The following is a 72,089-nucleotide window of genomic DNA, read 5'->3' as shown; positions in this document are numbered from 1 at the left end:
AATTAGTAAAGAGCTATTTGGGAGATGCGAACTATCATAAGGTTTCGCAATACTACTGTCTGCATAAAGGTTTTCTGTTTAGTAGGAAAAAGGTAGGTGTTTCTGAGTGGAAGCTGTGCTTTCCCTCACAACATGTAGACTTACTAATCGACTATGTACACCTGAGGTATGGGCACTATGGTGCAAAGAAGTGCATTGCAAAATTAAAAGAGAAAGTTGTTTTTGACAACATGTACCGCCGTGTCGTCAAGCGTCTAGCATCTTGTGTAGTGTGCCAGAAAGTCCGTGCTGCTAACACCAGAATACAAGGGGATATGTATTCAGTAGAGCCAACTGAAACCCTAGAATTACTGGCTTGTGATTTGTTTGGCCCTCTTCCTGCTTCGAGAGGTGGGTGCACCTATGTTTTTGTTGTTGTGGATGGATTTAGTAAATATGTTAAGCTATACCCAATTAAGAGAGCAAATGCTAAAACGTTGGTAGAAAAGTTGGAAAAAGATTTCTCCATGAACGTCGGCGTTCCGAAGAATTTGCTGTCAGACAATGGGCCTCAATTTACTTCTGATAGATTTAAAGAATGTCTCGATAAGGCCGGAGTGAAACATCTGAAAATATCTGCGTATTTCCCCCAAGGAAATATGAGTGAACGTATTATGAGAGAATTGAATAGGCTTTGCAGGACTTATTGTGCTCGGAAACACTCAAGTTGGGCGGAGCACATGAAGTATTTTGAAAATGTAATTAACAACTTAAGGCATGATGCAACTGGTTTTGCGCCTTGCGAATTGATATTTCGCCAAGAACCGCACAATGTGATTACAGATATGGTAGAATTCCCTATTCTAACGCAAATATTCACAGACGAGAAGTTAAAGGCTAGGGCAAATATAAGAAAAAGAGCATTGGAAAGGAAGAAGCGTCATGACGCAAAAGCTGTACCCACTAGTTTTGAAATAGGTCAGTAAGTCCTAGTCAAACCAAGGAAAAATCAAAGAAAATAAATGCAGAAACAAAGAAATTCATGTTCGTATACCAAGGACCTTTCAGGATCATAGGAAAACTACATGCCGATGCATATAGGCTAGAGTACCCTAAGAGTAAAAAGCTATTAGGTCTCAGGAACGTGATCGACCTAAAGAAGTTCATAGGTAGTGAATCAATTCTGTAGAGAGGAGGTTGTTGTGTAACCTCTACACAGTATGGCAGCTGTGCAGTCCCAGCTGTGTGAGATCCTCTTTCCATTTCAGGTCTCACTCATTCTTCATCTTTCCTATCAACAAAAATTTCGACTCCTTCTTTCCAATAAAAAAAATTCTGGAACCAATGAATTCTGTAGGGAGGCGGTTGTTCTGTAACCTCTACACAGTGTGGCAGCTGTGCAGTCCCAGCTGCGTGAGATCTTCTTTCCTTTTCAGGTCTCACTCATTCTTCATCTTTCCTATCCACCAAAATTTCGGCTCTTACTCTCAAATACTAAAATCTTCCGATATGACTATCAAGCCAGCATTAAACTAATGAATTCTGTAGGGAGGAGGTTGTTCTGTAACCTCTGCACAGTGTCGCAGCTGTGCAGTCCCAGCTGGGTGAGATCTTCTTTCCCATTTCAGGTCTCACTCTATCTTCATCTTTCCTGTCCACCAAAGTTTCGACCCCTTCTTTGCAATACAAAAATTTTCCGTCCTGGCTATCAAGCCAGGAGTTCTGTAACCATTCTATCCACCGATTAGTGAAGCAAATACCAAACAGTGACATAAACAATAGAGAAGTATGGCGTAATTAAAATACAAATGTATTTGAGTAACAAATATGTATAGAACCCTGGTAATATTGTAAGTACAAAGTGTTGTATTGTCGAAAATGGTCCCACAATAATATTTAAAAAGATATACAAGTTCGTTTATAAGCAGGATCTGAAGTGGCAATGAGACCTATTTATGCTGTAGAGCTAACTAATTAATAGTAAAAGAGATTGCTTAGTGTTATGAAAAATATACAGATAAGTTGTAAGAATGAACTCACCTTGTGTAGCAAGGAATGGCAGTGTAATAGAATTGAACAGTGTTTGTGGTTGAGACGTGAATGACACGTCCTTGAAATATTTATAACGTTGGAGCTGGCCGTTATTTGGTGTAGTGAGTGACAGGACACACCTACACGTATTGAGGTTATGAGTTGGAGGCGTGAATGCGACCATAGGTACCCTTATGTTAGATGAGACAGAGCAGCTCATGGTGTCCTATAGGTTTAAGGAATTTAGCATTACGCTCGGCCATAATTACTTAATGCACTTTAGTGGTAGGTCGAGAGAGACCTGTGGTTTCAGCATCCAATCAAGTGAAATTGGATTGCAACGTTAGCAAACTGATCAGCTGCAATACACTATAGATATGAAATAAATGTGCTATCCTATGCGTTAAATGTTAATAGAGTCAGTGTTAAATAAGTACATACACTAGCAACATAATTGAGTAACATAATGGCAGACGTGAAACATTATTTACAGCTCAGCATAAAAGCCAAAGCAACTGCAACCACGTGTGTAAAAATGAAATTGTCATGATTTGTGAAATTTTCTTTCAGGTTTAGAAAAGACTGCTAAGATATAATTATCTGTTTGTGTATCATGAATAACTGTGTTATTTTCTTTGAATTTGTGTATGTAAAAATATTTACAGACAATTTAATGGATTTAAGATTTTCATAATTTTACATATTTTTATGTATTTGTCTGTCTAAGGCAATATGTATGCCAACGTGTTTTATTGATTTTGCTTAAATGTTGAGTGATAATGTTGCTTAAGAGACAGTGAACATGGCAGCAATTAAAATAATTGATGTAGGTAATAAGTTTTCTTTTAATATTTCTATATGTTTACATTTCAATTTTAATTTTCATAGGGAGTTAAGCTGTACTCTTGCTTCCCTTTTTGTAATTAATTTTTTTTCATTTACATTCAAAAAAATTAAGTACAGGGTGATGTAGAGAAGCAGCATACTCACGTTGTATAAAATTCACATCAGTCTTTCCATTGTGTGCCAGCCTAGTCCGCTGTAACTAGCTCTGACGTCATAAATATATTGCGCAATACTTTAAAAATCAAGTAAATAACCTGAAACGTTTCTAGCAAGTCAGGAGTAATACAAAATCAATATGTGTTGGATATCAGTTCAATAACTTTAACCATTTTCGAAATTTGGATGTTTTTCTGTAAAAATCATTGGCGCAACAGAAAAGAGCTAGAAACTTAAAAATTTATATTTAGATTTCTTTTGCATAATAATTTAGTAGAAACAGTATTCTGGATCTCACAAATTAAAATTTTAGTTGAAATTCATGATTTTCTGGTTTTTATCTTTTTTACATTAAGGAAGCAAGATAGATTAAGTAGGCGAATAAATAAAGCTAGGATGTTTAAATTTAAGTAGAAGGGAGATCCGCTATAATCATAAAGATGTGAGAAGTTTCAACTGAATAACTATAAAACTATAGCGATAGCGTATCTCCAAAGGGCAAGTTCAGAGCTCGTCTACTGCGTGTAGTGTAATTAAATTAATTATCTCGCCCAAAATATTTGACTTAGCCACGTCAGACTTTTATTATGATTACTTACCTGCGTGTCGATTGCACATTTAAATTGAGAGCTTCATCGACCATCAGCAAATGAAGCAATGATTTATTCGATAACTTAAAGTGGTGCACTACTAGCCCAGCGGCTAGTCAGGAGAGCAGATTTGATCAGGCGTTCCCTTAGCCGTCTGCACCGCGGTTTTATATGTAAGAAAGCTGCGTGAAGAAGCAGAAGGCCCCAGTTCTCTCCAGACGCTGATTAGCGCACCACCTGTGCCGGGAGTCGCGTCGCGTCGGTATCGTTGATAAAAACAGCCTCGGATGCAGTAATAAGTTACTTGGGATACGTGTAACCATGAAATCGTTTTCGAGTGAACTGTTAATTTTGGGATGACGTTGATGATCCATCTTTAGTTTGCGTATGTCGTATTTTCACGTGCCGCCACAGGACAGACATTCTACCATTATTTGCGTGGCGTTTGATGAACATTATCATCAAATTATGGCGAGCATTCACTTAAACATTTAATTTGAACAGTTATAGTTGCATCAGCGCATTAGACCCTGAACTGCTCTGGTAGTTGAATTGTGTGGATTCTTTTTGGTCTGTGACTTTCAGAATATAGTGAACATTTTAGAGAGAATGTTTTTAGATTATGCATCCCAGACAATCTCCTAATTCCTCAGAGCTATAAGTTGTAGCTGTAAATGTATTTCTCAGATGAAGTGGGCACTAGGCATTCTAATTACAGGCTTCACGTTTTGCTAATCACTTTCTGGTTGCCAATATTGTCGTTAGGGAGCCAGTGTTGAGAACGGCAAACAACAACATTAAATAAATAATAGGAACATTTAACAATTATTCCACCCGCCGCTCCACATTTCTTCTGGGATTTCAAAGAAGTTACTCTACTTATTGTCCTCAGCCCACTTTGATTTGCATTGTGCTACCATCATTAAACTGAAGAAACGGCTTCAGTGAGTTTGTCACGATAAAAATGCAAACGAATTGTTCCTTCTCCATGACAATGCAAGGCGTCACACAGGTCTGCGCGCCCGAGAGGAGCACAGTAAACTTCGCTGGACTTTTCTTCCTCATCCACCCTCCAGCCCGAATCTCTCACCTTCCGCCTTCCACCTGTTTAGCCGAAAGAAGAATGCACTCCGCAGCAAGCGGTAGATGGATAATGAGGAGGTTACTGGTTCAGTAAGATGTTGGCTCCGACGTCAAGTAAAGTGGTGCCGTAACAGAAATGTAGCGTAATGCCGTCGCATTGAACGGAGATTATGTTGGAAAATAGGGCTTTGAAGTCTGAAGAGTGAGGAATAATATGGTGTATTGGAACCCTGAAAAAACCTATTTTCAGAAAAAAATTTCTCTCTCTCTCTCTCTCTCTCTCTCTCTCTCTCTCTCTCTCTGTGTGTGTGTGTGTGTGTGTGTGTGTGTGTGTGTGTGTGTGAACGCTGCTCGTATATGGAGGGGGTAGACAGAAATGAAAGTGACAGAAGTGAGAGCTCCAGGTGGCCAATTGTTTTGAAGAAAATAGGGTTTTTGGCGCGGGTGGAACGCGGCCTGAGCCATCTATGTTAGCGTGGTTTCCAAGCAGCGGCTGGCGACGCAGAAAGAATGGGGTCGCTACGTGCAGACTTTTTCATTCTTTTTATTTATACCGCAATAAAACCGAAATAATTCCCAATATACTGCACTTATTAGCATTTTCACAAGAAGCGTGAAAAGGAAAAGCAAAGGACAATTTGGAATTCCAAATAAATTATGGTGAATATCACCCCCAGCACCCTTAAATCACCCGATATAAAACAATAACAGTATCTAATTCTATACATGAAGCTCTCAGGCCGGCCGCTGTGGCCGAGCGGTTTTAGGCGATTCAGTCAGTAGTTCTAACGGAGTGTTGTCTACTCCTGGAGCCTTGTTTCGGCTTAGGTCTTTCCGCGCTCTGTCAAATTCTTCACGCATCTTGATCCGCGTCCTCTTCAGTTTCCATAACATTGCCCTCAAGTACATCGCCCTTGTACAGACCGTTTATATACTTTGTTCGAGCATATGTCTCTTGTTAAGGCTCAGCCGTTAATTAAGAATGTAACATATCGGCATCATAATTCGCCAGTAGCAACAATATTGCATAGGAATGGTCAATGTGGGCAGTGTATGAACAGATAAACAGTAATAATCACTGCTTTGTTTTTTGTTGCTTTGAGTTAGGGCACGGCGTACTCCTACACTCGCGTTATGAACTTTGCTTATTGAATGCAAGTATCACAAGACACTTAAATGGTTGTAGGATTACATACAGTTCATTACGCATATCTGCAGTCAAGATTTCCTGAAAGTGGAAAATCATACATACCAGAATGATCTTTCCTGAAACAATAAAATTATTTCACGATATGTTTTGCCCAAAGGCACTCTCCCCGCACACAATACAAAGGTTCCTGCCTCTGCTGGCTTCACCAATTAAAGCCAAAGCGAACAATATGTCGCAAAAGTTGAACATTTTTCCACGTGTGAGTCTGTGTTAGGACTCAGGAACAACCATTCAGAAGTTTCAAGTATGCAAAATCCAATACATAACTGCAAGATAAGTAGTTGAATTCCAAGTAAGAAAATGATAGTTGATAAATACACTTTGGTGCTGCGGTCGCAGGTTCGAATCCTGCCTCGGACATGGATGTGTGTAAAGTCCTTATGTTAGTTAGGTTTAAGTAGTTCTAAGTTCTAGGGGACTGATGACATCAGATGTTAAGTCCCATAGTGCTCAGAGCCATTTGAACCATAAATACACTCTCAGCCTTGTTCCGCGTTCACCTGTCACATGACTCCTCGCGTTAGGCGGCGGGTGGCGTACGGACGGTAGCTGGCATAGGGCTGCAACGGCCCTTACCCTTTCTCGTTTATACTGTACTGTACTATTGACTACTACCTCTATTGTTGATGTTTACTATGTAATTTGGAAAGAATCTCTAAAGAACAAGTACCTAATTAGTTCAGTGTGCTGCTTAAAATGAAAATCTCTCTAGTAAAGTTAAAAAAACGGACGCCCGTTAATATTCGTCTACAAACTGTTCTTTTCTACGTAAAGCACAAACAATAGTCCAGAAAGTTTTTCTTGCTTACTTCCTGCATAATGATCCTAGTGAGACTCAATTTAGCAAAGTTTACAATCACTCACCAGATAATAACTGAACTACTACAGCGTGTCTTGACCGTGACTTATCGAACAAAGAGGTTACCAGAGTCGGAAGACCCTGCATATTGTACAACGACCGTTGTAATTACACTCATTTTACACCAGAATCACTTTGTACCTGCTCATTAATTTCTTCTTTAAACCTCCATTTTACTGGGACAATGCAGCAACAACAGCTTACACGGGAACAGTTACGCACCTTAAGACTTTCCACCTATAAGCCTGGGAACCCTTGTTTTTCTAAGTGTTGCATTTTTCTTAAGAAATTTTTGCAGTGTGTGAGTCTAGATTTACTGTTAAAGCTCTTTGATAAAAACGGTACTTAGTTTTAGGAAACAAACATGAACTCAGAGGTTTTCAAGAGTAACGTTATCTGCACTGAACAAATGATGCGTTACTATATTTAGTTGTGAAATCTGTAAACTAACTTTGCTTCGCAGTAGAGTTTGGTTGCTTTATTTCATTGTGACTAGATACTAGCTACCTTGCTCTCAGAGTACCATACTGCTGTTGTGAATGATAGAGAGAAAAAAAACACACACAATCTAGATTTAAGTAGTGCTGTTTCTATAATGTAATACATAATGTTGCTGATGTGAACAAATTTAAGGCTATATTGGCATACATTGACTTTATGAACTCCTGATGCTAAATACTGAGCTAACAGAAATGTACATTATTTCAGTAATGTTGTAAACAAATTGCAGTTTATTGCAGGAACTATGAACTAAAATCATATTATGCAAACATTTAATTAAGCAGCCTAATTATTCATTTACTGTTACGGCTGTTACTTCCAAATGCAATGAAGTTTTTATCGAGTAACCAGAATCTGCTATCTGCGTGCCATTCAGTAATAATTCGTAGTTAGCTATGAGGTCAACAATAAATGTAGTTTTACTCATTAAAGGTCTCTGTAAAGAATCTGCACAATTAACAGTGCAATTTTATCAGCTGATGCACTCTAGTCAACACAAGTGGCTCTTTCTCCTGTACGGAAAGTTCAGGTGTCATTTCTTAAATATTTCAGGAGATAACGACGTTAATTTTGCCAAGAAACATGTACATACTTAACATTGATTCTAATTGAGGTGCCTTCTAAATAACAAAAGATTTAACCGTTTACTTTATTTTTGCAAAGAGCAGTTATCAAAACGAAGTTCACCTTTGCCTTGGTTGCTGACGTAGAGTTTGACTATACCTTTTTGCAGTGCTCATTTTACAATGAACATTAAACTGAGGGTTGCTGGATCTGAAAGCTGCATATGTTTTGCTCATGTTCCTCTTGATGTACAGCTTTAATATTTACATTCATATTTAAGTGTTCTTATGCAAACGTCTATTTGTAGTTGGTAATTATAATAATGTCTTCACAATTTCCTTGCCGTCTCTTCGTGTAGTCTTCTGTGCAGTTACTCTTTTCACAACTTCAAGCACTGAATTTCACTTCACAGTAAAAACTATTCCTTTTATTACTGCACAGTTGCATACTGAGTCCTACCATGCAGTTTTAGCACTTTTAGACTGGTCTAACTACACAGTTCTGTTTCAATTATGGGTATTATTAATACTGAATGCTACAGTAGTTCACGTTTCTCATTTCTGGCACGCTCTATGTCATTACTACCCTCATAACAACGCTACAACACTATTATTACAGATGAGGTGGATTCGTATAGTCTCTTTGAATAGATATATATTAACGTTTGGTAGACATGTCAACAGCAATGCACACACAAAACTGCAGTTATCATAATTCCATAAAATTACATAAAACATTTCTGAAGAAACCTCTTGTCACATTAAGCAATTTTTTTTTAAAAAAAGTCTTTGGTGGTTCATGGTGTGGGTTCCTGTAGTCATGTCCTAGTTCATGAACCACGGCCAACGTATGAGTGGCCAAGTAAGTGGTCCCGACAGTCGGAACACCAGTTACTTTGGAATAAGGCTGGGCATCTCGGACATATTCTGAGTCGTGGTCACCTTTGTGCTCATACGGCAAAGACTACCAAATCCACCGGTTAGTCCCTCAGCCGTTAGGGGTAAAACCCAATGGGACTCGGGGCAAGTAAGGCTAGCAACCTGCTTCCCTGGTACTTCAAATATGATGCTGGCAATAATCAGAGCAAAATGCCTCGGACCTTTGGAGGTGACGGAGTCCCACCTCTAACTGACAAACCAGGGACTCCTAAGATACGACTTGGCAAACAAATGGTAATGAGATGGGGAGCTATTAATATCAATGGGGGCTACTCTGGGAAGAAGGTAGAGCTGGCAGAGGCTGCAAGTAAGATGGGGCTGGATGTTTTAGCTGTTAGTGACATTCGGGTAAGGGGTGAGAAAGAAGAGGAAGTGGGAGAATACAAGGTCTACCTGTCAGGAGTCAAAGCAGGAACAGCACAATGGGGCGTAGGGCTTTACATCAGGAAAGAAATGGAACCCAGCGTAGTTGAAATAAGGTATGTAAACGAACGACTGATGTGGATAGATTTGACAGTGTCTAGCAAGAAAATTAGGATTGTGTCAGTATATTCGCATTGTGAAGGGACAGATCAAGATAAGATGGATAGTTTTTATGAGGCACTCAGTGATGTAGTTGTTAGAGTAAAGGACAAGGATAGTGTTCTGCTCATGGGTGATTTTAACGCCAGGATTGGAAATCGAACAGAAGGGTATGAAAAGGTTATGGGTAAATTTGGAGAGGATATGGAGGTCAACAGGAACGGGAAACAACTCTTGGATTTCTGTGTCAGTATGGGCTTAGTAATCACAAACTCCTTTTTTAAACATAAGAACATTCACCGGTATACTTGGGAAGGCAGGGGAACCAGATCTGTCATTGACTATATAATAACAGATCAGGAATTCAGGAAGGCTGTGAGGGACACACGTGTATTCAGGGGATTCTTTGATGACACTGATCATTATTTAATCTGCAGTGAAATTGGGATTGTGAGGCCGAAAGTGCAGGAGGTCAGGTCCATATGTAGGAGGATAAGAGTGGAGAAACTTCAGGATAAGGAAATCAGGCACAAGCACATAACAGCGATCTCATAAAGGTACCAGTTAGTTGAATGGAGTCAATTACAGTCATTGGAAAAGGAATGGACAAGGTACAGGGACACAGTACTAGAAGTGGCTAAAGAATGTCTTGGAACAGTAGTGTGTAAAAGTAGGATGAAGCAAACAGCTTGGTGGAATGATACAGTCAAGGCAGCCTGTAAAAGGAAAAAGAAGGCGTATCAAAAATGGCTGCATACCAGAACCCAGGTAGACAGAGAAAGTTATGTTGAAGAAAGAAACAAAGCCAAACAGATAATTGCAGCATCGAAGAGGAAATCGTGGGAAGACTTTGGAAACAGGTTGGAGACTATGGGTCAAGCTGCTGGAAAACCATTCTGGAGTGTAATTAGCAGTCTTCGAAAGGGAGGTAAGAAGGAAATGACAAGTATTTTGGACAGGTCAGGAAAACTGCTGGTGAATCCTGTGGATGCCTTGGGCAGCTGGAGGGAATATTTTGAAGAGCTGCTCAATGTAGGTGAAAATGCGATCAGTAATGTTTCAGATTTCGAGGTAGAATGGGATAGGAATGATGATGAAAATAGGATCACGTTTGAGGAAGTGGAAAAAATGGTCAGTAGATTGCAGTGCAATAAAGCGGCTGGGGTGGATGAAATTAAGTCGGAACTCATCAAATACAGTGGAATGTCAGGTCTTAAATGGCTACACAGGTTCCATCAGACTGGACAAAAGCAGTAATCACACCAATCTTTAAACATGGAAACAGAAAAGATTGTAACAACTACAGATGTATCTCTTTAATCAGCGTTGTGGGTAAAATCTTCTCAGGTATTGTTGAAAGGAAAGTACGAGTATTAGTTGAGGACCAATTGGATGAAAATCAGTGTGGGTTTAGGCCTCTTAGAGGTTGTCAGGACCAGATCTTTAGCTTACGGCAAATAATGGAGAAGTGTTATGAGTGGAACAGGGAACTGTATCTATGCTTTATAGCTAGAAAAGGCATATGACCGGGTTCCTAGGAGGAAGTTATTGTCTGTTCTACAAGATTATGGAATACGAGGCAAACTTTTGCAAGCAATTAAAGGTCTTTACATGGATAGTCAGGCAGCAGTTAGAGTTGACGGTAAATTGAGTTCATGGTTCAGAGTAGTTTCAGGGGTAAGACAAGGCTGCAACCTGTCTCCATTGTTGTTCATATTATTTATGGATCATATGTTGAAAACAATAGACTGGTCGGGTGAGATTAAGATATGTGAACACAAAATAAGCAGTCTTGCATATGCGGATGACTTAGTTGTGATGGCATATTCGATTGAAAGTTTGCAAAATAATATTTCAGAGCTAGATCAGAAATGTAAGGACTATGGTATGAAGATTAGCATCTCCAAAACGAAAGTAATGTCAGTGGGAAAGAAATATAAACGGATTGAGTGCCAAATAGGAGGAACAAAGTTAGAACAGGTGGACGGTTTCAAGTACTTAGGATGCATATTCTCACACTATGGCAACATAGTGAAAGAACTGGAAGCGAGGTGTACCACAGCTAATGCAGTGAGCGCTCAGCTACGATCTACTCTCTTCTGCAAGAAGGAAGTCAGTACCAAGACTAAGTTATCTGTGCACCGTTCAATCTTTCGACCAACTTTGTTGTATGGGAGCGAAAGCTAGGTGGATTCAGGTTACCTTATCAACAAGGTTGAGGTTGCGGATATGAAAGTAGCTAGGATGATTGCAGGTACTAGTAGATGGGAACAATGGCAGGAGGGTGTCCACAATGAGAAAATCAAAGAAAAACTGGGAATGAACTCTATAGATGTAGCAGTCAGGGCGAACAGGCTTAGATGGTGGGGTCATGTTACACGCATGGGAGAAGCAAGGTTACCCAAGAGACTCATGGACTCAGCAGTAGAGGGTAGGAGGAGTCGGGGCAGACCGAGGAGAAGGTACCTGGATTCGGTTAAGAATGATTTTGAAGTAATAGGTATAACATCAGAAGAGGCACCAATGTTAGCACTGAATAGGGGATCATGGAAGATCTGTATAAGGGGGGCTATGCTCCAGACTGAACGCTGAAAGGCATAATCAGTCTTAAATGATGATGATGATGATGATGAGTCTTTGGTGGCATATAATGTAGAGAATTTTCATATTACCATTACAAAGGAAACGAGCATAAAGTGTTCTGAACTTGATAAAGCATGAGCTGTTTGGCAGAACAGTTTGCTGTTACAGATGGGTTATATAGTGAAGTGTATTATCTTTGAGATTCCATCAGAGAGGTAACTTTAGCAATCATCTGAAATGCGATTTAAAAATGTAGGGAACGGAGTGGATTCTAACTCTGTATTTCATATCGACATTGCATAATGCTCACCATGAGACCACGAACAGATTCATCACTGTAACAGGTCGCCAAGAGTGACAGCACTTCCTCCACACACTCCCGAATCATACAGTGTTGCCAGATCGTACATATGGCCGGACTTAGAACTACGAGGGGCAGCCACTTATGTTTTCCACATTGAATGAACGATACCGACATAGAATCTGCGGTGGTTGGCCGGCGGACGGGTTTTATGTCTCAAGACAGCACCTAAAATATAAACTTCCTGATGACCTCCCCATTTAATTGGGCTCAAATTTCACTAACGTTTCGGGAATCTGGTAGCTTCACGATGTGCTAGATATGGTCAGCAACTTCTATGACAAAATCAGTGAGACAAAAAAGCATACCCGCTTTGCCAGTGCAGAACTGCAGGATTTCTGGAGCTATTGGCACGAAATCACAAAACATGAAATGGCAAGAGCAAGTTGAATTAAATTTGGGAAACCGAGCAATGAAATGCACATTCCTAATACTGAAAGGATTATCTGAGAGCTGCATAATGGGATTAGAGTTTTTGTGAGAGAGGAACAGTGTCATTGACCTCTCACACGACAAGTGCATTTTGAGTGTTAATGGCGAAGAAATCATTGTAGATTTATTACAAACAATAGTTTGCCATGGCAGATATTGTCAGTGTGGCAGTGTTAGACTTATACAAAAGGAACTGCAGTATGAAACTTCCTGGCAGATTGAAACTGTGTGCCTGACCGAGACTCGAGCTCAGGACCTTTGCCTTTCGCGGGCAAGTGCTCTACCAAGCAGCTGCCAGGAAGTTTCATACCAGCGCACACTCCGTTGCAGAGTGAAAATCTCATTCTGGAAACATCCCCCAGGAGTGTTAGTTCTGCAGCTTCTGTGAAGTTCGGAAGGTAGGAGACGAGGTACTGGCAGACTTGAAGCTTTGAGGACGGGTCGTGAGTCGTGCATGGGTAGCTCAGTTGGTAGGGCACTTGCCTGCGAAAGGCAAAGGTCCCGAGTTTGAGTCTCGGTCCGGCACACAGTTATAATCTGCCAGTAAGTTTCATACCAGCGCACACTCCGCTGGAGAGTGAAAATCTCATTCTGGAACTGTAGTATATTAACGATGTTCAGTCTCACAGATTTAATAAAACAAGATCATGTAATAACAGCGTGAGTGTGGAATCCAAGCAGAGTCAAATTCAAAACAATGTAGCACAATCACAATGCCTCAGTGCGGCACAGCAAGCCGAACTGACCGATCTGTTGAATAATTGCGTTGATGTCTTTTTTTCTGAGAAACCCGGGATTATCAAGGGTCATCAATACTAAATGAAGATAATCTCATCTGAAGTCTATGGCTCATCCACTTACCCCGTCTTGTAGACAAAATGCGAAGCTGTGAAGAAAGAGATACGGACTTGCTCAATTTGTCAGGAAACAAAACCATTGAGCAATAATCATTGACACCAAAAACCAATGGAAACTGTGGCACTGATGTTGCCTGCCCGTTAATGCAGGCTAGGAGAGAAAAGAAAATTGCATTTTATCTCTATGATCTACTTTCTAGATACGTTATAATGAATGCAGAAAAATTGTGAAAGACTACATTCCGTGGTTTGACAAGCCGCTCGCGCTTTTGTCTGATGATGCTATCAACTTCATGGGAAGAAAATTGAAATCTTTCCTATGAGAAAATGGTATAAAACAAATTTTAATCTAGAATTTCCATATGGAAAGTAACCCACCTGCAAGAAGATTCAGAGAATTTAATAGATTCATGGGTACACGTGCACCACAGCAGCAATAATAATGGGTCGAACAATTAACATCTTTTGAGAAGATAACAAACAATCCACCTCACACTTCTACTTCGCAAGTACCAGCAGAGTCATGCGAAGAAAGTCAGACAGGCTATTATCTCATCAATTGACAATGTCGAAAAGAGGAAAGAAGCTCCGATAAGACATTAATGAGAACAGTAAAGTTTTACATGATATAGGACTTCTTAGAAACCACACGAAACTTTCACTGAGAATGAATAAGAATAAAAAATGGCAGCTAATCTAACTGGCCGATTTAAAATAGTTAGAATTCCACATGGAGGATGTTATTGCACTGCTTCATTTATAGCTGACGTGTGTTAGACTGGTAACTGCAACATGCCATCGTACTTTTGACTTACGCTTCCCAATGAAAACCTTTCTTAAATGCACTACATACATTTTTGTTACGTCTAAATATTGTTTTTTTTCAGATTTTTTCCTGCTGGTAAGGAAAGGTGTGTCAGACGTTATATAAAATAAGAGCATGTAACGTACCATTCTACGCAAACAGCTGAAATATGAAATACTTCCTTTCTGCCGTTAGTCTTGCCAGGCAAATCACTTTGCTATGTAACATAAACTGCAGACCTCTTCTCGAGTGACTTCTACATTGTGTTTACTGGCGCGTAAGTTCAAATTACAGCTGTTTTGACAAGCTTTGTTCTAGAAAAACTCTACAACGTCATTACGGATCCGCAGAAACTGGACCACAGAAACTTCCGCCAGGAAATCTTAAACGCTAGGCTATAGAAAAAAAACTCTTAAAGAGCTTACATTGGAACAGAAGCCGCAACTTTGGATAGCCGTGGGTAATATTTCTCTTTAAATGTAGTCATTAATTAGGTAACACGAGATTCCACATCAGATCCCTAGTACAGAAATAGTTCTGAGAAATGAAAGTAATTACACAGGGTGAAATATCAACCTGGGACAAACTGCAGAGCGTAATTTCTGGCAGAAAGAGGAACAAAAACTTCATATCAATATCTGTCCGTAAGTGGACGGTGACTCTACGATAAAGCAGTTAGTACGTACTATACGTTAGAGGGCACATTACCTGGTACTGTCAGTTACCTCATTAATGCACAAGTGGTAACGATGCACAAGTGGTAACTGATGAACTCCTTTGTTCCCTTCGTTTCAGTGTGTATGATTCCAGCTAAATCGAAGTACAATGGTCTGTTCGTTATTGCAGCAGCAAGTCAAGGTGATTTTCGTTTACTCTTGAGAACATGAAAACGGTCGAGAGGCCTCACGAATTTACCAACGCACTTGATAGACAGTGCCAAACAACAAGGGTTACCAGACAGTTTCTTAAGAATTCTTTCGTTTTTCACCCAAATTTTCCTCCTCCGTTTATTTCTACCGGAAGTGAATAATTCTCCGTTTTTGTACTTAAGTCTATTACGAATTACATTTTATGCAATAAATATTATCTTTAAACTGTTGAAAAATGACTTCGTTGCAGGTTTTTTGGTTATGAGTTAGTTAGAAATAGTAGCTAAAAGACTAAAAAGGTGTGACTTAAGTGTACTAGAGACGGACAAACAAATTAGACTTCGAATTCTAAACTTCATCAGGGAAGGAAAGACAGATTTGTTTGGTAGGAAAGTGAACTCCAAAATAGATTCTGTATGCCTTTACAGAAAAGAGAAACTGAAGAACAACTTTTACAACAGTATGCTTAGTATCCGCAAAAAAGGTACGATATGGCAGATGACAGGTCCTACGCACGCTTGAAGCATTTTCTCTACAGGAAAGGATTGAGTTCAGAGATTTTGAAAGCGGTGTACAACTGTCTCACTAATTAAAAATATTTGCATGGATGACCTGTATAAGGAGTTCAGTAGCCATCGAGATTATAGTAGCAGCAGTGTGAACAAAGATGACGATTATGACGCATATTGGCTTAAATTCTTTTCTTCAGTACCTGAGCGAGGTGTATCAGATATTTCCGAAGTAGAAGCAAAACGAGGATAATGGAATGTAGTCGAATTAAATCGGGTGATGCTGCGGGAATTAGATTACGAAATGAGTGGGCTTAAAGAAGTAAATGAGTTTTGCTATTTGGGGAGCAAAGTAACTGATGATGGTCGAAGTAGAGAGGATATAAAATGTAGATTAGCAATGGCAAGGAAAGCGTTTCTGAAGAAGAAAAATTTGTTAATATCGAGTATAGGTTTAAGTGTCAGGAGGTCGTTTCTGAAAGAACTTGTGTGGGGTGTAGCCATGTATGAAAATGAAACGTGGACGATAAATAGTTTAGACAAGAAGAGAATACAAGATTTCGAAATGTTGTGCTACAGAGGAATGCCGAAGATTAGATGGACAGATCACGTAACTAATGAGGAGGTATTGAATAGAACTGGAGAGAAGAGAAATTTGTGGCACAACTTGACTAGAAGAAGGGATCGGTTAGTAGGGCATATTCTGAGGCATCGAGGGATCACCAATTTAGTATTGGAGGCAGCATTAAGGGTAAAAATCGTAGAGGGAGACCAAGAGATGAATGCGCTAAACAGATTCAGAAGGATGTAGGTTGGAGTAGGTACTGAGACATGAAGAAACTTGCCCAGGATAGAGTAGCATGGAGAGCTGCATCAAACCAGTCTCTGGACTGAAGACCGCAACAACATCCCTGATTGTAATGCTTTCGTGGAGCGAACCATTTATGAGGAATAATTGGTGTGACACAATAAATAGATGTTCAACAGATTTCGTCAAGGCAGAACTCCAGGCGACAGTGAACTACTAAAACGTGCCCTTTTAAATTTGCAAAGAGTGATCTTTAATTATTAACAAGCGCCAAAAGTTCGGGGAAATACAATAATGATCCATCTGAACCTGATTGATTAGCGCCTGAAATTGATAAATATGTACTTTCTGTGTTCTGTAGGTGCATACTTCTGCACTAATAATATTTTGTGCCCTCTGTTAAACATATGGAATAACTATGTAATTTTTGTGGGATATATATATATATATATATATATATATATATATATATATATATATAATATTGTTGTAAACAAAAGAGCTGGCTGGAACAGCAACTAACACATGGCAGTACACTGATTGAACGGGAAATTCTAAAGCGTATGACAAGTACTCTACTGACTGTTTTCTGACTGCGTAGGCGCGACAGTGTTTTGTATACATTTTGTAGTGTAATGCCATCCTTGGCGATGAGATTCGTTTGTGAGCCTGGCTACAGTGTGGATGCACGTTATCCATGTGAAGAGGCGTAAGCAGATGTTACCATGTTGCGAGATCTCTGCAAACGAGACAGGAGTTGCATCGATAAAGAGAACAGAAGAGAACAAAAGCTAAGGTCTCCGTGGTGCAATCGCTAGCGCGTTCAGCTATTAACCGAAACGTAGACGGTTCGAGCCCAACTGGGGACGAATTCATTTTAACCGCCACCGAGGTGAGGAAAAACGTCGCCTTTATCAGAGACACACAGCTACTGAGACGATTTGGCTGTTTATAAATGATGCCACAGAGCCTTATACACATTCAGCCAAATGGCAGTGTGGGTAAAAACATGGTTCTACACAGACGTTCTACTGTTTTCTGTCTACGCTACACGTGTGACAGAGCAGTGGAGCAAGGCCCACACAAGAAGAGGTATTACTTACATCTAATTTCAGCGTATACACCGCGATTGCCATATGACAGGGCCCCTCTCTCGATGTCGATTTGTATTTGGTGTCCCTTAAGTGTCGGTCTGCAGCGGGTTTCTCATTTTTGTTTTTTAGTGCGGTTTTCTTAATTTGTATTGCTGTGTTATGGAATGTGGCTATTAGTGAAGTTAGTGGTCCAAACAACTTCGGCAACCCCAGCTCTAGAAAAGCAGATGATGCTGGTACAGCACCTCTGAAACATAGTGCCCATTATCTCCAATTTGGGCATGTGACTGCCTCTCACGTGAAAGGTAAATTGTTATATTTTTACTGAGATGCAATTATTTATGAGAGGAGTCATTATTTCACCCTGAACCCAGTTATTGTATGGGGATCGGTGCTGAAAATTTCCTTTCAGAGACAAAAAATAACTTCGATGAACTGCTTTTATTATTATTATCATGATTATTCATTTAATTATTGCTTTGATTTTATTATTATTATTATTACTGATTCAAGGAATTAGTTCTTTAGTATTTAGTCTCTCTAAGAAAAGAGTTTAGGTCTTTGAAATGAATAAATAAGCAAAACCATCTCACTAGACGACGTTTATGTTCAAGGGATTGTGCATGGGAGACTGGAGATTGCTGCTGCACGCTGACTGTAAGCAGTACTCGTTGTCTCTGCCGGTCGTCGAACTGCGTGCTGAATCTGTAGGAATCTTAGTCTACGTTAACTACGGCCCAATTCTCCTTCCTATGGAAGCCTGTCCGTCGAAATGGATTTGTTTAAAAGTCTTTAAATTAATGGCCGTGTTGAGTTTGCAGGTTCGAGCTTCCACAGTCCAAGGAAATGTCCCGTAGGCATGCACAAATAATTGAAAATGTTAAACCATAAAATGGAGAATAATTTACGCGATACACACTTTGTTTATGCTGCCGAAAAACTGGTTTATTTGCTTATTATTCTGGCAGAAAATGTCTTTCATTTAAAGATGACGGTCTCGCTACAATGCCTTCTCTCTTATGCCGTGATACATTCGTCCATACTTATTAAGATCAGAGGCTAGATCACAACAGTCAACATCGAACCAAAGATCTCTCATAGTTCAAAGAATAGTAAGTGCGTCAGCGATAATGCTGCTTTCTCGCAGTCAGTGCGCGCAAGTACGCTTCAAATAATATCTTGTTCGGTCACGTATTTCCTACTCTCGCGTTACGCGAACCGCTACAGCTTCAGTAAATACCATTCGAAAGCTTGAGACAGTTTAGTTTGCGAAGTGTTGATACTTGCATTGCACACCATGGTGGTCACTTTGAATACCTTTTGTAGCATGTTGAAAACACGTACCATGTACTGTGTGATGTACCAGAACTATAACACTGGTAGCATGCCGCGACAGCGTGGACGTGAACCGTATGTGCAGTTGACGGACTTTGAGCGAGGGCGTATAGTGGGCATGCGGGAGGCCGGGTGGACGTACCGCCGAATTGCTCAACACGTGGGGCGTGAGGTCTTCACAGTACATCGATGTTGTCGCCAGTGGTCGGCGGAAGGTGCACGTGCCCGTCGACCTGGGACCGGACCGCAGCGACGCACGGATGCACGCCAAGACCGTAGGATCCTACGCAGTTCCGTAGGGGACCGCACCGCCACTTCCCAGCAAATTAGGGACACTGTTGCTCCTGGGGTATCGGCGAGGACCATTCGCAACCGTCTCCATGAAGCTGGGCTACGGTCCCGCACACCGTTAGGCCGTCTTCCGCTCACGCCCCAACATCGTGCAGCCCGCCTCCAGTTGTGTCGCGACAGGCGTGAATGGAGGGACGAATGGAGACGTGTCGTCTTCAGCGATGAGAGTCGCTTCTGCCTTGGTGCCAATGATGGTCGTATGCGTGTTTGGCGCCGTGCAGGTGAGCGCCACAATCAGGACTGCATACGACCGAGGCACACAGGGCCAACACCCGGCATCATGGTGTGGGGAGCGATCTCCTACACTGGCCGTACACCACTGGTGATAGTCGAGGGGACACTGAATAGTGCACGGTACATCCAAACCGTCATCGAACCCATCGTTCTACCATTCCTAGACCGGCAAGGGAACTTGCTGTTCCAACAGGACAATGCACGTCCGCATGTATCCCGTGCCACCCAACGTGCTCTAGAAGGTGTAAGTCAACTACCCTGGCCAGCAAGATCTCCGTATCTGTCCCCCATTGAGCATGTTTGGGACTGGATGAAGCGTCGTATCACGCGGTCTGCACGTCCAGCACGAACGCTGGTCAAACTGAGGCGCCAGGTGGAAATGGCATGGCAAGCCGTTCCACAGGACTACATCCAGCATCTCTACGATCGTCTCCATGGGAGAATAGCAGCCTGCATTGCTGCGAAAGGTGGATATACACTGTACTAGTGCCGACATTGTGCATGCTCTGTTGCCTGTGTCTATGTGCCTGTGGTTCTGTCAGTGTGATCATGTGATGTATCTGACCCCAGGAATGTGTCAATAAAGTTTCCCCTTCCTGGGACAATGAATTCACGGTGTTCTTATTTCAATTTCCAGGAGTGTATATTCCCCAGTGGCACTACTCAGTATTTTAGGTAAAAGTATTAAATCTTTAGTGTAAGTGGCTGATGGTAGTACGGATGCCACTGTGTAATATTGCGATAACAGCACTGGCCGTGAGCCATGCAATGTCGACATGAAAGGCACAACAACAGATGTGCAAGTGAATTGTAAAGCGAGGGTAGCTGTGCACAACGGTAAAGCGCCCCGCCCAGCAAAGAATGATGTAGCAAGCGAGTCGTTGCCGCAACATTCGAGAGAGTCTCTTTGTTATGGGCGACTTGGCTAGACACCAGGTTTCAGAGAAACAAATGGTCAGTAACGGAGTACGAATGAGACTGACTTCACTTAAAACTTCCGGGCTGATAGGCCGTGGTCGAAGTACAAAACACTCTCTTGACGTTTCGTCTCCGACTGCGGTAGACATCCTCGGAGGTAAAGCGGTGAAGCACTGCTGGAACGCGAGACTGGACAGCCTCCGGATCGAGACCAGGCTGCAGCTGTCGCCGCCCTGGTTACTTCGCGGGGCTTTGCGCCACACCCCCTTTGCCTGCTGGTTCAAATGCCTCTGAGCACTATGGGACTCAACTGCTGTGGTCATCAGTCCCCTAGAACTTGGAACTACTTAAACCTAACTAACCTAAGGACATCACACACATCCATGCCCGAGGCAGGATTCGAACCTGCGACCGGAGCAGCAGAGCGGCTCCGGACTGGAGCGCCTAGAAACGCACGACCACCGCGGCCGGCTCTGTCCCTGCTGCTGCCGATGCTCAGGCCCAGCGAGGAGCTCGGCGTCACAGCGCCACCGGCTGGCCACCGTCTGTCCGAGGGGCGCAGGTCGCGAGCCGCCCACAACCGCCTCCGCTGTCGTGGAGTGAAGAGCAGCAGGGCCACTGCTTGGCACGTCGCTCGACCAGGAAGTGCCGCTCTAGCGACTGGCCGTGGCCTTGCCTTCGCCGCCAGTCGGAGTCTTGATGCAGCATCACCGGGCGCCATCCTAGCAGGTGACCTTCTAGTTTCGTTGGAACACCAGCAGGTAGTCGTTTTGTACTGAGCGTAATGGACCATTTTTCTCGTTACGTCGAGATGGTGCCAACGCCAGACCAATAGGCATTCGTAGTCACACAGGCGTTAGTTAATAGGTGGATACTGAAGTTTGTAGTTCCAAACGGAATGGACAGTGTCTTGAAAGGAGGGTATAAGATGAACATCAACAAAAACAAAACGAGGATAATGGAATGTAGTCGAATTAAGTCGGGTGATGCTGAGGGAATTAGATTAGGAAATGAGACACTTAAAGTAGTAAATCAGTTTTGCTATTTGGGGAGCAAAATAACTGATGATGGTCGAAGTAGAGAGGATATAAAATGTAGACTGCTAATGGCAAGCAAAGCGCTTCTGAAGAAGAGAAATTTGTTAACATCGAGTATAGATTTAAGTGTCAGGAAGTCGTTTCTGAAAGTATTTGTATGGAGTGTAGCCATGTATGGAAGTGAAACATGGACGATAAATAGTTTAGACAAGAAGAGAATAGAAGCTTTTGATTTGTGGTCCTACACAAGAATGCTGAAGATTAGATGGGTAGATCACATAACTAATGAGGAGGTATTGAATAGAACTGGGGAGAAGAGGAGTTTGTGGCACAACTTGACTAGAAGAAGGGATCGGTTGGTAGGAAATGTTTTGAGGCATCAATGGAGCACCAATTTAGTACTGGAGGACAGCATGGAGGGTAAAAATCGTAGAGGTAGACCAAGAGATGAATACACTAAGCAGATTCAGAAGGATGTAGGCTGCAGCAGGTACTGGGAGATGAAGAGGCTTCCACAGGATACAGTAACATGGAGAGCTGCATCAAACCAGTCTCAGGACTGAAGATCACAACAACAACAACAGTTCCAAATACGATGATAACGGACCAGGGAATGAACTTCATGGCAGACCTGATGAAAGAATCGCGTCTGTGGCGAAACAAGCGCTGTAACGTTTGAAAGATACAGAGGCGAGCGAGTGGGCCGGGACTTACCCCAGTTAACTGCCAGTAGCGCCACGTCACCGTAATGCACCTGTGCGCAGCACACAATTATTGCACCGTAATTACGAATGAAATTAAAAGTTAAATTTGATTTTTCAAACTTTGTCAACATATGCTTTAATGTAATAATGTTGAAATTGTCAAGTATCAGATTGATTAGGTCAATATTTTACCTAAATACATCGTATTAAGAAAAAAATAAGCGGCGCTAAATAATAAAGCTAGGAAGCCAGAAATTGGTCATAATGTGCAAATGTATGTCAAAATTAACTGGTGCAAGTCTCAACGTGATTAAAGCAGTAGATTGGTCAGAATCCACATTTTTAAGAAAAACTGAAGGTGCTAAATACTAGACTTAGAAATGTGACCCCATTAAGCTACCTCTAATAGTTTTCGAGTAATTTAATGCTAGAAAGCTGGAAAGGTTTTGTTACAGCACGTAGTAAAACCTTTAAATAATACAGCTATAACAAATTTTAGTACCTTGATGTTAACAACAACCAAAGAAGGTCTCTTAAAGTTGTAGCTCAGACGACACATTCTACTGCAGGGGAGCTAAAACTTTTTCTGTGATTTTAACTAACTTACCTACATGCATGCAAAAATTACGAAGATTCTGAATTGATTCATAACATAGTAATTAAATACTGTGTGTCCCAGAAAGCGGCCATTTAGAGACTGTTACTGTGGGCATATGGCGGATGACAGCAGGTGTTCCCTTGGCCGTCCGCTGCTCCACGTATATAAATACAGTCCGAGAGGCAAGACGAGGCTTCACTTTGCACTCAGCCACCGTAAGATCCGCATCAGTCAAACGCCGGAGCCGGCCGGGTGGCCGAGCGGTTCTAGGCGCTACAGTCTGGAACCACGCGACCGCTACGGTCGCAGGTTCGAATCCCTGCCTCGGACATGGATGTGTGTGATGTCCTTAGGTTAGTTAGGTTTAAGTAGTTCTAAGTTCTAGGGGACTGATGACCTTAGAATTTAAGTCCCATAGTGCTCAGAGCCATTCAAACGCCGGAGTGTGCGCTGCCTTCGATGATGTCAGAGACAGGCTGTAACAAAACCCTTATTTTCAGTCATAATAGGGAGTGAACTCACGAGGACTATACACCATCCTGGATCGCTTAGATTTCGTAAAAGTAATTGTTAGTGTGCCACCCGTAATATTAACAGATCTGTGCGGCAAGTGGTGACAGTTATTTTTCACTTTTGTGGTGGGCATTTATTTTGATTATCAGTAGTCAGCGCGAAAGACAGTTTAGTCGGAACTTACTGCACAGGTCGCCTCTGAACTGCTCAAAGTGCTGTTTACGATAGACAGACTTACTGTGAGTATGAACATAATGCGGTCTCGGAAGCTGATGTACGGCTGGGAGAGCGGTGTGGTGACCATGACCATGTGCCCCCCCCCCCCCATAACCGCATCCAGTGACGCCTTAGGATGAGGATGACACGGCGGTCGGTCGGTACTGTTGGACCTTCATGGCCCGTTCCGTTGGAGTTAAGTTTTATGAACATAATGAGTATTACAATGTTGTGCATGTGAAACTTTACAAAATATATGTATCAATTAGAACACAAAATCTTCATTTATAATCATAGTCCTGATCCCGCTGAGCAATAGAGAATAGAAACATTTCTTTCAAAAAAATGGCTCTGAGCACTATGGGACTCAACTGCTATGGTCATAAGTCCCCTAGAACTTAGAACTACTTAAACCTAACTAACCTAAGGACAGCACACAACACCCAGCCATCACGAGGCAGAGAAAAAACATTTCTTTCAGTGGGCTGGACAAGAATGTGGACTTGCACACTGGGTACTATGGCCAGTATGTTCTCCATCGCTTTCTGGGTGACCACAGAAATAATTGCCAGGCTCTCATAAAACACGGTGAACGATATTTACAATTCAAATTTCCTCCTATAACTAATGATTCTTAATATGACAAATCACCCAGCGCCCCGCATGTTGATTTCTGAGAATGAAGAATTTGAGGGACTAGCCCATTACATCCGCAAGGCAATGGAAGGACAGAGAGAGTTCATAGAATAGTTGGGAAAATTCTTAGTTACTATGTGGATTCTAATCATTCAAAGTGGGATACATAACTAGCTTTTGTCGTAAACGCATTTGTAACTCTAATTACATACTAACACTGGGTTATCACCATTCGAGGTAGTGCTTAGAAAGACGATGCCGTCATGTTTCGGCATGACTGGCCAGAATAGTAGATGAAAGGAAGAAGCAGTTAGCGATTTTGCAGGAAAAATGAAGGAGGTGTGGAATAGAGTATTTAGAGCAAATGCAAAGGCTTCGAGGAAACAGGAAGACGCAACGAGACATGTGGATACGTTACCACAGTATAAGGTGGACCAATGGACGATGTCCAGTCCATATACGCCAAAGGGAAATACAAAGAAGTTTTTAACACGGTACCAGCGACCTTAGCAAGTGGTCGAAACTACGTCACCGGTAAATGTGAAGCTGTAGTCGCCAACAAGGACGACGATTGTGCGTGTGAGACGTCTGCGACCATTAAAGGGTGCGCCAGAGGCGATTCCTTGAGAAGCTCTCCTGAATTCAAGGAACGATATTGAGAGGAAAATGCTAAGCGATGAACAAGGGGAGAGTCAAGGCTGGATATCTCAGATTCGTTATACATTTAGGTCAGGAGAGTAGTTATGTGCATCGATTATGTGCATTTTATTTGTATGTGTGGTGCATGACGTAATGTTGATAGTAGTAGGGCTAGACCTATATATTCATTTGTGGTAGTCTGACCAGAAGAACAATAAGATGAACGCTGCTCAAAGACAGCAGGCCCCTTTGGGGGGGTTAAAGATCCCTGTCCTCAGGTTGCCAGGCGAAGGAGAAGAAGAATGCTAGTTTTGGCGGTACTGTACCTCTTCACTGGGGGCTGACTAACGGAACTTCAAGTGCTGCACCTAGATGGTCAGTGTTGTTTCTCGGACAGCCAGATGTGGTATTTTCTACCCATAAAGTTTAGTATTTAATGTGTGGAAGTAACGAAATGAGTTCAGGAAACCTCCTGGGAGATTAAAACTGTGTGTAGGACAGTTGCTTTTCGCGAGCAAGTGCTCTACCATCTGAGCTACCCAAGGACGATTCATGACCCGTCCTCACAGCTTCACTTCTGCAAGTACCTCGTCTCCTACCTTCCAAACTTCACAGAAGCTCTTCTGCGAACGTTGCAGAACTTGCACTCCCGGAAGAAAGGATATTGAATGAATTCAGGAGCTTGGCAGTAGTATTTTCAGGGACGTAAGAACTGGCAATTAGTATTGGGAAGCAGAGAGAGGTTTCAAAGAAACACAGAAACCCGTTCGGAGCAAAAGCACGATTAAATGAGTAGATGCAAGAGGTGACTGAAGTAGTTACCCACGAGCTTAGGAGAGTAAAAGGGGATAAATAGATGCTGGGGGTAGATTACTGAAGACAGCCTTGGGGACAGCAGACGAAGTGACCTAGAAAATTAACTGAAACTGCAGAAGCCACAAGGTGGTTATCAGAAGCGAAAAAGGTGACTGTAGAGTGGCATTCCCTGCAAATTATGAACTTGGAGAGCGGCAAGCTGAACAGTACATGAATGCTCTGACAGCTAACTAAGGAAGTCATGCAACTCGGCTAGTACCCTGAACTGGGATTTTGAGACAGTGGAAGCACGTATGCAGGTTAACCTTGACAAGGGTATTTCAGTCACTAGGTGATAGCATCTGCGACGCAAGCGTCGAGCTAACAAATTTACAGGAGGCAGTCCATTAGGTACTACGTGCTCAATTAAGTAGTCTCTTCCTGTTACCCGAGCAATTTCTGAAGGGGTTGAGGAAGATGCAAGGACGGTTGCCGTCGGAATTACAACTAGTAGTGGGACCGAGTAGTCAGAACTTACCATTTTACTACCATACTGCAGCAGTGGGTCTAGTAACAGATAGCGTACGACAGTATGTATCGGAAAATAACACCAGTAGCTGGTAAACGCGCAGTATTTAGATGTTGCACAGTGCCAAGTTATCCCGTGAAGCTAGCGTCAGTTGGGAAATTTATGCAAGTAAGGGAAGAAGGGGTGTTACTACTACCAGAAGACGGTGAGATGAATGCGAGTGAGGTGCAGGAATGTCAGAACTCGCGAAGTTGTAGTGAGTAGGGACACATTCACCCTGCAACGATTTAAGGGAAAAATGGGAGAACGAGGTCAGTGACTCAAAACCTTATTTTCGGAGACCAGGTCTCCGCTGGGCCTATTCAGTTTACGATGACATGATAGTAGGCGCTAGCTGTTATGAGCAAGGGAAACCCACAGCGGCAAAACGTTTGGAGTAGCGAGGCAGTGGACTACTAATTAACAGGACTAAGTGTGATACAGTAGGACCCACGTTTCATTTACCAGAGATTATGGTGGGATTTACTCTATTTAATGTGACACAGCCACGGCTGCACTGGCTAGGAACTACTAGAGATCTTATCCAAACAGAATCTTACCTTTCTGAACGATCTTTGGGAGCTAGGTCTGGACCAGTCCTTAAGCCACTTTATAGCAGCGGAAGAAGGGCGGATAACTGCGGAACAAATGCTACAGCATGTAGGGCAGTATTGGAATAGGAGACGTCAAGTAGCAGTGACAAAGTGTCGCAATTGCTGGCACCATGGGGATTGTCATTTTGCTCCGGCTAGTTTTCTTTTTCTTTTATATTTGAAACAATATAGAGCGAGGAAACCCGATCTAGAGGTAATACAAGTTCTACTATATTGGATTCCCGGGGCAAGAGATGACAGATAGATCGACTTATTTGATATAGAACTTACGTAATCGTTAGAAACAGATACGTTGGAGCATAGTTGTAATCAAAGTAGAGTAATGGGTCGGAATAATACCTGAGGGACCGAGTCTTCTCAATGGAGGGAGGAAGTGTAGAGGCATTACCCAGTGTTGTAGGTAAAGTTATTACATCTTTAGTGTAAGTGGCTGAAAGGATCATGGAGACCTCTTCAGAGTACTGCAGTAACAGCGCTGGCCTTCAGCCGCGCTATGTCGACACGTAGGGCACAGTAACAGATGCACAAGTGAGTTGAGAGGCGAGGATAGCTGAGCACCGAGCGAGGTGGCGCAGTGGTTAGTACACTGGACTCGCATTCGGGAGGACGACGGTTCAATCCCGCGTCCGTCCATCCTGATTTAGTTTCACCGTGATTTCCCTAAATCGCTCCAGGCAAATGCCGGGATGGTTCCTTTCAAAGGGCACGGCAGACTTCCTTCCCCATACTTCCCTAATCCGATGCGACCGATGACCTCTCTGCCTGGTCTCCTCCCCCAAAACAACCCCAACCCAACCCCCTGTGCAGCAAAGAAGCGCTTTGTTGCCACCACACTCGAGCTAATCTCTTTGCTATGGGCAACGTGAACAGGCACCAGTTTTTACAGAATCAAATGGACAGTAACGGAGTGTAAATGAGGCTGAATCTGAGGACAATATGTCATCCGATATGGGGACTTGGTCATCGCTGAGCAGTCGCATTGAAACGTCCCCTTTGAACAATTATACAAGACTATGCTTAAACTGACACACAATATTTTTAGCGCAACCCAATCTGACTTTCAGAAATCCCTACAAAAGAATGGCCCTGACTAACATTAACCTATACCTTTCACAAATCACTTACCTCACCAAAAATCTTCGTTACTCAAGCTACAGCAATACAGCGAGCGCCACTACTGCCAGCTAAATAAAAGATTCAAACTACTGAAGGCATAGTTAGCAAATGAAAGATTTTAATAGAGAACAAACAATGTATTTACCTTAATAATCATAACATACATAGCAGCTCATGCCATCCAGTCTTACAAATTTCAAATCTCTGCCATTTCTCTCCCCACATCCGCCACTGCTGGCGGCTCACCTCCAACTGCGCAACGCTACGCGCTGTTCACATCCAGTTGCCCAACACTACAATGGCAGACAACAATGCGAACTAGACACAGACTGCACACAGCACAGCCAGTGATTTTCGTACAGAGCGCTACGTAACGTTGCCAATAAGAAAACATAAACAGCCTACTTACATAGCCCCCATGCTCCCCACAAAAAATTTTACAAATTGTTTTGGGCAGTGGCCAATAATGATTTGATAAAATTTTTCATAATTACAATAACAAAGATATCAAATGCACACACTTATTGATACAGTATTGGTCAAAAGCTAAAATTTTCTCACACTCCATAAAGACAGTCCTGATCATTCATCACAGTAAAACTGCCATTTCTTTTCTCAAAGTCTGAGCAGTAAAAGACAAGAAGTAGTGGATTTCCATGCAGTCTTGAAGAAGTAGTTTTGTCCTTCCAACGGAAAGACAGTGCTGACTCTTGACATGCAGACAGGTAATGCGCCACAACAGAGCAAACCCACAGCTGAGTCATTCGACGTGTTGAAGAATACTGGTAGGTAGGTCATCATAGAGCAGACCCACTGTAGTCCTGGTAGAGAGTATGGTATTGGTGGGCCACCAGAGGTGCAGACCCACTGTAGTCCTGGTATAGATAATGGTATTGGTGGGTCAGCAGATTTTAATAGAGAACAAACAATGTATTTACCTTAATAATCATAACATATATAGCAGTTCATGCCATCCAGTCTTACAAATTTCAAATCTCTGCCATTTCTCTCCCCACATCCGCCACTGCTGGCGGCTCGCCTCCAACTGCGCAACGCTACGCGCTGTTCACGTCCAGCTGCCCAACACTACAATGGCAGACAACAATGCAAACTAGACACAGACTGCACACAGCACAGCCAGTGATTTTCGTACAGAGGGCTACGTAACGTTGCCAATAAGAAAACATAAACAGCCTACTTACAGCATCACGACGCCGGAGCGCCGCAGGATCACGAGGGGACTGGGCAGCGCCAAAAGCAGCCTCTGGTTGGACACCAGACCGCATCTGCCGCTGCACTGGCTCCTCCAGGAGATACGGTGCCACAGCCCGACTGGCCTGCAGTCTGCGCCGGCTGCACCAATGCTGAGGACCAGTGAGGGCCTCGGCGTCGTACCGCCAGTTGCCGCCCGCTGCCTGTCTGAGTGGAAAATCTTCCGTCACAGCAGAGTGAAGAGCAACGGAGTATGTCGCTCCGCCGGGAAGCGCCGCTTTCACAACTGGCCGGAGTTCTGACATAGCACTGCCGGGTCCGTCCTAGCAGCCAACGCCAGCAGCACTGTCCAGAGCTGACGGGGAGAGGCGAGCCTGCCTCAGGTAGAGCTGAGGATATAACAAAGTTATATTGTTAAATTGTCCGCAGCGTTTCCACGGATCCCCACCACCTACGGCTTCACCACACAAGCACCACCCCCTACAGAGGTGCACTTACAGCGTGGTCCATACAGTTGCTATGATCTTTCCTGTTCCATTTGCCATAAGAAATATCCTTCTCAACTTTGGCCCCTTAATTAATACTCTGCCTATACAATTTAGCTAGTGTCTTTTTTGTCATGAATGTACCTTTCTGTTTCTGGGTCTCACAGTAGTTCCTACTATGCCTTTTGCGCATGCCTCAAGAATGTAACAATAAGGCTAGAAAACCGCCCGAAGACGCGAGCAGTGCCACCGATATCGTAAGTGCGGAAGTCACCTGTCGAATAGGTTTCCACTTGTTCTCTCTGTATTACTTGGATGGAGAACTCTTCGATTATATCACAACGTCCTCATACCTGCAGATTTATGTCATCTGCTTCGTTTGCCGTGCTGTAGATAGGCAAAAAGTTTCTTTCGCTCTGTACATGATTAAGGACTATTTACTCATTTCTAATTATAAACTTTATTTCATTCACTGTAGCAGTGTTTCATTTAGGATACTGTCAGATCACCACAAGACTGGAGTACTTCATTAAAAGGCAAACACACAACCACTGACCGCAATAAATTCGTCATAGGAACTATGAATTTTATAGTCTCTCTTCTGTGGTTTCATATTTCTGCAAGTGGTAAAAGAAAAATTAATGCTGCTTCGATATTTCGTGTGCTTTTCCTGTAGGGAACTCACAATCGTTTGCAACACCATTCCCATAATCGATTATCTAGATACATGAATCTTTGTCGTTAAAAGGAACAGCGAGTAGTACCCAAAATGCAAACACTCTCCTTAGTATATAATCTCCTGCTGATAAAAATACATCGTCCATTTGCAATACGTGTCTGTTTGGCGTTGAGTGGCAACATACAGAGTGTTTCAAATTACACCGACAACTTGGATGGGATGTAAAAGGTGTCTTGCAATTATATATATATATATATATATATATATATATATATATATATATATATATATATATATAAAGACTCAGTGATGATGTTTCAGACTTTCAGGGATGATGGAGTAGAATAAATGTATCAATTGCAGGTTATATATATATATATATGCGCCGGTGCCTGTAGCTTCGACGCTCTGCAGCGTCGTTGAATGACGTTTTTGGACACGGATTCTCAATGCACGTTCTACTCCCCCCCCCCCCCCCCCCCCACATAAGTTCGTCGGTGTAATATAGACACACCTGTGTATGCTGGTAGGTAACTAACAAATTAGCATAACAAGTAAGTAAAATTGAACTTCGCTTTAGCTTGAGTATTAGGCGCCGTTGCACAATTTAATACCAGTTTACGTTTAATAAGTACTTGCTTGGTCCAATCGTAATGTTTAACACATGTAGTGCCATGTCAGTGCAAACGATGACTGATTTATTCAACAGGCGTCTGTAGTGTTTGCAACCCTTTAAGTGCGTAGTCTTATGCCAGAATGAACTAAGCGACATTTTTTAATAAATTGAGTTGTTCACAGTTTTAAAATCATGGAGTTTCATTTTGTCTTATGCCACAACAAACTGTCTGACAACTCTACTCATTTCGTTGCTGCAGTAAAGGATTTCTTTGGCAGAAGGTTGGTACTGTTCATTCTCTTATTCCAAAGTGAACCATACGACATCACAAGATGGCTCTCTGCCAGGCACTTTATTGTGAGTAGCAGAATAATCACGTAAATGTAGACGTACGTAGCATGGCAGAAAACGATGCTAATTGTGAAGACGATAAATTTGTTTCTGCTTCTTCTAACGTATAAGAACCTAGTGATGGCCCCTCTCAATTATCAGATGGTAAGTGGATTTTAATAACTAATTATACTTTCGTTTAAAGAATAAACTCGTTTTTTTTAGGTTTCGTTGTCTATCTCACATGCGAGAGTGAACCACGACCATGAGTGGTAAATCTATGGTCACTGCACAATCGATAGTGAGTGTATGTCGATATTTCGGCCAGTGCTGCCACACAATAATGAGCGGAGAGAAACATTGACCCTGCGTAAAGAAATACGTCTTTATTGGGGCGGGAAATTCGATTTATTGTGGAGATGGTTCACTCTGGTAAAAGAGTTCTTCAAAGAAGTTTACCTCGCATATTCGTCAGCCGCGAAAATAATGAAATTGAATATCTTAACTTGGTCTCATAATTGGCATTCTTAACAAAATCAGTTTTTAAAACGAAATTGTAGAGCTAAGTAATTTGATTTTCTGATGAACATGAAATTTCTGGCAATAAAAGAAAAAAATGAAACAGGGAGCAATGGAAGAAAATCCTAAGGAAGAAGACCCCAAATAGTTGGGAAACTTACGTTATCAGTAAAGGGGAGACTGTCCCATGAAAGACATTTGTTGATTTTAATTGTTCATGCAAAAAAAAACGCAGGCAGAAAATAAACTGTGAGGAGAAAAGAAAGTATTTTGACACATTTTATGGAGGTGGGTCTTGGGCTCTGCAGACATCAATAATATATGGTTCAGTTGAAAATGCTCCCATCAAAAAGAAGCGTTCTGAAGTTTTCTAGGAATTGCTGTATTCCTAATGTGGGTAGAAATGCCGTGAAGGTATGCAAAGAATTTTATCTAAAGACGCTGCAGATCTCTGGCAGCAAGGTGCATCGAGCCATAGTCAAAGCAAAGACAAGCTCTTTCCGTGACCATTGTGGAAAATACGTACCTCATAACAAATATGCTTACTCAATGATTACCCACACCCATAATCATATTAATAGTCTTCCCACTGCATCGAGTCACTACTGCAGAAAAGATTCGTCAAAAAAGAACTTGGACAGTAGACTTAATCTTAGTTTGATATACAGATTATTCATTGATAAGCTGAAAAAATAAGATCCCAATGTTAAATCTCCTAGCCAATCACTGTACGGAGAAGTATTTAGACGAGACTTCAACCTCAGTTTCAAGCCTCTCAAAATGATACATGTCAAACATGCGACAGACTAAACATGGTAATTACAGCAGAGGAGACACTTAGGCCTGGTGAGGTAGACGCTGAGAAGCTACGAACATTAAGAAAGAAGCAGGAATTGCACAGTAGGAAGGTTGAAGGTGCAAGAGATTGTCTGAAAAGGGATATGGAGAACTCCAGACAGAAGATAATTTCACAGTTTTTTCATTTGATTTGCAGAAAGCATTACAGCTGCCAAAATTGACACCAGGTCATGCATACCATAAACGTCAGCTTTCCTGCTTTAATCTTGGGATTCATGACTTTGCTGGAATGAAACAATTGCTTCAGGAGTAGCTCAAGAGGTGGGCTCTTGAGTATTGAAGTATATCCAATCCCATGATATTGGTCCAAGGACGTTAGTATGGTCCGATTCGTGTTGGGGGCAAAACATGAATTTTTAAATTACTAAAATTTTAATGTATTTAGTTCAGAGTGACAGAAATAACATTGAGGAAATTACCCAGAAATTTGCTGAACCTGGTCACTGTCTTCCGAATGACAATGATCTTGGAGATATAGAGGGGAAACTACGGCGTTATCGAGAAATACACTCCTGGAAATTGAAATAAGAACACCGTGAATTCATTGTCCCAGGAAGGGGAAACTTTATTGACACATTCCTGGGGTCAGATACATCACATGATCACACTGACAGAACCACAGGCACATAGACACAGGCAACAGAGCATGCACAATGTCGGCACTAGTACAGTGTATATCCACCTTTCGCAGCAATGCAGGCTGCTATTCACCCATGGAGACGATCGTAGAGATGCTGGATGTAGTCCTGTGGAACGGCTTGCCATGCCATTTCCACCTGGCGCCTCAGTTGGACCAGCGTTCGTGCTGGACGTGCAGACCGCGTGAGACGACGCTTCATCCAGTCCCAAACATGCTCAATGGGGGACAGATCCGGAGATCTTGCTGGCCAGGGTAGTTGACTTACACCTTCTAGAGCACGTTGGGTGGCACGGGATACATGCGGACGTGCATTGTCCTGTTGGAACAGCAAGTTCCCTTGCCGGTCTAGGAATGGTAGAACGATGGGTTCGATGACGGTTTGGATGTACCGTGCACTATTCAGTGTCCCCTCGACGATCACCAGTGGTGTACGGCCAGTGTAGGAGATCGCTCCCCACACCATGATGCCGGGTGTTGGCCCTGTGTGCCTCGGTCGTATGCAGTCCTGATTGTGGCGCTCACCTGCACGGCGCCAAACACGAATACGACCATCATTGGCACCAAGGCAGAAGCGACTCTCATCGCTGAAGACGACACGTCTCCATTCGTCCCTCCATTCACGCCTGTCGCGACACCACTGGGGGCGGGCTGCACGATGTTGGGGCGTGAGCGGAAGACGGGCTAACGGTGTGCGGGACCGTAGCCCAGCTTCATGGAGACGGTTGCGAATGGTCCTCGCCGATACCCCAGGAGCAACAGTGTCCCTAATTTGCTGGGAAGTGGCGGTGCGGTCCCCTACGGCACTGCGTAGGATCCTACGGTCTTGGCGTGCATCCGTGCGTCGCTGCGGTCCGGTCCCAGGTCGACGGGCACGTGCACCTTCCGCCGACCACTGGCGACAACATCGATGTACTGTGGAGACCTCACGCCCCACGTGTTGAGCAATTCGGCGGTACGTCCACCCGGCCTCCCGCATGCCCACTATACGCCTTCGCTCAAAGTCCGTCAACTGCACATACGGTTCACTTCCACGCTGTCGCGGCATGCTACCAGTGTTAAAGACTGCGATGGAGCTCCGTATGCCACGGCAAACTGGCTGACACTGACGGCGGCGGTGCACAAATGCTGCGCAGCTAGCGCCATTCGACGGCCAACACCGCGGTTCCTGGTGTGTCCGCTGTGCCGTGCGTGTGATCATTGCTTGTACAGCCCTCTCGCAGTGTCCGGAGCAAGTATGGTGGGTCTGACACACCGGTGTCAATGTGTTCTTTTTTCCATTTCCAGGAGTGTATTTGCCCCACAACAGCTTTCTTGTATTTTGAGAATTCCACAGTGAAGAAAGGTACATCTTAAGTTGTGAAATTGGGTTGTAGTGATTTCAAAAGTACTATGGTACTCGATAAAGCAGTGACTAACAGAAAAGTAAATCTTTCTGGAGAAAAGATTGAGTGCCTTAGGATTAAGGAAATAAGATTTTCAGATCAGAAACCGGGGACAATGGAGTGCAAATACAGCCACAATGACATGGAAGAATATTCTGCAGTGAATTTCAGTACACGACAAAACGCTGACCACTGTTCTCTCAGTCAAATTGCACTGCCTGCACTGTATCCATCGGAGCGCACTCTACTCCCTGAGAAACAGATATTCAGAGCCTTCCAATGTTTGTACCTCCAATATACCACGAATTCTCTAATCGTCTCTAAATGGCTGAAGTAACAGCAGTTAGCAATGGCACTAATGAAGATGATGAGTAATACAGTACCCATATAGGTAATAGGGAAGCATAAGCATCGCCCGAAGTATATTCCAGTGTGCCTTCATAATTCCAGAACTTGTTTACTAATTCTGTATTGTATAAATACTTAAATTATTTCTGTGTGTTTCAGCTACCAAATTCATCTACGTATGAATATAATACAAAAACAAAAAAATTACTTTATATTTTGCATCTGAAGTGCATTAATGTGGTGTGAAAACAAAATATCCTGACGTACATGGATATTTTACATTGTTTCTCTACAGTATTAAGTTTCATACTGTAATTAAATAACGTGTTGCATGGCTCAAAATACTTGTAAAAGTTTTTCACACCCATTAGGAACCATACCACATACATAACTACAAATATTTTTGAATAAATAAGTTGCTGCAAACACATAACTTCGGTCCTTTATTTCTCAAAACTAACTAAATGTCACTTAGTTTATTCTGGCAAAAGACCTCTCAGTTTGCGTATTACACGTACTTAAAGGCTTGGTTACTGTAGTATGTAAATGACTGATTTCTGCTGCATCTCCTGGCCTTGTTTTGTACAAAGGAAAATTTTGAATAAAGCGTAACTGAAAGTGAGTTGCGGTGTAATCATTGAAACCAAGGTGATTGCCTTTCCACGAACTTACAGTCGTCACCCATTTCCACCGAATGCCAAAATATTCTATTGGCTCCCGCCCGCAGAGAGAGAAATGGTCATCGTGATAAAATAAAAGAAATCTGAGCTCACACGGAAAGATTGAAGAGTTGATTTATGCCACATGCTATTCAAGGGTCAAAGGGTAGAGAAATAGTCCGACAGTAGTTCTGTGTAACGTCTCCCAAATAATTAATACTGAACTACAGAATAATCATGTAGATACATATGTAGATGTAGATTTTGGGCTTACAGATATGCAGCAGAATTTTGTCGCCTGAAGAAAAGCGGCTGTAACAAAGCTAGTCATACACGAACTGATATGAAGTCTTCTTACTTCGATTTTGGATTACCATAGTCCTGTCGACACGCTATTTATAAAGAATCGATCATCGAACCTTGTGCTGTGCGATAATTTGATATTGTTCATCGAACGTACCTACAGTCTGACAACAAAATCAAAACAGTTCGAGCGTGGTTTTGTTTTGTTAATTCTCGCGCTGTATGTGGGCAGTTTTTATTTGTCCGGCGCTTTCTCTTTCCACATGAATTACGGGTGAGTAACTGGTCTGGATTTATTCGTGCAGAAACAGGAGACTACAGAGGAACAGTACTGACGGCCATTAAATTGTAAGTAGAGTGCATACACCGCGGGAATAAAAATGATAAAATATATACACCATTTGTGTGACATCTCTCTCCCGCACACGCGCGAAATCACAGTAATAAAAATGATAATTTTTATAGTGAATAAAATATACCGAATTAAAACGGAGAGCAATATGTCAACCATTTTAAAATACAGCCAGACAATAGTTGTTCCGTTAACCTCATTTTACGAACGAATGACGTAATTATCACATCAGAAGGAATGGACTATGCAATGCTATAGTAAATAAGAGTTCCTATAATAATCTTGAATAGAGATACGGGATGTAATGAGTTGTAGAGAAAAACTAGCCGTGAACCTATAATATTCAGGATCACCTTATTGTAAAAATGAAGTTTAAGTATTACTAGCGGGATATCGTTATTTCGGAATATTTTATAACTGTTTACTTTCGAATACCTTACAAAGGACACAATCAAGAACACAACATCAGTTGTTCCTAAAATTTCTGGCATCTGTATTGTCGTTTTATATGACCCCGAAATGTAATTACTTATGAAAACACTTTTCAAAACCATTAACATTCCCAACTTAAAACAATTATTCGCTCGATAACTGTTATTGGAGGCTTCTCTGTACATTATGTCATTTTGTTTTTGTGCTTCTAACGTTGTCTCAGAATTAGACGTTATGCGTAACGGTGCTTCTTTGGCCCGTTGTAAATAATTTCCAGCATGCTGGAATAGTATTAGAATGACCCACTTGTTCTTTAAAACCACTGACAAAACTTGTCCAATATAAAATTCGGCAGTACCTGTGTTGTGTTTGAGTGTAGAATTGGTTTTTTCTCTCCCGTAGGATGATTTGAAAATGACTCCCTGCCCGAAACTAGTCATCGAGTCACTAACAGAAACCAATCACTATTCGCAGCAATAATTACAGTCCAGTGCCTGCAGCGTTAGAGCATCGCATTGTTTACTACACCCCTGTTGGAACGTGAAATTGTCATTCATCCGCCACCAATCTCGAGTTAAAGAAAAATTTTAGCAGCGAAAACAATGGGAGAAATACACCGCAGATAATCCATAAACCAGATAGTCTCCCTGCGGATAATGGGGAGCTTACTGTAAGTCGCTTCTTGAAAAGGAATACTAACACTCCTAGCGTCTTAGGGCTGGTTAGATTGTCGCTGAGTCCAAGAAACTACACTTTATGAAAGTCCCGTAGGAATAAAAATTGTCAGGTGTGGCATGTCACCACTTGAAAGTTGAACAGGAATAAATTTACAGGTTCACAAGTCTGACACGAGATAGAGCCTCTGTCTTTTTCGGCGAGGCGGCCGTGAAGGCTCTAAGACCACAGCTAACAGCACCCAGGGCCGCAAAGTGAGATGTGAATGAATGCCTGCGACTTTGTGGAAATTCAAAAATGGTAGATTTGACAGCAATGCAGGAAGTCTCGATACGACAATAGACAAATAAACAAATTCAAGAATGGATAGATTTGATAGCAATTCAGGAAGCCTAGACTGTTCCCATAAAAATCACCACTCCGTCTACGGGCCGCAAGCGGCCCATCGGGCCATCCGACCGCCGTGTCATCCTCCGAGGAGGATGCGGATAGGAGGGACACGTGGTCAGCACACCGCTCTCCTGGTCGTTATGATGGTATTCTTGACCGTAGCCGCTACTATTCGGTCGAGTAGCTCCTCAACTGGCATCATGAGGCTGAGTGCACCCCGAAAAATGGCAACAGCGCATGGCGGCCTGGATGGTCACCCATCCAAGTGCCGACCACGACCGACGGCGCTTAACTATGGTGATCTCACGGGAGCCGATGTATCCACTATCCCTATAGCATTCTATTTATTTGGCGCTGCACCCTTTGCATTTGTATGAGCTAGATTCTATGTACTTGCGGTTACATTCCATAAAATCAGATGAAATATTGTCCTCGTATTATTCCATAACATTTGCAGTACTTTGAAGCCTGGTGGAATAGCCGGCCGGTGTGGCCGAGCAGTCTGGAACCGCGCCACCGCTACGGTCGCAGGTTCGAATCCTGTGATGTCCTTAGGTTAATTAGGTTTAAGTAGTTCTAAGTACTAGGTGACTGATGACCTCAGAAGTTAAGTCCCATAGCGCTCAGAGCCATTTGAACCTGGTGGAATGATTAAGTTACAGACTTGACAACTTTCCACTGCTCATTATATTACAGTCGACTGACGTATGGTGTGAATCAGACAGTGCCTGTGCAATGACCCCGTCCCCAAAACTAAGTCTGTATGACTTCGAACTGATGTTTGTACAATCTTTTATACATGTCAACTGTTTTTGCATCGATTCTTGGCACAACAACAGTACAATAAATGAAAATCACTATATTGCTTATGTTCTACAGTATCCTGTAGAACATAAACCTTGTTTGCAATGCATGGATGAATGACTGACGATGATGTTCCTACTTGTTTCTATTAACTCAGATACTTTGACTTTACTAAATCGTTGAGTTACCGTTATTTGACAAAGAGACTTGCCGAGAGGTATTTATTAATTTCGGTAAGCTGCTTCAGTTATATAAAATATAAAACATCTGCTTTGGCAACTTCAGCGACGACATTGCCATAGCTAGCATGTGTCGCCTGCAGTGTTCCTTGAACCCGCTACCTGTAGCTGTAGCATGTCCATTACCTGATCAGTAATTAACGAAGTGAGTCTGTCTGCAGTACGTTCATGTATGCATCATTACATAAAACTTTCCTGAAGCGCTGAAAGTGGCTTACTCAAATACAAAGTAAACAAACAAGAGGAGGCCACGACGTTCGGATCACCGATTTACTGCAAACTTTGCACACTTTCAGCAGTTCATTAGCACAACATAACATGCAATTAGGAAGGCGTACTACTTGGGCGTTTTCGAGAAAATCGCAAAACAAATTTTGCGCGTCACCGATATTCCGGTGCGTTGCGTCCCTTTGTACGAGGTGGCGGCGGTCCTGTGGCTAGTGATCAAGTTTTGTAACAGCTGGGTAGTTGTATCGTGTCCTGCTCTCATGTACCTTTTTTTTTAATTTATAATTTTTCAACACTACTCCTATTCTTTCAAACATCTTACATTTGAAACGTAATATGATGAAGAGACGTGTGTTTGCATGAACGTTTATTGAAGATCCAATGTTATTTGGTTGTTTCCTAATTTATACTATCATAACGAATATGATATTTATAACTATCGGCAAGTAAACGACCAAACGCATAAAGTTTTCATGATAACGCCGCCTGTCGTGATTTCCGAAATCCCTCATACGAGCAATCGGGTAAGCTACCGAGAATTGTTTTGCACCTGGACCCTTCAATCTGCAGACACAAATTTCAAAGACGACGAACAGGTTTGGAAAGACCAATACGAACATCGATAAATAAGGATGTAAAAAACTTTCCTGAATAATACAATGAGTTACAATAAGCCAGAATGTGAGGGTAAACCGCGTAAAACTTCTCTTGCGATTTTATCGAAATCGCCCAAGCATTACGCCTTACTATTTTCACACTATGTTGTCCTAATGGACTACTAAGAGGGCACATAGTTTGAAGTGAATCTGTGATCCGAATGCCGTGGCGTTACCTTGTAAGTAAAGTGACAGGGAAAGAACATACGGTTTCTGAAGAAGACGTTACAGTATGTTGTAGGTTACTGATAGGTGACTGATAATTCTAAATGTTTGTGTTTATTGCCTCTCTCCTTTTATTGTAAAGTAGCATAATAACATCGATGTCAGAGTTTTTCGGAATCATCGCCATTCACAGATTCTTTGTGAAGAAATTTATAAGGTACTTTTGTTTTATATCTCCTCCAGCTTTCCTTCAAGTCACAAACTACGGTTTACTTCTGGAATGTCAATATCTTCTTTGTTAATTGTTGTTTCTGATTCATCTCTGACTCTATAAAAACACTCAAAGAAATCTTGAACTGGCTGTACAGTTTTGTCTCTGTTGTTGCGCTCTGCGCCGACTTCCATTTTAACTGATACAGTGCATTGTCTAGCGAATGTAAGCTTCTGAGTTGTCTTCTTCATACTCTTATTGATTTAATTGATCTCTCGTCGTGTTTTTATTATATCTTCTCACATCAGCTTTCCGAAAATATTTGTTGAATTAAGCACATTCTGTACTGTCCTTAAGACGATTGCTTTTAATCTCTCGCCTTCTCTTTAACAAATGCCTGGTTCCCTTTAATATCTTCCTTTCCTTTGTTTTCCGCTTCCATGTTTCCATAAGTACCTCTGTTAAGTTATCCTGACTTTCGTCAGCATCTCAATAATCTCCATTGTCTAAAGTTATTGCATCATTTAAACTGGCATAGTGCCTCCTCAAATAAAGTCTCATAAACTAATCGTCTGACCTCCTAACTCTGTTTCGTATCGCTACTTATTTATTTTTACATTGCATCTTATGAGACTATATTCATTTCAATAATTTTTAAAGCTCTTTCGCATCGCCACATCCGGTGTATTATATCGTATGATAATGGCAGTCAACATGCACTTAGTCCTCCCCTACATTTTTACTCTGCCAGACCCCTTACGGTGTGTGGCGGAGGGTAGTTCTGAGACTACTATCTCTCCCCCCTTTTCCTCTTCCACTCACTAATGGCCCATCTGAAAAGTGAGTGTTCGTAAAGGTACGTTTACTTAAGCCATAAAAATTGCATTATCCCGACAATGTTTTTCGGCAACAATGCGGCCACACGAACTGCAGCTTCGCATACTGCAACATTACCAGCCATTATTGCCCGGTGATGTTTGTTTGTGGCAATACGTTTCCGGGCAGAAGTGTTTACAAGAAGCCACACTATGGCCACAAACTGTAAGCACACGTGCTAGTGGAAGTAAGTGTGGCTCTACTGCAAATAAGTAAAGTTAGCAAAAACAACAGGAGTAGGAATTTGCCGATACGTTCTTTTTCAAGTGAGGTGAATGCTTCACGAAATTTAACTCGTGAACTGAGAATGGATCCATAGCTTTCCCACAATTTTACCAGACTGTCGAAACACAGTTTCGAAGATCTCGTACGAGAAATTCATCCCCCGAACTGCCAAAATCAATACATATACGAGGGTATACCAATTGCGACGCGACTGATGACCGCCCTTTGGTTTTTAGCTACCGGCGATTCGTAGAAAGAAGTTTAATGCACCTCTTTAAAGTGCAGTTTTCATCAATAAGCATCTTGATACGAGAAGTACTGTAATGCTTTGCTAGGACTGAAAGATTTCATTAAAATAAGTTTGAAATAAAAAAATTCTATTTTGTTCATCAGTACACGGAAATGCACGTGATAAAGCTCAAAATAAAATCAAACGTGATTCCGACCTCATCGGCAACAGTTTGCCAACTGTTTTCCTTCAGGTGCAACCTTTGCAAACATTACTTTCGACTTCCATAGCTCTGGTCATATATGAAACTCGTTTATGAAATTCTCCATTACTGTAAACAACAACTACTAACAAAAAAGCTGGATGTGTACTCTCACAAACTTTCGAACAAAAGAGAAACGGTATTATTTTGAATTGCGGAAAAACGTAGCCAAATGTCCATATTTTTATAAGAAGGCAAAAAACAACGCTTTGTTTGTGGAAAGTTTCATAGTAATACCACGAACTGTTTCACGGCTGTTTAGCAGCATCATCAAGTGATCTGAACCATGATTAGAAATAAAGTATCTTAATTTTTTTTCTTTTTACATAGCTTCGGAAATATTGTTGTATTGAGTAGAATAGTCTTGTACATTTGGCACTTAGATAAATTGTGTCTAACATTATTTTACGCCGTCCTGGAGCCTCTCTCCGTCCTTTACGTCACTGATAAATTACAAACCGCTAGGTGCGTTTATCAAATTGATAAAAAGGAAATGTCCCTAAAACAAAATAAAACGTTATTTGCTGCAAGGAGAATAAAATAATCCCTAAAAACCACGTGAAAATGTATAAAAGCACCATTAAAACATACCATATTGTAGATGGAAGTGATGCGGGAACGGTCGTAAGGAACACTGACCTAGGTAGAGCCCTATGTAAGCAGGAGGAAAATTGCATTGGCGGTGGTATTCGAAAAACCAGCTAGGAGACGATAGAGAAAGTGGGGCTAGTGCACAGAACAGCAAAACGTGAAAGAGCGGTAAGTGCTGTACAGAAAAATAAATTACAATTTAAATCAGCAAGTGACATAAAGAAAGGGTGGATGAAAAACTCGGAGTAACTACTACAATCCATAGCCTTCTGAATATGCTTGTTGTATTCCTCTCTTGATCTTACTCTACGATTTATACCACCAACACTTCTCTCCTGTACTAAACTGGTGATCTCTTGATGCTCAAAATGTGTCCTATCAACAGAACCCTTCTTTTAGTCAAGTTGTGTCACAAAATTCTTGTCTCCACAATTCAATTCAGTACTTCCTCATTAGTTACATGATCTACTTATTCGATCTTCAGCATTCTTCTGTACCACCTCATTTCAAAAGCTTCTATTGTCTAAACTTTTTATCGTCCATGTACCACTTCCATACATGGCTATACTCCACACAAATACCTCCAGAAAAGACTTCCTAGCATGTACGTCCATATCCGAAGTCAACAATTTCTCTTCCTCAGAAACGCTTTTCTTGGCATTGGTAGTCTACATATTACCTCCTTTCTACTTCGACCATCATCAGTTATTTCGCTGCTCAATAGAAAAACCTAACTACTATTCTACGTGTCTCTTTTCCTAATCTACACTCCTGGAAATGGAAAAAAAGAACACATTGACACCGGTGTGTCAGACCCACCATACTTGCTCCGGACACTGCGAGAGGGCTGTACAAGCAATGATCACACGCACGGCACAGCGGACACACCAGGAACCGCGGTGTTGGCCGTCGAATGGCGCTAGCTGCGCAGCATTTGTGCACCGCCGCCGTCAGTGTCAGCCAATTTGCCGTGGCATACGGAGCTCCATCGCAGTCTTTAACACTGGTAGCATGCCGCGACAGCGTGGACGTGAACCGTATGTGCAGTTGACGGACTTTGAGCGAGGGCGTATAGTGGGCATGCGGGAGGCCGGGTGGACGTACCGCCGAATTGCTCAACACGTGGGGCGTGAGGTCTCCACAGTACATCGATGTTGTCGCCAGTGGTCGGCGGAAGGTGCACGTGCCCGTCGACCTGGGACCGGACCGCAGCGACGCACGGATGCACGCCAAGACCGTAGGATCCTACGCAGTGCCGTAGGGGACCGCACCGCCACTTCCCAGCAAATTAGGGACACTGTTGCTCCTGGGGTATCGGCGAGGACCATTCGCAACCGTCTCCATGAAGCTGGGCTACGGTCCCGCACACCGTTAGGCCGTCTTCCGCTCACGCCCCAACATCGTGCAGCACGCCTCCAGCGGTGTCGCGACAGGCGTGAATGGAGGGACGAATGGAGACGTGTCGTCTTCAGCGATGAGAGTCGCTTCTGCCTTGGTGCCAATGATGGTCGTATGCGTGTTTGGCGCCGTGCAGGTGAGCGCCACAATCAGGACTGCATACGACCGAGGCACACAGGGCCAACACCCGGCATCATGGTGTGGGGAGCGATCTCCTACACTGGCCGTACACCACTGGTGATCGTCGAGGGGACACTGAATAGTGCACGGTACATCCAAACCGTCATCGAACCCATCGTTCTACCATTCCTAGACCGGCAAGGGAACTTGCTGTTCCAACAGGACAATGCACGTCCGCATGTATCCCGTACCACCCAACGTGCTCTAGAAGGTGTAAGTCAACTACCCTGGCCAGCAAGATCTCCGGATCTGTCCCCCATTGAGCATGTTTGGGACTGGATGAAGCGTCGTCTCACGCGGTCTGCACGTACAGCACGAACGCAGGTCCAACTGAGGCGCCAGGTGGAAATGGCATGGCAAGCCGTTCCGCAGGACTACATCCAGCATCTCTACGATCGTCTCCATGGGAGAATAGCAGCCTGCATTGCTGCGAAAGGTGGATATACACTGTACTAGTGCCGACATTGTGCATGCTCTGTTGCCTGTGTCTATGTGCCTGTGGTTCTGTCAGTGTGATCATGTGATGTATCTGACCCCAGGAATGTGTCAATAAAGTTTCCCCTTCCTGGGACAATGAATTCACGGTGATCTTATTTCAATTTCCAGGAGTGTAATTTCCTCAGCGTCACTTGATTTAATTAGACTACGTTTAACTACCCTTGTCTTGCTTTTGTTGGTTAACGTTATACCCTCCTCTGAAGACACTGTCTTTTCCGTTCACCTGGTCTTCCAAGTCTTTTGCTATCTCTGACACAATTACAGTGTAATCGGCAAACCTCTAGGATTTTACTTCTTCTCTCTGATCTTTAATTCCTACTCCAAATTTTTGTTTGATTTCCATTCTACTTACTCCTTGTATAGACTGAATAATATCGGGGATAAGCTTCAACCCTGACTCCCTTCCCCTATCAATCACTGCTTCTCTTTTATGCCGTCTGGTTTCTATGCAAGTTGTGAAAAACCTTTCACTGCCTTCAGAATTCCAGTGCATATTGCTTTCTCTAAATATATAATTGCTATCAAGGTAGATTTCCTTTAGGCTTTTATCAGATTTTCCATTCTTCTACAAAGAATTTGTGTTTGTATTTTGCACCCATGATTTATTAAGCAGACAGTTCGATTCTTTTCATACCTGTCAGCAATTGCTTTCTTTGAAACTGGAATTGTTGCGTTCTTCTTGAACTCTGAGGGTATTTCGGCTGTCTCATACGTATTGCACCAAATGGAAGAGATTTGTCATGACTGGCTCTCCTAAGGCTGTCAGTAGTTCTGATGGAATGTCATCTACTCCAGGGGTCTTTTTTCGACTTAGATCTTTCTGTGCTCCGTCAAATTCTTCTCGCAGTGTCGATTCTCCCCCTTCATTTTCTTTTACTTCCTCTTCCATTCCTATGCTATTGTCTTCAAGCTTGTCTTCCTTGTATAGAGTGTCTATATACTCGTTCTACATTTCAGCTTTACCAGCTACTGGTTTTCCGACTGAGCTCTTGATATTTATGTAACTGATTCTCGTTTCTCCAAAAGCCTCTTTAATTTTTCTGTAAGCGGTATCTACACTACTGGCCATTAAAATTGCTACACCAAGAAGAATTGCAGATGATAAACTGGTATTCATTGGATAAATATATAATGCTAGAACTGACATGTGATTAGATTTTCACGCAATTTGGATGCATATATCCTGAGAAATCAGTACCCAGAACAACCACCTCTGGCCGTAATAACGGCCTTGATACGCCTGGGCATTGAGTCAAACTGAGCTTGGATGGCGTGTACAGGTACAGCTGCCCATGCAACTTCAACACGATACCACAGTTCATCAAGAGTAGTGACTGGGGTATTGTGACGAGCCAATTGCTCGGCCACCATTGACCAGACGTTTTCAATTGGTGATAGATCTGGAGAATGTGCTGGCCAAGGCAGCAGTCGAACAGTTTCTGTATCCAGAAAGGCCAGTACAGGACCTGCAACATGCGGTCGTGCATTATCCCGCTGAAATGTGGGTTTTTGCAGGAATCGAATGAAGGGTAGAGCCACGGGTCGTAACACATCTCAAATGTAACGTACACTGTTCAAAGTACCGTCAATGCGAACAAGAGGTGATCGCGACGTGTAACCAATGGCACCCCATACCACCACGCCGGGTGATACGCCAGTATGGCGATGACGAACACACGCTTCCAATGTGCGTTCGCCGCGATATTGCCAAACACGGATGCGACCATCATGATGCTGTAAAAAGAACATGGATTCATCCGAAAAAATGACGTTTTCCTATTCACGCAACCAGGTTCGTCGTTGAGTACACCATCGCAGGCTCTCCTGTCTGTGATGCAGCGTCAAGGGTAACCGCAGCCATGGTCTGCGAGCTGATAGTCCATGCTGCTGCAAACGTCGTCTAACTGTTCATGCAGATGGTTGTTGTCTTGCAAACGTCCCCATCTGTTGACTCAAGGATCGAGACGTGGCTGCACGATCCGTTACAGCCATGGGGATAAGACACCTGTCATCTAGACTGCTAGTGATACGAGGCCGTTGGGATCCAGCACGGCGTTCCGTATTACCCTACTGAACCCACCGATTCCATATTCTGCTAACAGTCATTGGATCTCGACCAACGTGAGCAACAATGTCGCCATACGATAAACCGCAATAAACCGCGATAGGCTACAATCCGAACTTTATCAAAGTCGGAAACGTGATGGTACGCATTTCTCCTCCTTACACGAGGCATCACAACAACGTGTCACCAGGCAACGCCGGTCAACTGCTGTTTGTGTATGAGAAATCGGTTGGAAACTATCCTCATGTCAGCACGTTGTAGGTGTCGCCACCGTCGCTAATCTTGTATGAATGCTCTGAAAAGCTAATCATTTGCATATCACAGCGTCTTCTTCCTGTCGGTTAAATTTCGCGTCTGTAGCACGTCATCTTCGTGATGTAGCAAATTTTAATGACCAGTAGTTTACTTTCCCCCTAGTGAAACATGCTGCTAAATCCTCACATTTGTCCTTTACCGATTCCTTCTTAGCCAATTTGCTCTTCCTCTCAACCTCATTTATTAGACGTTTGTATTCTCTTCCGCCTGCTTCATTTGCTACATTTTTGTATTTTCTCCTTTCGTCAATGAAATTACCTTCTGTCTTACCCGAGGATTTCTACAAGGGCTGGTCTTTTTACCTATTTGATCATCTGCTGTCTTCACTATTTCATCCCTCAAAGCTACTCATTAGTCTTCTATTCTATTCCTTTCCCCTGTTCCAGGCAACCGTTGCTTAATGCTCCCTCTGAAACTCTCAACAACCTCCGGTTCTTTCAACTTATACAGGTACCACCTCCTTCATTTTCTACCTCTTTGTAATTTATTCAGTTTCAATCTATAGTTTAAAACCAATAAATTGTAGTCAGAGACCACATCTGTCCCTGGAAATGTCTTACAACTTAAAATTTGGTTCCGAAATCTGTGTCTCACAACTATATAATCAATCCGAAACCTCTCCAGGTGTCTTCCACGTACACAACTTCCTTTCATTCTTCTTAAACCAAGTGTTAGTCATGTTTAAATTATGCTATGTGTAAAATTCTACCTGGTGGCTTCCTCTTTCATTCCTTTCCCCCAGTTTCCTTTCCCCCCAGTTCATATTCATCTCTTTCTTTTCGTACTATCGGATTCCAGTCTTTCGTCATAATTAAATTTTCGTCTTCCTTGACTATCCAAACAATTTCTTTCATCTCATCATACATTTCTTCAATCTCTTCATCACCTGCGGAGCTAGTTGGTGTGGGCTCTGTGTCTATCTTGGATACGATAATGCGTTCACTATGCTGTTCGTAGTATCTTACCCCATTCCTATTTTCTTATTCACTATTAAACCCTCCTGCATTAACCCTATGTAACTTTGTATTCGTATGGTCGGAGGGTCGAATCCTGCCTCGGGCATGGATGTGTGTGATGTCCTTAGGTTAGTTAGGTTTAAGTAGTTCTAAGTTCTAGGGGACTTATGACCTCAGATGTTAAGTCCCATAGTGCTCAGAGCCATTTGAACCATTTTGACTTTGTATTCGTAACCCTATATTCAACTGACCAGAAGTCCTGTTCCTCCTGCCACCGAACTTCCCTAATTCCCATTACACCTAACTTCAAATTTTCCGTTTCCCGTTTTAAATTTCTAGCCTACCTGCCCCATTAAGAGATTTAACATTCAACGCTCCGAACCGTAGAATTCTAGTTTCGTTTCTCCTGATGACGACATCCTCCCGAGTAGTCCCAGTCCGGAGTTTCGAATGGAGGACTATTTTACATCCGGAATATTTTATCCAAGAGGACGCCATTATCATTTTACCACGCGGTAGAGCTGAATGCCTTCGGGAAAAATTACGGCTGTAGTTTTCTCTTGCTTACTGTGAACGCACCAACGCGGCATGTCTGTTTTGGTTCGTGTTACAAGGCTAGATCAATCAAACATCCAGACGCCCCTGCAACTATTAAAAAGGCTACTGTCCCTCTTCAGGAACACAAGTTTGTCTGGCCTTCAACAGAGAGACCGTTCCCGAGTTCGAGTCTCGGTCCGGCACACAGTTTTAATCTGCCAGGAAGTTTCTTATCAGCACACACTCCGCTGCAGAGTGAAAATCTCATTCTGGAAACATACCCCAGGCTGTGGCTAAGCCATGTCTCCGCAATATCCTTTCTTTCAGGAGTGCTAGGTCTGCAAGGCTCGCAGGAGAGCTTCTGTAAAGTTTGGAAGGTAGGTGACGAGGTACTGGCAGAAGTAAAGCTGTGAGGACGGTGCGTGAGTCGTGCTTGGGTAGCTCAGTTGGTAGAGCACTTGCCCGCGAAAGGCAAAGGTCCCGAGTTCGAGTCTCGGTCGGGCACAGAGTTTTAATCTGCCAGGAAGTTTCATATCAGCGCACACTCCGCTGCAGAGTGAAAATCTCATTCTGGAGTAAATTAATTTAGTCTTTTTTTTCTCGTGCTTCTGCAAAGAAGTGAACTATACATGCGTATTTTGCTCTATAGACAAGTGGTAAGAAAATAAATCGAACTTTTTGTTTTAGCGTAAGTCTTGTGAATAAATGGAAAAAATTCAAAGGCATCTTTCGACGTGACCTAGAAAAGTATGTTCCGAGTAAGGTTTTAACGGATGGAAAGGATCCACCATGGTTTAATACCCATGTCCGAAAAACGCTACGTAACCAACGAACACTTCATCTGAGATTCAGGAGAAGTAAAGACCTAGCTGACAAATAAAAGCTGAACGAAGCGAAACTGAGCGTAAGCAATGAGAGGAGTGTTCAATGATTTTGAAAGTAAAACGTTGTCAACCGACCTGAGTAAAAAGCCTAAGAGATTTTGGTCGTATGTAAAATTAGTAAGTGGGTCAATATCACCTAGTCATTCTCTCAGCGACCACACCTGCACCGAAAAGGAAGATAGCAGAGAGAAGGCCGAAATACTGAATTCGGTCTTCCGAAGTTGTTTCACCGCGGAAGATCGTAACACTGTCCCTCCTTTCAATCGTCGTATGAACGTCGAAATGGCAGATATTGAGATAACCGATCGCGGAACTAAAAAGCTACTACAGTCGCTTAGTGGTGGAAAGGCGTCAGGACCAGATGAGATACCTATAAGATTCTATAAAGATCATGCGGAAGAACTTGCTCCCCTTCTAGCAGTAATTTATCGTGGATCGCTTGAGCAACCAAAGCTACCTAACGACCTGAAAAAAGCGCAAGTCATACTAGTTTTTAAGAAAGATCGTAACTCAGATCCCCATAATTATAGACCTACACTCCTGGAAATGGAAATAAAGTACACACTGACACCGGTGTGTCAGACCCACCATACTTGCTCCGGACACTGCGAGAGGGCTGTACAAGCAATGATCACACGCACGGCACAGCGGACACACCAGGAACCGCGGTGTTGGCCGTCGAATGGCGCTAGCTGCGCAGCATTTGTGCACCGCCGCCGTCAGTGTCAGCCAGTTTGCCGTGGCATACGGAGCTCCATCGCAGTCTTTAACACTGGTAGCATGCCGCGACAGCGTGGACGTGAACCGTATGTGCAGTTGACGGACTTTGACCGAGGGCGTATAGTGGGCATGCGGGAGGCCGGGTGGACGTACCGCCGAATTGCTCAACACGTAGGGCGTGAGGTCTCCACAGTACATTGATGTTGTCGCCAGTGGTCGGCGGAAGGTGCAAGTGCCCGTCGACCTGGGACCGGACCGCAGCGACGCACGGATGCACGCCAAGACCGTAGGATCCTACGCAGTGCCGTAGGGGACCGCACCGCCACTTCCCAGCAAATTAGGGACACTGTTGCTCCTGGAGTATCGGCGAGGACCATTCGCAACCGTCTCCATGAAGCTGGGCTACGGTCCCGCACACCGTTAGGCCGTCTTCCGCTCACGCCCCAACATCGTGCAGCCCGCGTCCAGTGGTGTCGCGACAGGCGTGAATGGAGGGACGAATGGAGACGTGTCGTCTTCAGCGATGAGAGTCGCTTCTGCCTTGGTGCCAATGATGGTCGTATGCGTGTTTGGCGCCGTGCGGGTGAGCGCCACAATCAGGACTGCATACGACCGAGGCACACAGGGCCAACACCCGGCATCATGGTGTGGGAAGCGATCTCCTACACTGGCCGTACACCACTGGTGATCGTCGAGGGGACACTGAATAGTGCACGGTACATCCAAACCGTCATCGAACCCATCGTTCTACCATTCCTAGACCGGCAAGGGAACTTGCTGTTCCAACAGGACAATGGACGTCCGCATGTATCCCGTGCCACCCAACGTGCTCTAGAAGGTGTAAGTCAACTACCCTGGCCAGCAAGATCTCCGGATCTGTCCCCCATTGAGCATGTTTGGGACTGGATGAAGCGTCGTCTCACGCGGTCTGCACGTCCAGCACGAACGCTGGTCCAACTGAGGCGCCAGATGGAAATGGCATGGCAAGCCGTTCCACAGGACTACATCCAGCATCTCTACGATCGTCTCCATGGGAGAATAGCAGCCTGCATTGCTGCGAAAGGTGGATTTACACTGTACTAGTGCCGACATTGTGCATGCTCTGTTGCCTGTGTCTATGTGCCTGTGGATCTGTCAGTGTGATCATGTGATGTATCTGACCCCAGGAATGTGTCAATAAAGTTTCCCCTTCCTGGGACAATGAATTCACGGTGTTCTTATTTCAATTTCCAGGAGTGTATATCGTTGACGTAAATTTGTTTTAGAATTATGGAACATGTTGTATGCTAAAAAATTATGACTTTTTGGAAAATGAACGTCTCCTCTACAAACATCAACATGGAGTCCGCAAATAGAGATCTTGCGTAACTCAGCTCGCCCTGTTCCTCCATGAGATCCACAGCTCAGTACACAACGGCGCTCAGGCTGACGCCGTGTTCCTTGCCTTCAGTAAGGCGTTTGACAGCGCCCCGCATTGCCGTTTAATGAACAAAATACGAGCCTATGAGCTATCGGTGCAGACTTGCGATTGGATTCAAGACTTTCTTGCAGATAGAACCCAACATGTCGTCCGCAACAGAACAAAATCGACAAATGTAAACGTAATATCCGTAGTACCACAGGGAAGTGTGATAGGACCGTTGCTGATTACAGTATATATAAATGATCTACTAGAAAACGTCTGGTGCTCTTTAAGGCTATTCGTAGATGAAGCAGTTGTCTGTACCAAAGTAGCAACGCCAGAATATGGTAAGAATTTGCAGGACGACATGCAGAGAATTGATGATTGGTGCAGGCTCTGGCAGTTGACCCTGAATGTAAGTAAATGTAACATATTGCGCATACATAGGAAAAGAAATCCACTACTCTACAGCTACACTGCTGATGACAAACAGCTGGAGACAGCGTCTGTCGTAAAATACAGGGTGATTCAAAAAGAATACCACAACTTTAAAAATGTGTATTTAATGAAAGAAACATAATATAACCTTCTGTTATACATCATTACAAAGAGTATTTAAAAATGTTTTTTTTTTCACTCAAAAACAAGTTCAGAGATGTTCAATATGGCCCCCTCCAGACACTCGAGCAATAACAACCCGATACTCCAACTCGTTCCACACTCTCTGTAGCATATCAGGCGTAACAGTTTGGATAGCTGCTGTTATTTCTCGTTTCAAATCATCAATGGTGGCTGGGAGAGGTGGCCGAAACACCATATCCTTAACATACCCCCATAAGAAAAAATCGCAGGGGGTAAGATCAGGGCTTCTTGGAGGCCAGTGATGAAGTGCTCTGTCACGGGCTGCCTGGCGGCCGATCCATCGCCTCGGGTAGTTGACGTTCAGGTTTCATAACTAACCTTTTTCGTAGGACTCTCCATACAGTTGATTGTGGAATTTGCAGCTCTCTGCTAGCTCTGCGAGTCGATTTTCCTGGGCTACGAACAAATGCTTGCTGGATGCGTGCTACATTTTCATCACTCGTTCTCGGCCGTCCAGAACTTTTCCCTTTGCACAAACACCCATTCTCTGTAAACTGTTTATACCAACGTTTAATACACCACCTATCAGGAGGTTTAACACCATACTTCGTTCGAAATGCACGCTGAACAACTGTCGTCGATTCACTTCTGCCGTACTCAATAACACAAAAAGCTTTCTGTTGAGCGGTCGCCATCTTAGCATCAACTGACGCTGACGCCTAGTCAACAGCGCCTCAAGCGAACAAATGTACAACTAAATGAAACTTTATAGCTCCCTTAATTCGCCGACAGATAGTGCTTAGCTCTGCCTTTTGTCGTTGCAGAGTTTTAAAATCCTAAAGTTGTGGTATTCTTTTTGAATCACCCTGTATGTAGGCGTAACTATACAGAGCAACCTTAAGTGGAATGACCAGATAAAACAGATAATGTGAAAAGCAGACACCAGACTCAGATTCATCGGAAGAATCTGAAGGAAATGTAACTCATACACGAAATAAGTGGCTTATAAGGCGCTTGTCCGCCCGATTCTTGAGTATTTTTCATCTATCTGGGATCCCTATCAGGTAGGACTCATAGAGGAGATAGAAGATATCCAACGAAGAGCGGAACGTTTCGTCACGGGATCGTTTAGCTGGCGAGAGAACGTTACGTAGATGCTAAACGAACTCCACTGGCAGACGTTACAAGAGAGACGTTATGCATTACGGAGAGATTTACTATTGAAATTTCGGAACAGCGCTTATCAGGAGGTGTCGGACTACATATTACTTCCGCCCTCATACATCACGCGTATTGACCATGAGGAGAAAATTCGAGAAATTAAGAGCCATTACAGAGGCTTACCGGCAGTCATTCTTCCCACGCAATGTTCGCGAGTGGAACATGGTTGGAGGGATCCGATAGTGGTACCGAAAGTACCCTCCGCCACCCACCATTAGGTGGCTTGAGAAGTATGATGTAGATGTAGATGAAAGGTTACAGTTTGGAAGGTGCTTAATGAGCGTCTGTGTCTTAAAGCGTACAAAATGGGGTTGTTGCAAGTCCTTACAACAGCAGACAAAGTGAAAAGGCTTGACTTTTGTGATGAGCTGCAGTTAAAAATGAAGGTTGCTGGTTTTATAGGAAGGCTCATCCTCTGCAGCGAAATCACTTTCCATGTAATTGGAAAGGTGAACACACAATGCCCGTATCTGGGAAAGCGAGAAACGAGAAAGGCTGATAGAGCATCAGAGTGCCTCTCCAAAAGTCAAAGTTTTCTGTACGGTGTGGTGCGAGAAACTTCATGGCCCATCTTTCTCCAAACGACAAATGACGGAAATCTGTTTGTTACCCCAGCTGAACACTAGAGATGATGATTATCTTTTGCAACTGGACGGTGATCCATCCCATTTTCACAGGAATGTACGAGAGCTTCTCAGTCACGTTCTTTACCTGCGCTGGATCAGACCTGCTGAAACACTGAGTTTATACAGGGTGTTACAAAAAGGTACGGCCAAACTTTCGGGAAACATTCCTCACACACAAATAAAGAAAAGATGTTATGTGGACATGTGTCCGGAAACGCTTAATTTCCATGTTAGAGCTCATTTTAGTTTCGTCAGTATGTACTGTACTTCTTCGATTCACCGCCAGTTGGCCCAATTGGTGTTGACATGCGACTCATTGCTCTACAGTACCAGCATCAAGCACATCAGTACGTAGCATCAACAGGTTAGTGCTCATCACGAACGTGGTTTTGCAGTCAGTGCAATGTTTACAAATGCGGAGTTGGCAGATGCCCATTTGATGTATGGATTAGCACGGGGCAAAAGCCGTGGCGCGGTACGTTTGTATCGAGGCAGATTTCCAGAACGAAGGTGTCCTGACAGGAAGACGTTCGAAGCAATTGATCGGCGTCTTAGAGAGCACGGAACATTCCAGCCTATGACTAGCGACTGGGGAAGACCTAGAACGACGAGGACACCTACAATGGACGAGGCAATTCTTCGTGCAGTTGACGATAACCCTAATGTCAGCGTCATAGAAGTTGCTGCTGTACAAGGTAACGTTGACCACGTCACTGTATGGAGAGTGCTACGGGAGAACCAGTTGTTTCCGTACCATGTACAGCGTGTGCAGGCACTATCAGCAGCTGATTGGCCTCCACGGGTACACTTCTGCGAATGGTTCATCCAACAATGTGTCAATCCTCATATCAGTGCAAATGTTCTCTTTACGGATGAGGTTTCATTCCAACGTGATCAACTTGTAAATTTTCACAGTCAACATGTGTGGGCTGACGAGAATCCGCACGCAATTGTGCAATCACGTATTCAACACAGATTTTCTGTGAACGTTTGGGCAGGCATTGTTGGTGATGTCTTGATTGAGCCCCATGTTCTTCCACCTACGCTCAATGGAACACGTTATCATGATTTCATACGGGATACTCTACCTGTGGTGCTAGAACATGTGCCTTTACAAGTATGACACATGTGGTTCATGCACGATGGAGCTCCTGCACATTTCAGTCGAAGTGTTCGTACGCTTCTCAACAACAGATTCGGTGACCGATGAATTGGTAGAGGCGGACCAATTCCATGGCCTCCACGCTCTCCTGACCTCAACCCTCCTGACTTTCATTTATGGGGCCATTTGAAAGCTCTTGTCTACGCAACCCCGGTACCAAATGTAGAGACTCTACGTGCTCGTATTGTGGACGGCTGTGATACAACACGCCATTCTCCAAGACTGTATCTGCGCATCAGAGATTCCATGCGACGGAGGGTGGATGCATGTATCCTAGCTAACGGAGGACATTTTGAACATTTCCTGTAACAAAGTGTTTGAAGTCACGCAGGTACGTTCTGTTGCTGTGTGTTTCCATTCCATGATTAATGTGATTTGAAGAGAAGTCATAAAATGAGCTCTAACACGGAAAGTAAGCGTTTCCGGACGCATGTCCACATAACATATTTTCTTTCTTTGTGTGTGAGGAATGTTTCTTGAAAGTTTGGCCATACCTTTGGGTAACACCCTGTATACGGCCAATGCCGGTATCCCTTGAGGAAGTGTGTGTGTAACGCCGGAAATGCATATCCTCCTATTTCCACCTATTGTACTATTTTTTTTCCTTGCTTTGTTACCTCAAGATATGACATTTCTGTCTCTTTGTATATTGTAATTGTTTTACTGTTTGTATATATATATTTATACAATTATGTCGATGTATAATTGGTTTGTTTCGTAAATATTATTTGTATTTTTACGCTGGGTCTTGCCTAGGGAAAACTGCTATCGAACGATTACGTCGATAGGTCGTGTGAAGAATCAAAGTGTGTAGGATCTTTGGTAGTGTTAACTCTGCCGCGTGGAGCGCGGGCTGAGCAGAAGGAGTCTTGGCGGGAGTAGCGAGTGGAGCAGGTGTGTTGTGTGACGCTCCCGCGAGTTGCCGCGCTTTCGGGGTTTGGCAGCATGTAATTGCGCTCGACTTGCGATGATAGTTTCTGAGGTGGTGTCGCGGACGGGAAACATTAACTAGCGCACATCAAGAGCCCGTTTCGTCTGGTGACCGTGTCGAGAAGAAGGCGCGCCAACATGCAGCTTCTGCAACAGCGACGGCCGACAATGAGTGACTGTCGCCACCTCCTCGATCGACGGCTTCAAACCTTCAATCAACCAACAAGGAAGACTGGAAGCAAGTAAAGTTTTAGAAGTGTATGGCAGACCTCAGCTTTTCAAACTGTACCATTTTTGTAACTATAATTACAGCAACTTAACATGAACCTTTGTTGCTCATTGTCCCAATTGCATTACCAAGCAGAGTCCCTTCCTTTTCCGGAATGAACCCGAGTGTCATTGAAATTCAAACGCCAGCATTAAAGTAATATTCTATTTCACTGCTTTAATTTCAAAGTTCAGTTAAAGTCTCAGAGCTGGCTACAATATTCAGATTACATAAGCACGAATTAAGAGTGCGAGTTTTGTTACCATATTTTAGCTTACCTGTGACTGCAGCTCAGCTTGGTACGTACTAAATTTTACTATTGTTAATTGTTCAGAATCATTTAATTCAAGTTCAAAGTTAAATCTCTTCTTTCTAAATTGCGTAGATTCAAGTAGCTTTTGAAATGATTGTTGAGGTAGTCCAAGACTAACCGTATTTTACTGAATTTCGATGTGCTTCAGAAACAAAGCTCACTATTAACTTCAGTCACTAAATTAACTTTCGATTTTCCGGTTTTATTAATTCTTTTGCTAAATTAAGTCAGGGTGTAGCGAAATTTATTACTTCTGACAAACTTTCAGTTTTCACACTACGCGTGTCAACCTTCAGTTGCCACACTTCTAGTGCTAATTATATGTGTAATAACCTTTCTTTTTCAGTTACTATAGTAATTGTCCTTAGGACTGGCGACCGTGATTTCCCCCAAATCTCAAATACCTAATTACCGCTAGTTAATTGTTAACGTAACGGCTGCACATTTACTTTCTTCATTAACTTTACCCCTTTTCAAAATTAATTTCCACCAGTTTCATTAGCACATTTCCTTTCATTTAGATGTAACCCTTTCCTCCCTCTTTACCGACAGGTTAACTTCGGTGACGATTGCTTTTCCAAAACTCCCATTAGGTACACGCGGTTTCATTTTTCACTGTCATTAAGGTCGGTAAGTGAGGGGGAGGTTACACGTGGCGACCGTGTGACAGGACAATCTTCGGATTTGAGGTTGTTCTGGACACGAATTTTGCATTGTGCAAATCTCGTAACAAAGTACTGGTTACGTACAGGCCGTTACGTCAGCGAGAATAAGTAGTGGGAGTAATCCTAATTATATTTGAGGTTTGGCATTTATATTGAAAATTATTAAAATGAGTGAAGGCAACAATTGCCAAAATTTGGTAGACTTGGATACGGAACAATCGGTCGAACAGTGGGAAACGCGCACCGCGGTACCCATTGTTCAGGGGCAGGCGGCTAGCATGAAAGACGCGACCACCGAAACGCAACAAAGAGCAGAAATGGAATTCCACACTTTAGAAAATGTTTCGGAATCGGAAGTGAAAATCAAATGTGAATCCCTTGATGACGAATACGGGGGGACAATTAAAGAGGAAGCCGCTACGGAAGTAAAACCGGTAGTTTCCGGGAATTTAACTGATTTATTGAATGTTTTGATTAACGAAATCAAGAGTCAATCGGCAGAAATTAAAGCTCTGTCTGCCAAGCAAGAAGATCAGGCTGCCAAGCAAGAAGCTCAGGCTGCCAAACAAGAAGCTCAGGCTGCCAAGCAAGAAGCTCAGGCTGAAAAAATTGAACGGATGCTAGACAATCAGAACAAAGCTATTAACGTTGTTAACAACAATGTTGGAGTTGTTAATACAAAAGTTGATAAAATCAAAGAAGATATTGTTGTAATTAATACCGAAATCGGTAATCTTAAACAGGAAATGATAGGCGTTCAGGCGGAAATTGCGAGCATAAATACTCGTTTTTATTCCGAAATTAGCAGAATCGAGGAAAGTGTAGGAGAGTCAGTTGCTCCGATCATCGAGAATAAGGTGACGGAACAAATTCAATTAGTGAAAAAAGAGGATCAAAAGAAAGTGGAAACTTTAAAGGCTTTAGTGTCCGAAGTAGACACTAAAGCTGAGGGAGCAGGCTAATACCTGCGAAGAGAAAAAGAGGGAAGTGGAAACGCTTGCGACAGCCACTTTCCAAGTAATTACGAGAGTGTCGGAATTAGAAAAGAAACTTGACGAAAAACAGAGCTATGTGCCAATCTATGCACATAGTTCGGAATTGTTGACGAAAGAGGAGCGGTTCGACCCCTTGAAAAAAGGCGGTATACACGCGACGGATTTCATTAAGAATTGTGAAAGAGTTTTACCCAGATCATGGACTAATGAGAGAAAAATTAATGCGGTTATTGATGTGCTGGCTGGTGATGCCAAGCGTTGGGGCCTAAACCTCAACATTACGAACCTAACTTTTGACGAGTTTAAAAATTTGTTTCTGGCTGAATACTGGTCAGAGCAAAAACAGCAAAGTGTCTGGCGCGAATTTGTCGTATCGAGGCCTTTCGATGCGAATTCGCGCGGTTCGATGAAGGAGTTTTGTGAGGGCTGGATCCGCAAGTTGGAATATTTGCGTGATCGCCGCACGGAATCCGAAATAGTCTGGGAACTCTGCAAGAAGCTTCCAGATGATACAAAACGCTACGTAGGAAGCAATTATAGGACAGTCAAGGATTTCCTGGAAAGAGTTGAGGACGAGGACAATTGGCGCAATAATCGCGACAGTGGTAGGGGCCGTGGTAACAACAACGAGTACCACAGCAACCACAACAATGATAACTATGGGAATAATGCATACCGCAATCTTGGCAGCAATAACAATAGTGGTTGGGGCCGTAATGAGAATCGGTACAATGCAAATAATAACAGGAATGACGGAAACCAGTATCACACTAGCGTGATACGGGCTTCGCAGAATAGTAATAACGCCAGAGGGTGTGATCAGCCGCCTCAGCAGCATCCGGGCAGCGTATCTGCTGGGACGAGACAGGGAAACCATTAGCCGCGCCGGTGAGGGGCCGACCGGGCGTGGAGAAATTTTGCAGGCCCAATAACAAGAGAAAACCCAGGTGTCGTCGTTATGAAAATTCCGTATGGAATAATCAACGGCGGGAGAGTGTGCCAGTGTTAAGAGAAAAGAGTGCGCCCACAAGTAGTAGATCAGTTGTATACACGGCAGTAGAAAATACATTCACTGTCAGTGAGAACAATTTAAGTAGTGTTCCGGAAATCGATTATAAAGTGGCAGCTGTAACACCCACAGCGGAACTGGAGATTGAGTTTAAGAATGATTCGCAAGTGTTGACAGGAGATCAGATGTCGGATAAAACGTCCGTCATCGAGCGAGGGGATGCAGAGAGGGATGAGGTCTGGTTAAGGCAGTTCGGTCGCTTATACGACGAACTAAGAGATTATAGGGGTCTGTATGGGAGAAGTGTTTATGGGGAGCGCGTGCAGGATTTTCCGCGTCTCGTCCCGCAGGAAGATAGTGTTTGTGAAATGATAGAAAGTTCTGGCCCTAACCGGCAGACTTTACTAGAAATAGTTGATGTTAAGGGGGAGCACAAGCAATATTCGTCGTGTTTCGTCCCGCAGGAGTTAGATGTTGAAGTAGTAACGGAAAGTTCTGGCCCTAACCGGCAGACTTTACCAAAAGTTTCAGTGGTAGAAGTAACCGACCCATCCGACGCGAACCTCCAGTTTAACCATGGCGAGAGTATTAAGGAGAAAGATTACGAAAATTTTAGTGATAGCCGGACGCAATTGGTAGAAAAGCACATAGATTACAGCGTGTATGAGGTTAGAGCTGACATTATACGGTCAGACGATAACAGTGTGGGTTGCGCAGATCTAGAGGAAGTAATTGCAGATACTACTGGGCACATTTCTCCAGGTAGATTGGCAGATGAGATTAATCTGACCAAAGTGGAATCAACGAAGGTGACGATTAATGAATTGATAGCAAAGCAACACTCACTAGTTGACGAGTTACAGGAAAAGGTTTCGGTATTGGAGGTGAAGCTACAGACTAAGCCTCAGGACAAGCGTGTTGAAATTAACACTGTATGTGAACAGAGGCTGAAAAAGCAGCCAGATAAGCCGGATTTAGGATCAACGCCGGATGGTTTTTTCTGGAATGACCTGGATATAGACGAGGATTTACTGTGGGAAAATAAAGAAACAGTCGAGGACAAGTGTAGACAGATAGTAGTGTCTGTTAATATGCACGACCTACGACTAAACGTGTTGATTGACACCGGTGCAGAATTGAGTGCTGTATCTGGGAAATTATTTGAGTTACTGAAAGACAGACCTGGCATCGTAGTTATGCCAGTAACAGGAGTGAAAATTATCGGTGCTACTGGGAAGGCCAGTAAACCGGTCACAAAACAGATTTTTGTCCACTTCGAGATATGTGGGGCACGATTTGAACAAGAGTTTGTCGTCGTGCCAGACTTGACTACGGAAGTAATTATCGGGTTAGATTGGCTATTAAAGTACCGTGCAGTGATCAATTGCGAAAGCAAAACTTTGACATGTACGTCACAAGATAAAACAATAGTAGTTAGTTTTGACGAGGCAGGAGACGGTGTGCATAGGCAATACCAGCCTATACACATTGTTAACTGGCCGGATGCTATTGACGTAGGTATGAATTTGAATTACTGTAATGTGAGGAATCTCGGAATTGACAATAGTGTAGAAAGTGAATTGGAAAGTATTGTAGACGGTGTGTCAAACGTAACACACGAACAAAGACGAGGTCTGTATGAAGTAATAATGAGGAATAAGAGTGTGTTTTCAGACAAACCGGGACTTGTGGAAGGATATAAATGCAAGTTGCATGTAATTCCGCACGAACCATTCTTCGTGAGACCGTATGCTATACCGCTGTCCAAAAAGGAAGCAGTGCAACGGGAGATAGATAAGATGATCAAATGGGGAGTGATTGAAAGAAGTACGAGTCCATACAATAACGGTTCGGTCATTGTACCAAAACGGGATGGTAGTGTGCGTATTGTGATTGACGCACGCACGTTGAATAGGGTCGTTCAACGCGAAACAGACAGACCAGAGAGTATGGAGGAGATTTTGCAACGTTTTCATGACGTTAAGTTCATGACTAGCCTCGATCTGACGGCTAGTTACTGGCAAATAGAACTCGAAGAAGAATCTAGGCCATACACCGCCTTCTTGTTTGCGGGCAGGTGTTATCAGTATAGAGTACTGCCGTTTGGACTTAATATATCTGTGTCCGTATTCATCAGGGCCCTAGATAAAGTGCTAGGACCGGCTTTGAGTTCAAGATTAACTGTATATGTTGACGACCTATTGTTGGCCAATGCCACTTGGCATGACCATTGTGACCTGTTAGATGAAGTTTTTAGAGCATTGCGCCGTGGCGGAATGACTCTAAAGCTAAAGAAATGCGAATTTGTGAAGCAGGAACTGAAATTTTTAGGGCATGTAATTACCACTGCTGGTAGTACGAAGGACCCAGAGAAACTAGAGGCAATAAGGAATTGTCCTCCACCCAAGTCTAGGAAACAGTTAAAAAGTTTTCTAGGGTTAACAGGATTTTACCGCAAATTTGTAAAAGGACAAGTGTTTAATGATGAAAATTTGAATAATCTCTTACGCAAAAACGTTCCGTTTGTGTGGACTGACGGGTGTCAGGCCGCTTTCGAGAGATTAAAAGACGAGTTGTTGAGATCTAACATACTATTTCATCCTGATTTATCGCTACCCTTCCATCTGGGAACGGATTCGTCGAATTACGGGGTGGGGGTAGAACTGTTCCAAGAAGTTGGTGAAGGAGAGGACAAGGAACACCGGACGATAGCGTTCGCGAGTCGAACTTTATCAAAAAGTGAGCGAAACTACACGATTTCTGAGAAAGAGTGTCTCGCTATCGTGTGGGGATTCAAGAAGTTCAAAGGTTACCTATGGGACCGTAAGGTGATTATTCATACGGACCATAAGGCACTCACTTATCTGAAGGATTGTAAACTACTTCACGAAAGACTGACTAGGTGGTCGCTGTATTTACAGCAATTTAACTATGACATCTGTTACGTAAAAGGGACCGACAATTGCGTAGCGGATGCGCTGTCGCGGTTGCCCGAGTCTAATCAAGATGTATTGAAAGATGAGTCAGATGGAGTGGTCAAATTATACTATTTTAAAGAAGTTGAGGGACGTAAATTAGTAGTGGACATCTGTAAGAATCTACGTCGTCATCAGAACGAGGACGGTTGTTTAAATATGGTGAAAACCCGATATGACGAAAGGAGTCCAGAAGGAGAGAAATTAAGAAAGTATTACAAGATATACGATCATATCTTGTACATACGTAAGGGTGAAGATAGTAATATTTGGCGGGTATGCTGGCCCACCAAATACGTCACGGAAATAATAGACTACTACCATTTGGCGTATGGTCACTGTGGACCTAAGAAATGTACGGTAAAGCTGAGTGAAGTAGTGCATTTTAACAACATGTTAAAACGCGTTACTGACAGAGTGAAAACTTGCGATTTATGTCAGAAGGTGAAGGTTACCAACTGTACGAGTCGTGGTCCTATGCAAAGTATAAGGCCTAACGACACCTTTGAATTACTGTGCGTGGACTTGTACGGACCTTTGCCCAAGTCATCAGGAAACTTTGCCTATATTTTAGTAGTGCTAGAAGCTTTTTCCAAGTTCATCAAACTATACCCGATTAGGAAAGCTACGGCCAAAGCGGTCTATAGCAAGCTTGTGAACGATTATTTTGTTCATACTGGTAAGCCCAAGGCGATTCTATCAGACAATGGGGCACAATTTACTTCTAAGTTGTGGAATGAAGGTATGGAAAGTAATGGGGTCAAAGTGATCCATATTTCAGCTTACTGTCCGGCTGGAAATCCCGCTGAGAGGTATATGCGCGAGCTAGGCCGACTTTGCCGTACCTATTGCCATCACAATCATAGGGCATGGGGCAAATACGTAGCAGTATTTGAGAGAATTATGAACACCTTGAGACATGAATCGACGGGATTTTCTCCAGAGGAAATCCTGTTGGATGACAGAAGTAAAAGTTTAGTGGAAGAGATAATCAAATTCCCTCCACGGATTGACATTAGTATTGGTGTGAAAAAAGATCGTTTGCGAGAAGTAATGAAGCTAAAAGCCGATGCTCGCATACGTCGTCATGACGCTAAAGCGCGTTTTGCTAAGTTTGCAATCGGGGACTTAGTACTTGTAAAAGCTCATGAGAAATCGAGCGAGATAGACCATGAAATCTCTAAATTTAAGTTTGTTTATAATGGACCATATAAAGTCATTGGTATACCTCACACAAATGCTTATTGCTTAGAGTATCCAAGCTCTGGAAAACGATTAGGTATACGGAATATTGTAGACTTGAAATTGTACCAACCTAGGATCGATTAATACCACACAATGGGTAATTTGTACAGTATGTAAATATAGAGTGTAAGATTTAAGGATGTGCCATGTTACGATGCTTTTGCCTGACCTAGAGGTCATTAAAGAAGTTGTAATTAATAAGTAATTAATTTTGACTAAATGATTTAAGAGTAACTGATTAGTAATCATCTGAAAAATCCAAGCTGCTAGTTTAAGTTTTCAGCTGAGTCACAGTAGATTAAGGAATGTAAATATGATTTTGTAACTTGCTGTAATATTTCATGAATGTGTGTTTTTATTAGTCATTGCCGATGTACTTAGACGCTGTTTTAAGTTTCAGGCTAGTACATGCGTGTGATGATGGACAGTGTTGAGTTATCCACTGTGATAGTGTTTATGGACTCCTTGAGATTACTCGGGAGTGAGTTTTTCCGAAAGAATTCAGTGAAACGGACGTTCTGGAAACGCCGTTACAAGGGCGAGTGAGATCAAGCGTGCCGCACAGGCGGGCGCAACAATATTTGCGAGGCGAAGCCGCTGTCGGCTCTTGTGCCGCTGTCGGCTCTTGTGCCGCTGTCGGCATTCTTTGTATTTCCGAGTACGGAATGTGGACTTGCTTTTCTTCCCGGACAGCTGATGTGAAAGGATTCTGCTGTCAATATTTATGTTTTATTTTATCTACTGTATATTATTTTCTTGTTTAGCGTTAATTGGACATGACGAGAATATTAATTATGAAAAGGTTACATAAAATTGTGTATTCTATGTAATTAATTATTAGTTTGCGTATTTTGATATACCTATTTTTTATGACCATGTACTCTGATCAATTTTGCAAATAGTATTCCATTTTTTATAGTGTTACGAATTTTAATGATTTTGGAATAGCTAAACCATTTTCTATGTTTTCTATGAATTTTGATATGTTGTCGACCTGTTTTATTTTGTGCAACATGACAGAGTGGAATAAGATTAGGAGTGTCTCCACTCAATTATTATTGTCTAAAAATTGGTTTATGATTAATTAGACGAATGCTAAATTTTTTTGATGTTTTGAGCATATGCATTTCCGCTGTTTCTTTTTTGGGACATTTTCTGAGTCTGTTTACGTTACACGAACATCCTCAGACAATGTGGGGCACGTGTAACGCCGGAAATGCATATCCTCCTATTTCCACCTATTGTACTATTTTTTTTCCTTGCTTTGTTACCTCAAGATATGACATTTCTGTCTCTTTGTATATTGTAATTGTTTTACTGTTTGTATATATATATTTATACAATTATGTCGATGTATAATTGGTTTGTTTCGTAAATATTATTTGTATTTTTACGCTGGGTCTTGCCTAGGGAAAACTGCTATCGAACGATTACGTCGATAGGTCGTGTGAAGAATCAAAGTGTGTAGGATCTTTGGTAGTGTTAACTCTGCCGCGTGGAGCGCGGGCTGAGCAGAAGGAGTCTTGGCGGGAGTAGCGAGTGGAGCAGGTGTGTTGTGTGACGCTCCCGCGAGTTGCCGCGCTTTCGGGGTTTGGCAGCATGTAATTGCGCTCGACTTGCGATGATAGTTTCTGAGGTGGTGTCGCGGACGGGAAACATTAACTAGCGCACATCAAGAGCCCGTTTCGTCTGGTGACCGTGTCGAGAAGAAGGCGCGCCAACATGCAGCTTCTGCAACAGCGACGGCCGACAATGAGTGACTGTCGCCACCTCCTCGATCGACGGCTTCAAACCTTCAATCAACCAACAAGGAAGACTGGAAGCAAGTAAAGTTTTAGAAGTGTATGGCAGACCTCAGCTTTTCAAACTGTACCATTTTTGTAACTATAATTACAGCAACTTAGCATGAACCTTTGTTGCTCATTGTCCCAATTGCATTGCCAAGCAGGGTCCCTTCCTTTTCCGGAATGAACCCGAGTGTCGTTGAAATTCAGACGCCAGCATTAAAGTAACATCATTTCACTGCTTTAATTTCAAAGTTCAGTTAGCTGGACACAATATTCAGATTACACAAGCACAAATTAAGAGTGCGAGTTTTGTTACCATATTTTAGCTTACCTGTGACTGCAGCTCAGCTTGGTACGTACTAAATTTTACTATTGTTAATTGTTCAGAATCATTTAATTCAAGTTCAAAGTTAAATCTCTTCTTTCTAAATTGCGTAGATTCAAGTAGCTTTTGAAATGATTGTTGAGGTAGTCCAAGACTAACCGTATTTTACTGAATTTCGATGTGCTTCAGAAAGAAAGCTCACTATTACCTTCAGTCACTAAATTAACTTTCGATTTTCCTGTTTTATTAATTCTTTTGCTAAATTAAGTCAGAGTGTAGCGAAATTTATTACTTCTGACAAACTTTCAGTTTTCACTCTACGCGTGTCAACCTTTAGTTGCCACACTTCTAGTGCTAATTATATGTGTAATAACCTTTCTTTTTCAGTTACTATAGTAATTGTCCTTAGGACTGGCGACCGTGATTTCCCCCAAATCTCAAATACCTAATTACCGCTAGTTAATTGTTAACGTAACGGCTGCACATTTACTTTCTTCATTAACTTTACCCCTTTTCAAAATTAATTTCCACCAGTTTCATTAGCACATTTCCTTTCATTTAGATGTAACCCTTTCCTCCCTCTTTACCGACAGGTTAACTTCGGTGACGATTGCTTTTCCAAAACTCCCATTAGGTACACGCGGTTTCATTTTTCACTGTCATTAAGGTCGGTAAGTGAGGCGGAGGTTACATGTGGTCGTATAAAACACGCTCTGAAACCATTACAGAGGACGTGCTACACCGAGTATGGGAAGAACTTCATTATCGTGTAGATATGTTTCGCATGACCAAGGGTGACTAATGGTTAAGAAACATGACAGCTGCCGCTGCTTATGCTATAAGTTTTACCCATATAATGTAATTTTAAAACAGTACCTTTCATTTATACAAACACCCTCTATGCTCCACAATTCCACAACATACTGCCATCAGCGTGTCTTCCGATTTCTAAGCATCCTTCATTGCTGCAGTGATCTGTGATAAACTATTCCTAGAACGGGAGCAAGTTCTCTCGCATAATCTCTGTAAAACCTCACAGGTATTCCGTTTACTTGGTTTTCCGCAGTTGAGCAATTTTAGTACACTCCTGGAAATTGAAATAAGAACACCGTGAATTCATTGTCCCAGGAAGGGGAAACTTTATTGACACATTCCTGGGGTCAGATACATCACATGATCACACTGACAGAACCACAGGCGCATAGACACAGGCAACAGAGCATGCACAATGTCGGCACTAGTACAGTGTGTATCCACCTTTCGCAGCAATGCAGGCTGCTATTCTCCCATGGAGACGATCGTAGAGATGCTGGATGTAGTCCTGTGGAACGGCTTGCCATGCCATTTCCACCTGGCGCCTCAGTTGGACCAGCGTTCGTGCTGGACGTGCAGACCGCGTGAGACGACGCTTCATCCAGTCCCAAACATGCTCAATTGGGGACAGATCCAGAGATCTTGCTGGCCAGGGTAGTTGACTTACACCTTCTAGAGCACGTTGGGTGGCACGGGATACATGCGGACGTGCATTGTCCTGTTGGAACAGCAAGTTCCCTTGCCGGTCTAGGAATTGTAGAACGATGGGTTCGATGACGGTTTGGATGTACCGTGCACTATTCAGTGTACCCTCGACGATCACCAGTGGTGTACGGCCAGTGTAGGAGATCGCTCCCCACACCATGATGCCGGGTGCTGGCCCTGTGTGCCTCGGTCGTATGCAGTCCTGATTGTGGCGCTCACCTGCACGGCGCCAAACACGCATACGACCATCATTGGCACCAAGGCAGAAGCGACTCTCATCGCTGAAGACGACACGTCTCCATTCGTCCCTCCATTCACGCCTGTCGCGACACCACTGGAAGCGGGCTGCACGATGTTGGGGCTTGAGCTGAAGACGGCCTAACGGTGTGTGGGACCGTAGCCCAGCTTCATGGAGACGGTTGCGAATGGTCCTCGCCGATACCCCAGGAGCAACAGTGTCCCTAATTTGCTGGGAAGTGGCGGTGCGGTCCCCTACGGCACTGCGTAGGATCCTACGGTCTTGGCGTGAATCCGTGCGTCGCTGCGGTCCGGTCCCAGGTCGACGGTCACGTGCACCTTCCGCCGACCACTGGCGACAACATCGATGTACTGTGGAGACCTCACGCCCCACGTGTTGAGCAATTCGGCGGTACGTCCACCCGGCCTCCCGCATGCCCACTATACGCCCTCGCTCAAAGTCCGTCAACTGCACATACGGTTCACGTCCACGCTGTCGTGGCATGCTACCAGTGTTAAAGACTGCGATGGAGCTCCGTATGCCACGGAAAACTGGCTGACACTGACGGCGGCGGTGCACAAATGCTGCACAGCTAGCGCCATTCGACGGCCAACACCGCGGTTCCTGGTGTGTCCGCTGTGCCGTGCGTGTGATCATGGCTTGTACAGCCCTCTCGCAGTGTCCGGGGCAAGTATGGTGGGTCTGACACACCGGTGTCAATGTGTTCTTTTTTCCATTTCCAGGAGTGCATAAACACCCTCTATGCTCCACAATTCCACAACAGACTGCCATCAGCGTGTTTTCCGATTTCTAAGAATCCTTCATTGCTGCAGTGATCTGTGATAAACTATTCCTAGAAGGGGAGCAAGTTCTCTCGCATAATCTCTGTAAAACCTCACAGGTATTCCGTTTATTTGGTTTTCCACAGTTGAGCAATTTTGGTATATTTTCTAATACGCGATTTCTTATCACAGTATCTACCATTTGGAACGGCTTCATCCCCAGTGACATATTTCTGCTGAGCGCCGCAGAAACAGTACATTTCCCGTGGTAAACCCATGATGCAGCACTGCTGTTGAATAATTTTTGCTCAAGATGGTTCATAGTGCAAGAGGTGCTTTTTCTGTCTGCAATAAATCATGCAGTATACTGCCATATAGCATAAAATCCAACAACGACAGATCTCCAAATCTGAATGTGAGGTACCGGGCAAGTTGTGGCGTCCTGGAAACATACTAAGTTCGGAGTTTGTGTGACCGCGCTGGGGCTTCTCGGCGGGTCGCGACCCGGCAGCAACCACGTAGTGCACGCCAGCCGAACCATTCCGCTGTGAGCTCTATCTGCAACAGCATTGAAGCACTATGCCTCGTCGACGTGTTTATCGTCAACGCCGCCACCGCATCATTTAAAGTCGTTAAGAAAGTACCTGCAGCTTTTCTTTAATTGCAGTCTTTCATTTATAAACGTCTTTGTTACGTTCGAAATTCGCAACTGCCGAGTGATACGAACCTTTGACTATTTGATTCATGTGTATATTGTATACTGTAGACTCAGCAGTATTTGGCCCGTAATGCGGCAACTATGTACCCCAGCCCCTAGACACGAAACCAGCCAAAACTTTTAATATTTCAACTCTGAGTCTGAGGGTACATACACTCCTGGAAATTGAAATAAGAACACCGTGAATTCATTGTCCCAGGAAGGGGAAACTTTATTGACACATTCCTGGGGTCAGATACATCACATGATCACACTGACAGAACCACAGGCACATAGACACAGGCAACAGAGCATGCACAATGTCGGCACTAGTACAGTGTATATCGACCTTTCGCAGCAATGCAGGCTGCTATTCTCCCATGGAGACGATCGTAGAGATGCTGGATGTAGTCCTGTGGAACGGCTTGCCATGCCATTTCCACCTGGCGCCTCAGTTGGACCAGCCTTCGTGCTGGACGTGCAGACCGCGTGAGACGACGCTTCATCCAGTCCCAAACATGCTCAATGGGGGACAAATCCGGAGATCTTGCTGGCCAGGGTAGTTGACTTACACCTTCTAGAGCACGTTGGGTGGCACGGGATACATGCGGACGTGCATTGTCCTGTTGGAACAGCAAGTTCCCTTGCCGGTCTAGGAATGGTAGAACGATGGGTTCGATGACGGTTTGGATGTACCGTGTCCCCTCGACGATCACCAGTGGTGTACGGCCAGTGTAGGAGATCGCTCCCCACACCATGATGCCGGGTGTTGGCCCTGTGTGCCTCGGTCGTATGCAGTCCTGATTGTGGCGCTCACCTGCACGGCGCCAAACACGCATACGACCATCATTGGCACCAAGGCAGAAGCGACTCTCATTGCTGAAGACGACACGTCTCCATTCGTCCCTCCATTCACGCCTGTCGCGACACCACTGGAGGCGGGCTGCACGATGTTGGGACGTGAGCGGAAGACGGCCTAACCGTGTGCGGGACCGTAGCCCAGCTTCATGGAGACGGTTGCGAATGGTCCTCGCCGATACCCCAGGAGCAACAGTGTCCCTAATTTGCTGGGAAGTGGCGGTGCGGTCCCCTACGGCACTGCGTAGGATCCTACGGTCTTGGCGTGCATCCGTGCGTCGCTGCGGTCCGGTCCCAGGTCGACGGGCACGTGCACCTTCCGCCGACCACTGGCGACAACATCGATGTACTGTGGAGACCTCACGCCCCACGTGTTGAGCAATTCGGCGGTACGTCCACCCGGCCTCCCGCATGCCCACTATACGCCCTCGCTCAAAGTCCGTCAACTGCACATACGGTTCACGTCCACGCTGTCGCGGCATGCTACCAGTGTTAAAGACTGCGATGGAGCTCCGTATGCCACGGCAAACTGGCTGACACTGACGGCGGCGGTGCACAAATGCTGCGTAGCTAGCGCCATTCGACGGCCACCACCGCGGTTCCTGGTGTGTCCGCTGAGCCGTGCGGGTGATCATTGCTTGTACAGCCCTCTCGCAGTGTCCGGAGCAAGTATGGTGGTTCTGACACACCGGTGTCAATGTGTTCTTTTTTCCATTTCCAGGAGTGTAGATTTAGGCACAACATCCCAATAAATCTCTCATACCTCTCACATTAACGTTACAGCACATGTTTTTGACAACTTAGAGAATAAACTAACAATACTTCAAAAACAAAACAACGACCAGAAACTGAACCTCTATGAAGAACTTGAAGTTTTCATACACAACAGAAAACATGGGCAGTACGCACTCAGTGACAAAGCTGACACAATGGCAATGAACGTTTTTCGAAGCTTTTCAAGCATAGTAGACGATGCGCAGTAACTTTTGATACCATTTGTTTTTACTGTCCGAAATCATAAAACAGTTCCCAAATCACTTAAGCGAGACATTAGCATATAAATGAACTGAAATATAGGTTTACAAGCTTTTTATTCATAGTATAATTTTTTTCCAATAATGATATTCGTGAGTGAAAGGCTGTAATAAGTTAAACACTTACACATTTCTCATCTGTATCTCTAAGTCGCAATGTAAGCTGGTATTGAATGCTTTTCACTTACAAGACTCTGTTTCTACATTTGTACAGTCTCTGGACTATTTATGTTGTAGGTTTGTTTGTGTCTGACATCTAAAGATGAAATATGTATTTATGATAAAACTTAGCTTTCTTTCTGTTGGAACGTAATGTAAGTAGCTTTATTAATGTTTAAAATTTGTAATCCTAGTGCCTTATTATGTTAAAAAGTGCTGATTATATCTTATTTGTAGGGAAATGGAACTCAAAATCGACAGTTGGCTACATCCAGCATACAAAAATATACTGTGATCCACTTCACCACCTGAAGATCACAGTGTTAGCCCTTGTGGGAGAAATTAAAAAGTGACCGACCAGATAACTTTTAATATATCTGTTACTTACAATATCTGTCACTTTATCATTCGTACGATGAATGAAAGTAGGAATCGTGTTACAGTCTTGTCTTGATTGGTCCACGCATATAGAAAAATAATATGTGATTTTTGGTTCCACCTTGATGACAACGCTCTGTTCTCACTAGGCAAATTGTTCTCCATTATACGGGGCGAGGTGACATAGTGTTTATCACACTGGACTCGCATTCGGGAGGACAACGTTTCAAACACACGTCCGGTCATCCTCATTTAGGTGTTGCGTGGTTTCTCTCAATCGCTTTAGGCAAATGCCGGGACGGTTCCTTTGAAACGGCACGGCTGATTTCCTTCCCCAATCCGAGCTTGTACTCCGTCCTTCTCTAATGATCTTGTTGTCGACGGGACGTCAAACACTAATTTCCTCCTCCTGCTGCTCTCCATTATCAGCGTACTTCATTTATTCAGTATCATCAGTGCAATCTCTTTTATTCTGTAACATATGAAAACAGGATTGTTACATAATGGGGCATGTTTAGCGCTTTTACACATAAATGACGTTTCCAAGCAATCACATAACAAATTGCGGACAACATGAGGGTTAACTTGTACTACAGTTGCTTACGATTAACCATATCTTCACAACACAACCGTATATTCACGTTTTCTGATTATAAAAGTAGTTTAAAGCCGTAATGTAAATATCCCTTATAGTAGTCGCTCATGTTACAGAAGCTCTTATGACTGATCACTGAAGTAGTGAGATGTAGGAAATACAAAAAGTAGTTGCTATTGTATTTAACTTTGCCTAAAACTAATTTAAAAGTACATTTGAAACTGACATGCTCCTGCTAACATTTTTGTATTTCGCGTATCACAGAAGAAAAGAATACGCAGTGATGATAACGAGCATTCTGTGAAACCTGTTCTGGGAGACCAAAGTGTTTGTATCTAGGTAGACCCACAAACCCCACACTATATCCAACACTGAAGCACGTACTCTGATCCAAACCGTTAAGGAATCAACAGAGATATCCTCAATCTTTCTGAAGAGAATTTGGTATGGGGCAGTTTGGAATGAAACCGACCCTTAATTATTACAGGATACAGGAAAGAGGGACAGTCTATTGTATTGACTGACACGTGAAGCA

The sequence above is a fragment of the Schistocerca cancellata genome, chromosome 1 (genome assembly GCF_023864275.1).
Source record: "Schistocerca cancellata isolate TAMUIC-IGC-003103 chromosome 1, iqSchCanc2.1, whole genome shotgun sequence".
Taxonomy (NCBI): domain Eukaryota; kingdom Metazoa; phylum Arthropoda; class Insecta; order Orthoptera; family Acrididae; genus Schistocerca; species Schistocerca cancellata.
This window is presented reverse-complemented; position numbering follows the sequence as displayed.